Source organism: Sarcophilus harrisii, chromosome X (genome assembly GCF_902635505.1).
Source record: "Sarcophilus harrisii chromosome X, mSarHar1.11, whole genome shotgun sequence".
NCBI classification, from domain to species: Eukaryota; Metazoa; Chordata; class Mammalia; order Dasyuromorphia; family Dasyuridae; genus Sarcophilus; species Sarcophilus harrisii.
The window spans coordinates 53950176-54022264 of record NC_045432.1 but is presented as its reverse complement, the minus strand read 5'-3'; positions in this window follow the sequence as shown (position 1 = coordinate 54022264).

The following is a 72089-nucleotide window of genomic DNA, read 5'->3' as shown; positions in this document are numbered from 1 at the left end:
TGTCTTAATTTGCAGTTCTCTGATCAGTAGTGATTTAGAGCATCTCTTCATATGATTAGAAATGTTTTTAATTTCTTCATATGAAAATTATGTGTTCATATCCTTTGACCATTTATCAATTGAAGAATGGCTTGGATTCTGATAAATTTGAATCAGTTCTCTGTTTTAGAAATGAGGCCTTTATCAGAACCCTTAAATGTAAAAATGTTTTCCCTATGTATTGTTTCCCTTCTAATCTTGTCTGCATTTGTTTTGTTTGTACAAAAAATTTAATTTAATATAATCAAAATTATCTCTTTGGTGTTCAATTATGAGTTTCAATTTTTCTTGGGACACATTCCTTCCTTCTCCACAGATCTGAGATCTCTAAACTATTCCATGTTCTTCTAACTAATAACACTCTTTATATATAAATCATGAACCCATTTTGACCTTATCTTGGCATGTGGTTTTAGGTGTGTGTCCCTGGCTAGTTTCTGCCATACTGGTTTTCAATTTTCCCAGTAGTTTTTGTCATATAGTGAGTTCTTATCCCAAAGCTAGGTTTGGGGATTGCTATACTAGATTGCTATAGTTTATTGACTATTTTGTCTTGTGATCCTAACCCATTCCACTGATCGACTACTCTATTTCTGAGCCAGGACCAAATGGTTTTGATGACCACTGCTTTGTAATATAGTTTTAAATCTGGTACACCTGGGCCACCTGCATTGACAGTTTTTTCATTAATTCCCTTGAAATTCTTGACCTTTTGTTCTTTCAGGTGAACTTTGTTCTTATTTTTCTAGGTCTGCAAAATAATTTCTTGGGAGTTTGGTATGGCAGTAAATAAGTAATTAATTTAGGCAGTATTGTCCTTTTATTATATTCACTCAGCCTACCCATGAGCAATTGATATTTTTCTGACTGAATAGATCTGACTTTATTTGTGTGGAAAGTGTTTTGTAGTTGTGTTCACATAGTTCCTGACTTTCCCTTGACAGATAGATTTCCCCAAATTTTATACTATCAGCAGTTATTCTGAGTGGAATTTCCTTTTGTATCTCTTGCTGCTGGACTTTGTTGGTAATATATAAAAATGCTGATGGTTTATGTGGATTTATTTTGTATCCTGCAACGTTGCTAAATTTGTGAAGAATTGTTTCTAGTAGTTTTTTAGTTGATTCTCTAGGGTTCGCTAAAGTATACATCATATCATCTACAAAGAGTGATAATTTGGTTTCCTCATTAATTACTCTAAGTCTTTAATCTCTTTTTCTTCTCTTATTGCCAAAGCTAACATTTCTAATGCAATATTGAATAGTGATGGTGATAGTGGGCAACCTTGTATCACTCCTGATCTTACTGGGAATGGTTCTAGTTTGTTCCCATTACATATGATGCTTGCTGATGGCTTTAATAGGTGCTACTGACTATTTTAAGGAAAAGTCCATTTATTCCTATAGTCTCTAGTGTTTTTAATAGGAATGGGTATTGGATTTTATCAAATGCTTTTTCTGTATCTGTTGAGAAGATCAAATGGTTTTTGTTACTTTTGGTGATTGATATAGTCAATTCTACTAATAGTTTCCTCACATTGAACCAGCCCTGCATTCCTGGTATAAATCCTTCTTGGTCATGGTATATCTCCTGGGGATGTCTTTCTATAATCTCTTTGCTAATATTTTATTTAAAATTTTTGCATCAATATTCTTTAGGCAAATTGGTCCATAATTTTCTTTCTCTGTTTTCATCCACCCCTAGTTTAGGGGTCAGCACCATATCTGTGTCATAAAAGGAATTTGGTAGGACTCCTTCTGTCTCTATTTTTTCATATAGTTTGCATAGTATTGGAATTAATTTTTCTTTAGTTTTTTGGTGGAATTCACATATAAATCCATCTGGTCCTGGAGATTTTTTTCTCAGGGAGTTGATAACTATCTTATTCTATTTTCCCCTAAAATGGGACTATTTACATAATTTATTTCCTCTTCTGTTAATCTGGGCAACCTATATTTTTGTAGGTATTCCTCCCTTTCACTTAGATTATCAAATCTATTGACATATAGTTGGGCAAAATAACTCCTAATCATTGCTCTAATTTCCTCTTCATTGGTGGAAAATTCTTCCTTTTCATTTTTGAGACTAACATTTTCATTTGCTGTTTTGTGCTTTTTCTAATCAAATTAACTAAAAGGTTTTCTGTTTTCTTGGATTTTTCATAAAACCAACTCTTAGTTTTATTTATTAATTCAATAGATTTCTTATTTTCAATTTTATTAATCTCTCCTCTTATTTTCAGAATTTCAATTTTGGTATTTAATTGGGGATTTTTAATTTGTTTTTTTTTCTAGGGTTTTAGTTGCAAGAGTCACATTGAGCAGCCTTAGTCCTGAAGGGAATTTAGCAACAATTTTCTTCTTAAGCAGATCTTTAGTAATGGGAAGTGTAGACCAAGACAGAGAAAGAGACAGAGACAGAAACAGGCAGTCAGAGAAACAGCAGACTGGATACCTATATATGTATCAAAACACATACATACACGCACATACATGCAAACGGAGAGAGAGACATTAAGATAAAGATAAAGAGAGAGACACAGAGACTGAGAGATAGATGACAGAGAGACACACACACAGACAGAAAGACAAGAGGAAGTGACAGAGAGAGAGAGAGAGAGAGAGAGAGAGAGAGATGGAGAGAGAGAGACAGAAAGAGACAGGAGACAGAGACAGAGATAGAGAAGAGAGAAGATAAAGATACAGGGAAACAGACAGACAAACAGATAGACATAGAGAGGAAAAGAAAAGGAAGCAAGAGAGACACAGAGAGCAGAGAGACAAAGAGAGAGACAAACAAACATAGAGAGGGAGGGAAAGGGAAGAGAGAGAGAGAAAGACAGAGAGAGACAGAGAAACAGAAGCAGAGAAAGAGACAGAGTGACAGAGACAGAGGCATTCAGAGACAGAAAGAGAGACAAGGACAGAGAGGGAGGAAACAAGAGATAGAGACACATACAGAGAAAGACAGGTAGACAAAGACAGGCACACACACACACACACGCAAACAAAGAGAGACAGAGAAACACACACACACAGAGACAGAAAGAAACAGAAATAGAGACAGAGTGATAGAGACAGAGAGAGATGGAGACAGAGAGACAAAGAATGAAAGAGATAAGGAGAGACAGGCATTCAGAGAAAGAGTCTGAGAAAGAGACACACAGAGACAGAAAGACAGAGACGGAAGCATTCAGAGACACAGGAAGAGAGACAGACCCAGAGAGTCAAGGACAGAGAGGGAGGAAACAAAAGAGACAGGGCACATACAGAGAACAGGTAGAAAAGGAGGCACACATACACACACACATACACACACACACGCAAACATAGAGGGGGACAAGAGAGGGAGGGGAAGGGAGAGAGAGAGAGAGAGAGAGAGAGAGAGAGACAAAGAAAAGAGACAGGGGAGAGACACAGAGACAGAGAAAGAGAGAGATGACAGAGAGACACACACACAGAAAGAGACAGAGAGAAGACAAGAGGAAGTGAGAGACTTAGAGAAAGAGAGAGTTATAAAGAGAGACAAATGGAGAGAAGCAGACAGAAAGAGAGAGAGAAAAACAGAGAGGAAAAGAGGCAGAGAGATAGAAAAACAGGAAACATACACACACTGAAACAGATAATTAGAGATAATATGCATTTATATGTCAGATCCTTGAAAACGGGGACTGTTTCACTTTTGTCTTTGTGTTCCCAGCACTCAGGGAAGAAACCTGCAAATTAAGGTCCCAAATTAATGCTTTTTCATGGATTAATTGCCATTAAAAAAAAAATTAACGGTCTCTTGGACATCTTTGTCCAAAGTCATTAGGCGCGCCTCTTGTGGCCGGCTCCGGTATTCACATTCAGGCTGCCATCCGGTGTCCAAACCTGTTGTTACTTTGGCTCATTTTAAATCCCAGATTTTTCAGGATTTTCACTGAGAGGACCCCCACTCAGGCCACTGAGAGGCAGGGGAGGGGGAGCAGAAGGGGAGTCCCGCTTGAAAGAAGGGCAATTTGGGGAAAGGGGGTGACGGTTCTTTCCGCGTCAGTGGGGTTACGTTAAATCCATCCCATGAAGTCACCCCCATAATCGGATCCCCAGAGTGGGGGACAGCACCGAGGGGATTTCAGTCCCATCCGAAGGGCAAATCTCAGAAGAAATGAACACAAAACAAGGATCATTGTAATCTAGTTCTTAACTTTGAAAGGGACTTAGAAAATAAATGTCAGAAGTTGGCCTAAAGGGTATTTATTAATCAAAAATATTTATGAAACCAAGCGTGCAAATTTGTCTCGGTGTCCAGGGCTTATGGAAGACATTGTTGTATTACTTAATAAAATATTACCTTATTTTTAAAGTGGGGGCAACTGCTTGGTCGTGGTAAGGTCAAACTGGGATTTAATCCGGCTCCCTCTCCCTCCAATCTGTGCTAGTCATTGTAAAGAACTCCCAAAATTCATAAAAGGTCTTGCAGTTACACCACGTGCTGCGTGAAGGTCTTGGACAAGACACTACTTCTTTTGGATCATGGTTTGGGACTTTGGCCCTATTTGTGCCGACCATTATTCCCAAAGCAATGCCATACATCAATAGTAACCTGCATTTTCCCTTTCCTATGTGCCAGTCATTTTGCAAAATTTCCAATTTTAATAAGAAATTGTTTATAGACCCTAATTATGTGCAGTCCCTAATTTAAACAATATATACAATTTAAAATTCATAACTTACCACTTTCTACCCCTACATGTGTCCACTCACCATGTGAAACACTCTCTATATTAGTAATGACTAGTATTTACATCCTGGAAGTATGTTTTTCCTAATTTTAAGCAATTTCCGTAGGTAAAACAAAATTAAAACCTACTGCCTCTGGGTGAAAGTCGCAATGCTATGGGCCTTATTTGATTAATATGAATTAAGCAACACTCCAGGGTTTCCTCTTATGGACCAGTCAGTTGAATGGAATTCACAGAAAGTCATCAAACATGTTAGCATTTCTACACCTCCTGTGTGCCAGTCACTATGGAAAGCACTTTCCATTTTATTGACCATAACTGGGATTAATGGCACCTACTATGTGCCAGTAATTGTCCTACTCAATGCACTTTTATGAATAGGAACAGGTTCCAATTATACTACATATTATGGGCCATTCATTTTAGAAACTCTTTGCAGATACATTAATAGCATAATTTCACGTTCAGTTACTCTTGCAAATTATGCGAAATGACTACTCATCCCTAGCCTTTGATACCCCCTACTGTGGCCAGTAAATTGTAATCCCTCTCTCTTATTCCATAGCTAAGGTTTCCATACTGCAAATGGGTACTTTCACTCTTTAAGCACTTTCCCCAGATACATAATAGCTAACATTGGCGTCCTGATGTTTGTGGTCAAAGGGAGCCTCGGGCCTGATCTCTGGCTTTGAGGGATGATGATGCCAAGGGGAGGCTGAGGGGCAGTTGCTGTTTGTCTGGGGTCTCCCAAGGCGGCGTTTGCGGTTCATCTGCCCTCCCCACCTCACCCCAGGGCCGTTGCCGATCTCTCACCCCTTCACAAGGTGGCATTTGCCGTCTCCTGCCCCTCTCCACCTCCCAAGGGGCAGTTGCCCTCCTCCCCTCCCCCAAGAACCCCAGCTGTGTTCAATCACCCCTCCCCATTGAGGGAGGGCTTTCTAGTTCTCCTGACCTCTTCCCAAAGGTACTTTCGTTCCCTTAGCTCCCCCACCGAGAGGCCTTTTCGTTCCTCCTCTCTCCTTTCTCTCTGCCTCCCTTTTGATGTCCTTCCCAGGCCAAAAGCAACACTGGCTGCCTCAGGAAGGCTGCCCCCCCCTCAAACCACCCCCACGGCTGCTAAGGCCTCTCAGGAATTGACCTGCCCTTTCCCCCAGCCAGGCTTATAGCATTCCTAGCCTTTTTTTTTTTCCAGGCCTCTTCCAATCATTATACACAACTGACTCCGAACTTATCCTACCTACCTACTATGTACCCGGCCCCTTTGAAACACTACCCATATATTCCAAGATCTAGACTTTACCTGCTGCCACATTGGTGCCTGTCACTCTTCTCAAGAGAAATTCTTAGAAATTCTTCTTAGAGAAATAATAGCTAGCACTGACATCCTGCCTACTGCGTGGAAGTCATTGTGCTACGGGCTCGATATTTTTGAATAATAATAAGTACCACTTATGGTACCTACTCTGTATGGTTGTTCTAGGAGGGAATTCAGAGAAAGTCATAGAAAGTCCCTGGGGCCAATTATCTTTCAGAATTTTCAATGTGTTGAAGACTGGGATTTATGGCACCCACTGTGTGCCAAGAAATTCCTTGGAAATGGACATTTTTCATACAAAATGGTTTGTTGATAACCCTAAGTGCCAATCATTTTGGAAATTTTAAATTTTAAAAATATCTAGCATTTGTGGCAATGATTTCCAGCCACTGTGCCCAGCATTATACAGAAAGGAATAATCATAAGTAGAATCTGATACCACCTACTCTAGGAAAGGCACCACGTGAAACACTTTCTCTATTTTTATAATACCTCGTATTTATATCTGAAATGGTTGCCTTTCCCGCCATTTCCATTAAAAAATCCTTATTTAAAATACTGCCCTCTGTGTCACAGTCATTGTTAACGACTTTATATTGATTAATAATAACAATAACACATTTATGGTCCCTAAAATTTAATCATTATGAAGGGTTCAGGTTAAAAAAGGTTGATTTTAATGAATGAATTCCCTGTAAAGCTATTGTTGATCTTCTGGGATTAATGGCCCTACCTAATTTGGGTGAATCCTTCTCTATGCAATTCATTCACAGTAGCAGGTTGCAATGATCCCACCTAGTATGTTGATCATTTTTGTGTATTTTTTTTTACAAGATATTGCAAAGTAATTTTACGGTTGCAAATCCTTTTTGTTTCCAGGTTTTCCCCCTTTTATGTGGCAAGTTAAATACATTTAAATAATATTTAAAGGAAAGTTAAAATGCAATATTGTATACATGTCCAAACGGTTTATTTTGCTGTACAAAGGCCTTTGAAATAGTGGACAATTGGCAGAAAAATAAAAATCGGCCCAGAAAGAAAATTGGGGAATTCTTAAGTGGCTCCTAATTCCTCCCCAGAGTTCTTTTCCTGGGTGTTTGGCTGGTTCAGTTCATTCTTCTATAATTGGAACCAAGTTTTGGTTCCATCTCATTGTTGAAGGGCCCCGTCCATCAAATTGATCATCATATAAGTATTGTTGTCCAAAGTATCTCATGATCTTTGGTCCTGTTTCATTTCAACCGGCATCCAGTTCTCTAAGTCTCCCAGGCCTCTCTTGAAATCATCCTGCTGGGTCCCTTTCTTCAAAGTAATTCCCAATATTCCATATCCCTTTTTCAAGCCATTCTCCAGTTGATGGGATCCATCCCTCAGTGTCCAATTTCTGCCACTACAAACGGGCTCCACAAACATTCCTTTGGCCAGTCATTTAAAAAAAAAAAAACTTTCAGATATTAATAGTAAGGGCTCACAGTTATAATCTCTCTTCGTTTCCAGTCATTGATCCAAGCATTTATACAAATTCAGTCATCATAAGCTACCATTTTTCTGCCCTACGATGGACCCCTTGCATGTTGACAAACGTTATAATTGTCATAGCTAAGTAATGTACATGTTGCCAAATATTTTGTCACAGTTCCATAGGTCAGTAAGAGCTGACTTTGCAAACTGCCTACTTTGAGAAAGTCACCGTCCTAAGGGCTGCACATTTATTAATAATAATAATAAGTAGCGTTTATTGTACCTACTATGTGCTAGGCATTGTAGAAAAGAACTCGCCAAAATTCATAAAAAGGGTCTGCAGTAACACCACCTGCTGCGTGAAGGTCATTGTACAAGACACTATACTTTTACTGATCATGGCTGGGACTTATGGCACCTACTATGTGCCAACCATTATTCTAGGCGATCTCCATATAGCAATAGAAATACTTTTCATTTCTAACATCTACTATGTGCCAGTCATTCTGCAAAATTTTTTTTCAGATTTTAATAATAAGAGTTAGCTTTTATAGCCCCTATTATGTTCCAGTCACTGATCCAAGCAACATACACAATGTAAAATTCATAGCTACCACTTTTTACCACCTACTATGTGTCACTCACCATGTGGAACACTCTCTATATTAGTAATGACTAGTATTTACATACTGCCAAGTATGTGCCTGTCATAATAGTAAGCCATGTCCATACGTAAATAAGAGCTGACACTTACCTAATGCCTACTGTGTGAAAGTCGCAATACTCTGGGCTGTATATTGATTAATATGAATAAGCAACACTCAGGGTACCTCTTATGGACCAGTCAGTGTAGAATGGAATTCACAGGAAGTCATCAAACATGTTAGCATTTCTACACCTCCTGTATGCCAGTCACTGTGGAAAGCCCTATCCATTTATTGGTCATAACTGGGATTTATGGTTCCTACTATGTGCTAGTAAATGTCCTTCTCAATGTACATTTATTAAGGGGAAGAGTTTCCAACTATAGTACATACTATGTGCCCTTCATTTTGCAAAATCTTTCCCGATATTAAATAGCTAGCATATAGCCCCTACTATGTTCCAGTTACTCTTGCAAGTAATATACAGAAATGACTACTCATACCTAGCATTTGTTACCACCTACTGTGTGCCAGTAACCATGGGAATCGCTCTCTCTATTCTAAGAGCTGGTATTTCCATATTGCCAAATGGGTGCTTCTCACTATTTTAAACACTTTCGTGAGATAAATAAGAGCTAACATTGACATACGGCTGTTGTGGTCCGGGAACTTCCTGTCAGTGGCTGCTGGAGGTGGAACTCGGGCCTGTAGAATGGATCTCTTGCTTTGAGAGGATGATGATGATGATGTAAGGAGACTGAGAGGCAGTTGCTGTTCCCTGAGGTCTCCACAGAGTGGCAGTTGCGGTCTCTCTGCCCTCTCCGACCTCCCCACCCCAGGGGAAGTTGCCCATCTCTAACCTCTCCACAAGGCGGCAGTTGCGGTCTCTCCCACCTCCCCCCCAACCCCCGGGGTAGTTGCTCTCCCTTCCCCTCCCCACAGAGCCGCAGCTGTGTTCAATCACCTTCCCACTGAGAGGCAGCTCCAGTTCGCTGACCTCTTCCCAGAGAGTCACTTTCCTTCGCTTCGCTCCCCACCGAGAGCCCTTTTGCGTTCTCTGGCCTCTCTCCTCTTCTTGCTGCCTCCATTTGATGTCCTTCACAGGCCAAAAGCATCACTACATCAGGAAAGGCTGCCCCACAACCCCCTCAAGGCTCACACCCCACAACTGCTGAGCCTCTCAGGGAATTTGCCTGCCCTTTCCCCCAGCCAGGCTCCCAAGCAGTCATAGCCCAATTATTTTCCAGGCACTTTCCCATCACTGTACCAAAGTGACTCCTCCCCTTGGCTCTATCCTACCTAATATTATTGAGGGAACCCCGTGAATAACCACTATGCATAGATTCCAATATCAGTCTTTTTCCTCCCACATTGGTGCTTCACCACTTTAAAGTTTCCTTAAAATAATACTTAACCTGACATCCATCCCCTGTGAAGTCATTGTGCGACAGGCTCGATATTTATGAATGATAATAACTACCCTTTAACGTACCTACTCTGTACGGTCGTTCAGAAGGGAATTCAAGAGAAATCATAAAGGAGTTGGCCTTTAACCACCTGCTGTGAGCCATTTTACTCTTTCAGACGTTTTCAATGTTGATTATGACTGGGATTTATGGCCACCCACTGTGTGCCAAGAAATGTCCTTGGAAATGGACATTTTATTCATACAAAAGGTTTACATTTATAGCACCTACTATGTGCAAATCATTTTGCAACAAACATTCCAGATATTAATAAAAATATCTAGCACTTGTAGCAATTATTTCCAGTGAATGTGCCACGCATTATACAGAAAAGAATAATCATAACTGAATTTGATACCACCTACTCTAGGAAAGGCACCACGTGAAACACTCTCGCTATATTTTAATTCTCCGTATTTATATACTGCCAAATAGGTTTTCCCTTTTCCCAAACCATTTCCATATATAAATAATTTTTTGAAATACTGCTTACGTGGTCATTGGCTAACGGCCAATTTCTTTAAAATAACTAGCATTTTGGTCCCTACTAGGTACCGGTTTCAGAAGGAATTCCACAGAAATTCTAAAAGGGTTAGCATTTATACCACCCTGCTGTGAGCCATTCCTTGCGCAAGCCCCCCATTTGATTGATCCTAATGGGATTGTTGGCCCTGGGTAATTGTTTCCTTATTCCTTCATCCACAGTAACGGTTTGCAGTGATCACACCTAGGATTTAATCATTTTTGGGTTTTGGGTTTTTTATACTTTTGTATTTTGGGTATATTCTAAAATTTTCAATTGACAGTTAAATCCTTTTTTTGGCCCTTTTTCCCTCTTCCACACCCCTTCCCCCACAGGGAAGGCCGATTGGTTAAATATGTTGGTAAAAGTTAAATACAATTGTCGATACATTCCCACACAGTTATTTTGCTGTGAAAAGAGTCTGACTTTGAAACGGTGTACAATTAACCGGAAGGTAAAATGCAGGCCGGACAAAAGAAGGATTGGGAATTCTACATAATGATTCGGTCCTCTCCCAGAGTTCTTTCCCTGGGTGTATGTAGCTGGTTCAGGGGGTTTTCCTGCTCTATTGGAACTGATTTGGTTCATCTCATTGTTGAAGAGGGCCCCGTCCATCAACACTCTCTATATTAGTAATGACTAGTATTTACATCCTGCCAAGTATGTGCCTGTCCTAATTCTAAGCAATTTCCGTAGGTAAATAAGAGCTGACATTTACCTACTGCCTATTGGGTGGTCCCAAACTTGGCCAATTATTAATAGAATAAAAGATTAATAATGGACCCATAGTGTGGGAAGAAAATTCCGAAAGTCATCAAACATGTTCGGTTTATATATACCCTGCTGTAGGCCCGACACCTGTAAAGCACTTTCCATTTTATTGTAACTTTAGATTTAGGCTCCCTACTATGTGCTAGTAAATGTCCTCCTCAATGTACATTTTATTACTAGTAAATTTTCCAATTATTAAACATAGGTGCCATTCCTTTTTCAAAATCTTTCTAATATTTAACCCCTTCGAGGTTCCGTCCTTTAAGAATCCCCTCTTGGGGTTCAGGACCCCTCCCTGCCTACCGTCCGGTGTCTTCGTTCCTGGGTGCCCACGGCCCTGGTGTCCTGCGTGGGAAGCATCCACCCTGCTGTCCCTGTTTCCTCGTGACTTTTGAAAAGCTAAAACCAAAGGGCGTTTCCCCTTCAGGCAGGACAAAGGCGCCAGCCGGGGTCTTTTCCGATAGTCTCTTTCTGGGGTAAAAAACCCCTCCTCCTTTAAGGGCCTCTAGATTTTTACCAGTCTGTGTTCAGCCTGGGTGGGGTTTGATCTCGTTGTGGGGAAATCCAGGGGCAATTTACCACCTTCTCCGCCATCTTTCCAGACACCTCCCTGGTACTGTGGACAAGAACATTTCAAGGCCTTCCCCCTACCCTCCAGGAATTTGATTGCTTAAAAACCAAAGCCACTGGGAAATCTTTCAAAATTCCTGAATCCCATTCATTTCCCTATTTCCCCCCCAAAGCATCCCTAAACTGTTGGGGATCCTCTCCTTCCCAAGGGGTAAAAGCCAATCCATCAATTCATTTTAAAAGCCTATTAGAATGGGGCTCTAGCTGTACCACATCTAAATTTATATTATAAAAGCAGCGGTTACTAAAAACCATCTGGTTTAATTGGCTAAAATAGACTAGTTAATCAATGGAAGAAATTAGGTTTTAGAGGACAAAACAACCAATAACTTTAATTACCCAGTGTTCAAATAAACCCAAAGACCCCAGTTTTAGGATAAAATCATGTTTGACAAGAGTTTGGGGAAAATTGGAAATTAGTATGGCAGAAACTAGGCATTGACCCACACTTAACACCGTACACCAAGATAAGGTCAAAATGGGTTCATGACCGAGGCATAAAGGGACTTAGAAAATAAATGTCAGAAGTTGGACTAAAGAGTATTAATCAAAAATGTTTATTAAACCAAGTGTGCAAAGGACTATTTGTCTCGGTGTCCAAACTTAAGGAAAAAACTTTATGTTGTTTTACTTTATAAATAAGGTGACATTTGGTTAAATGGGGGTGACTCCTTGGTCATTGTAGTGAGGGTGTCAAACTTGGGATTTAAATCCGGCTCCCTCTCCCTCAGGGCAATGTTCTTACCAATGGGCTGTTTCTCCATCTCTGTACATTGACTCCCATGCTGACAGAGCTGTTCCTGTTCTTTCAATTCCCTGCCAAGCTTCTCAAAATTAGTCTACACCTCTTGCTCATTCCCTCATCCCTGAAGGTCTTCCATGAGTGAAAGGGCCCTAATTAAGACTTAGGCCCAGAGGAAATCCTGGAGGCCATCTATCCTCCCCTTTGACAGAGACCAAGGGAGGATGATGAGGGAAAGATGGGTGGCATTTGTCATTTGCACTAATGGGGACCTAGCTAAGACTGTCCAAAAGTTAATTGAAATTTCAATCTACACCCATAAAATTTACCTAAGGGTTCTTTATAAAACTCGAAAAATAATGACCAAATGAATTTGGGAAAACCAAGTTAATAAAATAAAGGGAAATGATGAGGAAAAGTTAGAACCGGAGGGCTTGGTGGGGTGAATGTTTTGGGGGCATCTAAAGAATTCAAATTGGGCCCTTTGATCTCAGGGCGAGATGAAGAGGGTGGGACACTCACAGGTGTGGCCGAGCTCCAACTTCCTGCCTGGCCTTGGTTGATACAATTTTGCAGCCCTGTTCAGCTATCAGACAGTAGGCAATCCCCAACGGTTCGAGACCAGCTCCTGGGCCATGCAATACACAGTATGTGCCAATGGGAGAAAAGCGGATGGGAAATCTAGCATCTCACTCACAGGTGACAAGGCATCCCCTGCTCATGAAACTACACCTTGCCCTAAGGGGCTCAACCCGTTCCCCATGACATGCTTGCCCCTTGTTCGACAAGGGCACTTCCTGGCCTTGTGAAACCTTGGTGCAAAAAGGTTTGGGGTGTCCTCTGCCTCCCCATTTGGAGGGTTCCAAACCTTTAAATGTCAAAATTTCCACATATGTATTTTGAAAATAAAAAGCTTTAATTTTTTTTTTTAAATAGGGAGATAGAACCAGACTAGATGAGGGAGGTTAGATATATGGAAGAAATTGGAAGGGAGAATCCAAAACCATGGTGCTCAATAAGCTGTGTTCAGTAAACAAGAAAAATACATTTTAAAGGAAAGAATGTTTTAATAAAAAGGCTCAGAAAAGTGAGAAACATTCTGGGACAAATTAGGACCAAGACCAATATCTTTTTTTTTTTTAATTTTTAATACCTTTTATTTACACAAGACCAATATCATACCACATTCCTTTATATTTCTAAATAGTCTCTAACCTTCATATTTAAGATCATACTATTAACAAGTTAGAAGAGAAACAGATCATGTACCTCTCCAGACATGGGTAAGGACTTATTCCCGAGCCTAACAAGGAAAGGAAGGGTTATAAAGATAAAATGCATGGCTTTGATTACATGAAATTGAAAAGTTTCTAGATGGACAAAATTATTCACCTAGGAGGAGGAGGGAAGCTTTAGTTGAAAAACAACCTTTGTATCACATGTTCTCTAAGGGTAAGAGTTTCTGGTTCTTGTAATTAAGTAACCCAGGGTGTTGTTAGTAGCCCAACCCCTGATTTGGGAAACTTCCATTAAACAGCCTTGGCTCTCCTCTGTCTCTCTTGGGCTCTCTTGTGCAGAGGAAGCAGGAGGCTTGGGCCTCCTATCCCTCACAAAGTATATATATATATATATATATATATATATATATATATTTTTTTTTTTTTTTTACAAAGTGCTCTTTTACCATGTAAAACAATCCAATGAATCAATACAGAATGGTTCATTAAGTGCCTACTAAGGTCATCTTCATATGCATTTTGTTTCATTAATTCCCCAAAATTCTTAACCTTTTTTTTCAGATAATTTTTACCATTTTTTTAGCTCTGGAAGTAATGGCTTGGGAGTTTGCTTGGTAGGCCTACATAAATGGAATAATTTAGGCAGTATTGTCATTTTATTTTTCAAACACCCCAGGCATTGATTTTTCCAACTGATTAGGTCAAGACTTTATTTGTTTGGAAAGTGTTTTGGACTTTTTGCTGATATAGTTTCCTATTTCTTTAGTAGATAGACTCCCAAATATTTTATAATATCGACACTTATTTTAAATGGAATTTCTCTTTGTGTCTCTTGCTGCTGGACTTTGTCGGTAATTAAAAAATCTTTGATGATTTGTGGGATTCATTTTGTATCCTGCAACTTTGCTAAAGTTGTGAAAATTTTTCTAATAGTTTCTTTGATTTTTAAGGTTCTCTAAATTATCATCATGTCATCCAAAGAATGATAATTTGGTTTCCTCATTACCCCTTAATTTCTTTCTTACCCCCTGAGGCAATTGGGGTTAAAGTGACTTGCCCAAGTCCACAACTGGAAATGTTAAATTTCTGAGACTAATTCAAACTCAGGTCCTTCTGACTTCCAGGGCTGGTGCTCTATCTACTCTTACCTAGCTGCCCCTCTCATTCCTTTTTCCTTTGCTTCTCCACCACCAAAAGCTAACATTTCTAATCAATATTGAATAGTAATATGAATGGGCAACCTTTTGTTTGCCCCTAGTCTAAAGTGGGAATCATTATCTGTGAAGGGTTTTCTGGAGGCAGCCTTAGTTTCAGTTACAATCAATAATTACTCCAAAATCTCCAACCAACTGGTAAAAATACAAACGTTTATTTCTCCTTCCAAAATAGCCCGATTAGTTTGAGGGCAACTCTCCTTGATTCCAAAGAGATCTTGCATCTTTGTCCTTGGCTTCTGTCTCTGCTTTCTTCAGCCTCCAGCCAACAAGTTGGAAGATACGATGAATTCTCTTGCCTCGGAAGAAGGGGCTTGTAGGCTTTCTTCCAGGTGCTCTGTTCCCAACCCCAGTCGATGTTCCCCAAAAAACTCCCCCTGGGTGGCTCACTGGAACTGTTTTATGCTACTTCTTTGAGGTGGGATTGTGGGATGTCTCCCAGCATGCTCTCCTAAATTTTTAAACATGTGAACTCCATTAGGTACTTAGATACTTATGAGCCTCCTAAAGGTGTGAACACAAGCATTGTTTCCATCAGTTGTACTTAGTACCTAGTTTCAAGTTCTGGCCCAAAATATCTTCTTCTAAGATCAAATCGACTCCAATGGCTTAACAGTTTGTAAAGATTCCAACAATTATCATTTGTCCCTATTACCTGTGATGTTTGTTGACGGTTTTGCATATATGCTACTGATCAATTTTTTTGAACTTCTTATTTTCAAGTCATGTGCATGGATGATTTTCCCAACTTTTGTTTGCCATCCTTTGTGTTTCAGATTTTCCCTCCTTTCCCCCCCCTCCCCCTAGATAACAAATAATCCAGTATAGGTTGTTAAAAATATAATTTTCTAATATGTGTAAACATATTTATACATTCTCTTCTTCACAAGAAAAATTAGTCAAAAAGGAAAGGAAATGATAAAAAACAAAATGCAAATGAACAACCATCCAAGAAGAATGAGGTATTATGCTGTGATCCATACTCCAGTTCCCACAGGCCTCTCTAGGGTGCAGATGGCTCTCTTCATCCCAAGATCATTGGAACTGGTATCAGTTATCCTTTGGAAAGAATCCATCCAGAAATTGATCGTCATAATAATAGTGTTGGCGATGATCTCTTGGCTGTCTTTCATTTTCAATTTCTCATCCAGTTCATGTAACGCTCTCCAGGCCTCTTAAAATTATCCTCCTGATTATTTCTTATGGAACAATCATATTCCATTACCTTCATTATTTAACATTCAAACCATTCTCCAAATGATGGGCACGCACATAGTTTCCAGTTCCTTGCCACTACAGAAAGAGATGCCACCAATATTTTTGCACATGTGGGTCCCTCTTTGAAGATATCTTTGTGATAAAAGCCCAGGAGAAACTCTGCTGAGCCAAAGGGTATGCAGAGTTTGACAGCCCTTTGAGCATAGCTCCAAATTGCTCTCCAGAATGGTTGGAGTCTTTCACAGTTCCACCAACACTATATCAGTGTCCCAGTTTTCCCACGTCTGCTTCCTTTTTCGTTATCCATATTTACTGTCAACCAATCTCACAGGTGTGTAGCGGTGTCTCAGAGGTGTCTTAATTTGCATTTCTCTGATCAATAGTGATTTAGAGCATCTTTTCATATGATTAGAAATGTTTTTAATTTCTCTATAAGAAAATTGTGTGTTCATATCCTATGACCATTTAACATTTGGAAAATGGATTGTATTCTGATAAATTTGTATCAGTTCTCTATATTATAGAAATGAGGCCTTTATCATAATCCTTAAATGTAAAAATGTTTTCCTTATGTATTGTTTCTCTTCTAATCTTGTCTGCATTAGTTTTGTTTGTACAAAAATTTTAATTTAATTAAAAATTATCTCTTTTTGTTCACTTATAGGTTTCCAGTTCTTCTTGGGACCACAACTTCCTTCTCCACAGATCTGATAGGAAACCATCCCATTTCTTCTAATTTGCTTATAATATCCTCTTTATCCAAATCCTTGAACCCATTTTTTAATATCTTGGTATGTGATATTAGGTGTGTCCCTGGCTAGTTTCTCCATAATTGGTTTTCCAGTTTTCCCAGAAGTCCTTTTTATGTGAGTTCTTATCCCCAAAGCCGGGATTCTTTGGGCTTGTCCAACACTAGATTTGCTATAGTTATTGACTTTTTGTCCTTGATCCTAACGCATTCCAACGATCAAGCACTTGATTTCTGACCAGGACCAAATGATTTTTGATGACCTGCTTTGTAATTAAGTTTTAGGTTTGGTACCCTAAGGGGCCTTTTTCATTAATTCCCTTGAAATTTAATCTTTTTTTTCAGGTGAACTTTGTTATTATTTTCTAGGACTTAAAAATTTCTTGGGATTATGGCACTAAATAAGTGAATTAAGTTTGGGCGGTATTTCTTTTTATTATATTCCCTCAAGCCTACCTGTGAGCATTGATATGTTTCCCACTGATTAGATCTGACTATTTTTTCTGAGAAGTGTTGTGTAGTTGTATTCATTTATAGTTCCTGTGTTTCCTTTTGACAGATAGATTCTCAATATTTTTATCTATACAAGTTATTCTGGTGCAATTTCCCTTTTTTCTTTTGCTTCTGGACTTTTTTTAATATGAAAAAATGATTTATGTGGATTTATTTTGTATCCTACAACTTTGGTTAAATTCTATATTGTTTCTTTTTAATTAAAAAAAATTTTTATTTTGAAAAAATTTTCTTTTTAATTTCCCTTGCACTCACTTCTGTCCGACTTTTTTCCTCCCTCCTCCACCCCCCCCAGATGGCAAACAGTCCTATACATTTTAAAATATGTCACAGTATATCCTAGATACAATATACCATTAAGAGAACCAAACAGTTCTCTTGTTGCAAGGGAAATTTGGATTCAGAAGGTAGGAAATAACTTGGAAAGAAAAAACAAAATCAGACGGTTTACATTCATTTCCCAGTATTTTCTTTGGGGAAAGCTGCTTCTGTCCATCCTTGATCCAATAAACTGGGTTAGATCTTCTCTTTGTGAAAAATCCACTTCCGTCAGAAACATCCTCATAGGATTGTTGTTTGAAAGGATATAATGATCTCCTGGTTTCTCATTTCATAGCATCAGTTCATATAAGTCTCTCCGTTCTCTCTGTATTCATCCCCTGCTAGTGGTTTCCTTGGAACCAGCGATTTGTGGTTGTTTTAATGGTCTTTTAGTTGATTCTCTAGGGTTCTCCTAAGTATACCTTGTATTCACCAAAGCCCTGATAATTTGGTTTCCTCATTACCATTCAATTTCCTTTAATCTCTTCCCTCTTCTCTTATTGCCAAAACTAGCATTTCTAATACAATACTGAATAGTAATGGGTGACAGTGGGCAAACTTGTTTCCTCCTGATCTAACTGGGAATGGTTTCTAGTTCATTCCATTACATATGATCTTGCTGATGGCTTTCAATAAATTCTCCTGGATTTTTTGAGGAAAATTCATCTATTGCTATACTCTCTAGTGTTTTTAAAGTAGGAATGAGTCTTGGTTTCATCAAAATTTTTTTTCTATTGAGATGATCATTATGGTTTTTTTTCTTTGGTTATCGATATATCAATTCTGCTAATACTTTTCCTCATATTAGACCAGCCCTGTATTCCTGGTATTAAAATTCTGCTTGGTGGTGGTGTATTCTCCTGAGGGATGACTTTCTGTAAACCTCTTTTTAATTTTTATTTCATTTTGTTTCAATATTCATAAGGAAATTGGTCCATAATTTTCTTTCTCTTTTTCATCACCCTAATTTCGTGTCCAACATCTGTCATAAAGGAATTTCTAGGACTCCTTCTGTCCCTTTTTTTCACATAGTTTGCATAGTATTGGAATTAATTTTCTTTACTTGTTTGGTGGAATTTATATATAAATCCATCTGGGGAGATTTTCTTCTCAGGGTTGATTACTGGTTTGTTCTATTTCTATTTCTAAAATGGGACTATTTAAGTAATTTTTTCCTTTCCCTATTATCTGGGCAACCTATATTTTTTGGAGGTATTCCCTCCTTTTCTTAGATTTATCAAATCTTTATTGACAAATAGCTGGCCTCTCTAATCATTGCTCTAATTTTCTCTTCATTGGAGAAAGTTCTCCCTTTTCATTTTGGAATAACAATTTGATTTGCTCTTTTTCCTTTTCCAATCAAATTAACTAAAAGGTTTTCTGTTTTCTTGGTTTTTCATTAAAACCAACCTTAGTTTTATTTATTAATTTAATAGTTTTCTTATTTTAAATTTTATTGATCTCACCTTTTTATTTTTCAAATTTTCAAATTTTATTTAATTGGGGATTTTTTTTGTTTTTGGGCTTTTTTTAGGTTTTTAATTTGTAAGAGTCACATTGGTGGGCTTTGGTCCCGAAGGGAATTTGAATTTTCATCATAAACAGATCTTTCATAATGGAAATGTAGACCGAGACGAAAGAACGGGCCAAAAAACAGGCAGACAGAGAAACAGCAGATAGAGACATACACCACACACACACACACACACACACACACACACACACACACAGTGACAAACAATGAAACAAGGACAGAGGTAGATGGAGACAAAGAGACAGATACAGAAACAGAAATAGCAAGACAGAGAAAATGAGACAGAGACAGAAAGCAGACAGAAAAATTGCAGAGAGACACACACATACACACCCAAACACATGCAGAGTGATAGATAAGAACAGAGATACAGAGACAGAGAGACAGACAGACAGAAACAGAGAGAGACTTTGGGAGAGAACTAGAGAGTGAGCTCAAGAGAGGGAAAGGCAGAGGCAAAAGACAAGAGATACAAAGAGAGATAAGAGACAGGAAATAACACAAAAAAAAAGAGACAAGAGAGGTAGATACAGAAACAGAAATAATGAGACAGACAAAAAGAGGCAGACAGAGACAGATAGAAGCAGAGAGAGAGACAGAGAAACAGAAAGACAGAGACGGACAGAGGCATTGACAGAGACAGAGACGGACAGAAGCAGACAGAGACACACACACACAGAGAAGAGACAGACAGAGGCAGAGACGGAGACAAAGATAGAGTGACAGAGATGGACAGAGGCAGAAAGAGACAGAGACTCACAGAGGTAGACAGGGACACAGAGAGGGAGAAACAGAGGGAAACAGCGACAAAAAGAGACAGAGAAACAGGAGAGACACACACCTTCAAGAGACACAGATAACTAGAGATAATATGCATTTACATGTGAAATCCTTGAAAACGGGGACTGTCACTTTTGTCTTTGTGTTCTGAGCACTTAATGAAGAGTCTGGCAAATCACAGGCCCCAAATTAATGCTTTGTCTGGATTGGTACCATTAAAAAATAATCTTGCTGACATCTTGTCCAAAGTCAAGAACAAATTAAAACAACAGTGGGCGCCCGTCTTGTGGCCGCTCCCGGTATTGCCATTCAGGCTGCCATCCCGGTTTAAACCCTGGGATTTCACTTTGGCTGATTTTAAATCCCAGATTTTTTCTGGTTTTCACTGGGGACCCACCTCCAGCAGCCACCGAGGCAGCAGGGAGGGGGCAGAAGGAGTTCAAGGAAGGGAAATTTGGGGAGGGAAGGGGGTGACGGTTCTTTCCGCATCAACGGGAATTCGTTAAAATCCACCCCGGAAAGTCACCGCCCCCCATAATTAGATCCCCAAAGTGGGGACGGCACCAGGGGATTTCAGTCCCATCCGCAGGGCAAATCTCGAAGAAATGAACACAAGGAAAACCTTCGATCATTTTAATCTAGTTCTTAACTTTGAAAGGGAACTTGAAAATAAATGTGAAGTTGGACTAAAAATTATTAATCAAAAATGTTTATTAAACCAAAGTGCAAAAGGACTATTTTTTCCGGTGTCCCAGGGCTTTGGAAGAAGACATTATGTTGTGTTACTTTATAAATGGGTGACATTTTGGTTAAATGGGTTGACTCCTGAGGTCATTGTAGTGAAGGTGTCAACCGGGGATTTGAATCCGGTTCCCTCTCCCTCAAATTAAAGTGTTCTTACCAATGGGCTGTGTTCCCTCTCCTGCCCCACAGTGGCTCTCCATGCTGACAGAGCCGTTCCTGTTGCCTTTCAGTGACCTCATCCCTCATCCCTGAAGGTCTTCAAATGTGATTAAAGGGGCCTCCTAGTCACAGACTTGGGCCCAGAGGAAATCCTGGGGAAATTGGTTCTCCCTTCCTTTGGAAGGACTGAGGAAGATGAAAAGTTTGCCTTAAGGATGATGAAGCTGGGGAAATGTCTGGGGCAGGATTTGGAATGAAGTCTTCCCTGACTCCAAAATTTAAGGGTGTATCTGGGGATCCCCTGTCTCATCCTCTCATCCCAAATTGGTCACTTTCAGATCAATTCATTTCCTTTTGGGTTTTAAGGAAAAACAATTTTCCCCAAATAGAAAGTTCCGTGTAGATGCCTGAGAGCCTAGACTAAACTCTTGGGTTTTGTGCCCATTACCTGGTACTGTGTCATGAAGGAGGCCTTTGCCCCGAACTTTTACTGAAAGGACAGGTTGGAAAGGCTTTACGGGACAATTTGGATGATGACGCAAATCGCAGGTTAAACACAATCGTCACTCCCTCATGAAAAGTTATTGAGACCTTCTATAAGTATGTTGTTATATAAACACTTAGAAACCGTGTCTATACCTTTGCTAAACCTATGGAGTGCAAGTCCTAGTTCCTCTTAAGAAAAGATCCTGGAATACAGCGGGAATGGGGGAGGGCTCACTCCCCTTGACAGCTAGCACTGGTAGCCAAATAAATCACATGAATATAATGGAATATTAAATAGCAAATGTTTACTGACCTTGGATCCAGTTGGCTTGTTGCAGATGGCTCCTTTCTACCTCAGGATACACTGAGTAGATTGAATAATACATAAGTGGTAAAGGGGACTCGGGTAACCTGGCAGCATATTGTCCTCCTACTCTTAGTTTCCAGTGGCAAAAATCTGGCTCCAAACATTTTCCTTCTTAGCCCTCCCAAATTCAGACAGGAAGGGAGGGCGTCATGATCCCAAGTGACATAATAAAGGGGCAAAAAAACCAATTGTCCCATAACTGGGTCCAGGGTTGGGCCACTCCTGGGGAACAAAACCCGATTTTTTCATAGTTCTTTATGCTGGGAACAAAATGACAAAAACATTGACCAGGATGCCATTTGCCATCTGTTTTCCTGTCTCTCAATCCCAGAAAACCATTACTCATCAATTTGCCATATTTAGAAAAGAGCTGCTGTGACTTTCAGCAAAAGGGTCACGCTCTGATGTTAATTTTGTGTCTGAAGATTTCTTGAGGAATGGATATTGAAAAAAAATGAAACAAAAAAGCCTTCATCCTAGATATAGGGGCTGAAGGCCCACAGATTTTCTTGTATTTGAAAATCAAATAAGAACACAAATGATAAAGATGTCTGTCTGTGTGGAAGAGCCAAACCATCAGGGAAATACATTCTTAGGCCCAAAAAATGTAAGGAAATGCAGAGTAGCTGATGAACCAATTCTGAGTTTGATGTTTTTTATATCTTGTTTTAAACTGATTCACTTCAGGGGGAAAACATCATTTGTTGGGTGCCTGTGCACTGCCTGTTCTGCCCAGGACTAGGCTAGGTTGTCACTCTGTAAAATATCGGCTAATGTTATTAGATAACCAGCCCATCAATGAGTCCTTTGTTGGAGAGAAGGAGAAGAGGTGCACATTGGGACCACAGGACTGGCCGCCTTCCCAGGTGCTGATCCGACTCAGCTCCCAGAGCTAAGGGGCTCGCTCCCTCCTCCTCTTCCCCCCCCTTCTCCTTGCCTTTGTATCAGTATGGACCACATCACCAAATGAGAAAATGCTTCTTAAAACAATATTCTGCACAAGGACAGACTGGAGGGGCTCAGAAAAGGCAAGTGGCAGGGGGTGGGTACTGTGCAACGGACGCTAGATTGGGAGTTAGAGGTCAGGGGTTTCACATGAGCCCTTCACCTCCATGTCCTCCAACCCAAGTCAGTGACCTTCCATGGACATCAGTTTCCTCCTCTTTCAAATGGGAGTTGGACTCCACGGCCCCTGATCGGCCCAGGCCCTCCTGGGTTATACCTGCCCGTTCACTTTCTGTTCCTGGCTTATTCCCTTCCTCGAGGATGCCTTCCTCCACAGGAATGGAGCTTGGGCAGAGGAGGCTGGATCTCCCCAAGATGACAGATCTGTTGGGGATTTTCAGTAAACGACCCCAAAATGCTCTGGACACATCAGCTGATCTCACTGGATAACCAGGCTGAAACAGGAAGCATTCTCAATGGCCTTCTGTATCAGTTAGGCCGGGGGAGAGATGCTGGGAAAATGAAATACTTCTGAGTATAATGTGCTTGCAAGAAGATCTTGTTTTCTTTCTTTGATTCGCATCCTCAACATCCAGCTGTAGGGATATTTGCTGGACCTGAGAGTTCCTTGTACCAATTACACCCAAATGACAAAACTCTTTCTACCAACGCAAGGTGCCCCCTCTGCAGATTATCTTTTTATACAGGAAGACCGTGCACAATTAAGTTGTTTTCTTCTTTCTTTTCTTATTTTTCTCTTCCTTTTCTGTTTTCTTTCTTTCTTTCTCTTTTTGAAGGAATTGGAGTTACATGACGTCCAGAATCACACTGCCAGTAAACGTTAGGCATCTGAGATCACATTTGGACTCAGGCCCTCCTGACTTCAGGGCGGGGGTATCCACTGTGCCATTTAGCTGGCCCTGGTTTTAAGTTTTAATATCTTCAAACTTCACCCTTTATGGTTCCTAAAGCACTGAAAGGTTGAGTGTTTTTTCCAGGGCCACAAAAAGAGTACAAGTCAGAGACAGGAGTCAGAGACAGGACTTGAACCCAGGTCCCTCTGATTCTAAGGCCAGCTCTCTCTACTATTCTATAATGATTTATTTGATTGTTTTACAAGCAAAAAGTAAAAGGGCCCTTTGTGCTCAAAGACATTTTGTAAAAATAATAATAATAATAATAATAATAATTTATGTTTCTCCAGGGATAGGAAGCCCAAGTCTGCTTCTGCACAAGAGAGCTCAAGGGAGACAAGAGGGAAGCAAAGGCTGTTTTCATGTGGCAGTCCCACATGAGGAAAAGTTGGGCTACTGACACACCCTGGGTATATCTGTGAATTTGGAAAAAGACAAACATCAGAGATGTGACACAAGGGAATTGTTTTTTTTTTTCTCAATTTAAACTTCCTTTTTTATTATTTTTTCTCAATTTTTTTTGTCTAACTTTGCGATTTCATGGAATCAAAGTTATACATTTTATCTTTATCTTCCTTCTCTCCTTGTTGGGTTAAGAATAAGTCTTTATCCATAAGCTGTGAGAGGGACCAAATCCTTTTCTTCTAAATTTTTAATGGGATGATCCAAATTTGAAGGTCAAATATCTATTTAAAAATATAATGGAAGATATTGATTAAATAATTTTTTCCCAGGCCTTGTATGTGTTCTGAGCATTTTGTATTGAAAGAAGCATTCTTTAGTAAATAATTTCTTTTTCCTGGTTTATCGAATACTAGCTTATCGAGTACCAACGTTTCTGATTCGGATTCGGCCACGGTGTGTGCTTGTCTGCGATGTTCATCAAGAGCTCTCTGATTCTTCTGTAAGGTGGATATGACATCTGAGAACAGAGATGAGAGGGTTCGGGGTAGGATATGAACATTGAAGGGTGAAGAGATCTGTATAAGGAGGCCAGAGGTCTGGGTACCCAGTCCACGGTAACTCCATCCCCTGCGTCAGGAAAAGCAGAAACATCCCCCTGCCAGTAAAGGCACAAAACATTCACTAAAGCACCAGAAAAGGGCACTCGCCCTCTTGAGGGACAGGCCATTGACAACCTTGGGCGTCCACACATCAACTGCGAGGAACCTTCACACAAAAAAGTTAGCCAGTGTGCCGAAGGAGGTTCCATCAGTTCGATGAATGGTTTCAAACGGCCTCCGTCTGCTCGGGACCAAGTGGCCAACAAGGCCTCGACAACAACCATCCAGTCATCTGAAGAAGGGGTTACGGCTCCACGTCCATTTACTGTCCTATAGCATTGTGTAAAAACAAAATAAGTGCATCCGGCCGGTGGAATAACACGGAACCTGGCTCTTTACAAAAATTGGTTGAACCATAAAAATGTTTTCAGGTTTTTCCCACTGAACAGTCATGCAAGGTATTCTAATTTGACAAATTCTGGTGCCTTCAAAGGCCATCCATACTTCCGTAATTTTCGAAATCATGGAACACTTTCAAATTCTCCTCTTAATCACTGTCAAGGGTAAAACCCACTTGAGAACTTGTTTTTAATAGCCGTGTTGGGGACAAAGGGGCCGACCCATAATGGGGAATCTCTTTCCTACACCGGTAGGATAGAGGCCAATCTTCCCCTGGTCCAAGTTCAGTTCTTCTCCATGCCAGGTCATATCCAGCTGGTTTGGCCGTCCCTCGATAAACACCAAAGGAAAGAAATCATCAAAAGCTTTAAAGTCTCAAAATGTGTTTAGATTCTTGTTGCAAATTGGAGGGCCCTTCTAGAAAGTGAGTGCCCATCACGCACAGGGGCAATTATTTAATTGCTGTAAAATAAAATAAGTTTCTTTCCACTGAACAATGCATTATTACCTAACTTTTGGTTTTTCTTTAAAAATTCATCCCCTCAGTCAAACCCAGCAGCGGGATAGGATAGTATGTAATATTATTTCTATATCATGGGCCAACAAAGGTGATCAATTTCTTTCCCTTTAAAGTGGGAACCATTTTACTGTGAATCTCCACTGGAGAACCAATGCAAAAGTAATAATATCAAGGTTTGACAGCCGTTCTTTTGGGTTTACCCTCACCATGCCAGGCCAATTTACTCCAGAACATGGGTCCCACCAATTAAGGGTATTGACTCCCTTGGCTCCTAAGGTGGGGTACTATAATTAATTTGCCAAATTTTTGAGGCAGGCTTCCTCCCCCTTCCTCTGGGATATGGGGAAAGGATTTCTCTATATAGTTACCCTGCACACTGATCAGTAATTTGTCCGATACAGGAAGAGGATAGATATTCCCCCTAACCCACCCAAGGGGTCCCAAACATCTAATAAGATGTGGACCTGGGCCAGGCCATAGTCCTTCAGATGTCCCAGTGTTGCCTGGTTTGTCTTGGCCAACCCTTTCGTGTGATGATACTGCAGTCCCAAGTGTTCTATGGCTCTACAAGAAAAAGTGTTAGCATTTGGGCCCGTCCCATGTGTCTTTGCAATCCTCCCCCAGACTCATTTCCAAGTCCCAAGGTTTTATTTTCAGGCATCCAGGGAAAAATCCCTTTGCCTCGCGGGAATCCTAAATAATGACACTGCCTCCTTTCTCTCCTTCCTCCAGCTGACACACAACAAATGCAGGGCCCCCCCCGGCGGCTTTGGGGGCCTTTTCCCCTTTTTCTCCAAGTAAAAGGTTTTTCAAAAAGGTTGGCCCTTTTTTGGGGATTAAGGGATTTATTTGAGAAGGGGGGCTTCCAGTGGGGGCGTTTCCCTTGTTTGGCCTGTTTATTGGGCAATTTTGGGTCCCCGGGGGTGGGGTGAAAAGCCAAGGAATTTGGGTTGTTCCCTATGAGGAGGTTAGCGTTTCCAAGGGCCGTAAACAGAGAAGGGTTTTCAAAGGGTGAGTTTGGCTTTGGTATTTTCCCAAATTGGAACCTTTTCCCCCTGCTTTGCCTGAGCTCCAGCCAAATCACTTGATGCAAGACTTGAACCACGGCCCTTTTGGGGGCCCTAAACAAGGTTTTGTGTTTGCCTTTTTGTTTTCAACTTTTCTTTTTTTGTTCTTTTCTTTTGGGATCTGGGTAAACTTTCACCCCAAGTGGTTTTGATTACCAATGAAAAACAACCTGTACAGTTTTGGCCCTGGTCGGGTAGGAAGGAAACCTGCTTTTTTGAGCCTTCCAAAAATCTCCCATGGTGCTGCTTCCCATTTCCCCAAAATCTAACTTTGGGGGAACCCTTATTTGAGGTTTTTTTATCCCTCATTTTCTCTGGTAACTGTTTCCCTCACAACGGTCCCTGATTCTTGTCCATTCCTTGCATCATTATTTCATTGAGTGCATTAAATGTATTTTATCAAGTTTTAGCTCATCAGATGTCCCCAACGACCCCCGTGGCAGATGTGGGCCTAGCCCAGGGGCGGGCTACAATGGCCTGTCAAACAGATTGGTCCCACCGGAGCATCTAGGGAATGGGGAAAGGCAGCGGGGTTGTTGCCGCACCCCTGGAATTTGGGACACTCCAGTTAAGGTAATGGGGTCTGGCCGCCGAAATCATAATTATAATTTTTAGTTCCGTAACCTTCATTCTCCGACCTCGCTTCCTACTGGGGTTGGAATACCCCACTGGGTTGGGCGACCAACACCTTGGGTACTCCCTCGGGAAGCTACTTCTTCCCTGTTCCGGTTATACTGCTAATGAGTCCCTGTGAGGGTATTGGGAACTGAATGGGGGCATGGGTTTGCCGCTGCTACTGAAGCGTTATCTTTTCTTGCAAACATCGTCCCTCCCAGGGGTCGGTAGTCTTAGAATATCTACACCAATTATGTTCGCATCGGTCCATTACCTGGGCCTTCTCCTTTGGGGTTGTCCAGTTTTCATTTTAAATTGTTTGAACTGCTTAACACCATGGACCCTGCCAACACCAATACTAAATAAAGTCAAAATGGGTTCTGATTTAACTTAAAGGATATTAAAAGCAAATTAGAAAAACAAAGGATAATCTACCTCTCAGATCTGTGAATAAGGAAGGAATTTGTGGTCAAGGAAGTACTGGGGTATATTATTGAATGCAAAATATTATAATTGAATGCCAAATTGATTATAAATATATATTATATATTATATAAAAAATTATTACAAAAGAAAACAATGAAACAAGATTAGAAACCATACAGTGAATAAGGAAAACTTTCATACAAGTTCCTGAAAGCCTCATTTCTAGAATTTATAGAGAATTGATTCAAATTTATCAGAATTCAAGCCATTCTCCAGTAGATAAATGGTGAAAGGATATGAATGATTTTCAGATGAAGAAAGTAAAACCATTTCTGGTCACATAAAAAATGCGCTAAATCAGTATTGTTCAGAGAAGTGCAAATTAAGACAAAACAGAGTTACCGCCGTGGACCTCTCAGATTGCCTCAGAGGACAGGAAAAGACAATGACGAATGTTGAAGTGGATGTGGGAAAACTGGGACACTAAAACATTGTTGGTGGAGTTGTGAACTGATCCAACCATTCTCGAGAGAAATTTGGAGCTTTGATATCCAAAGGGTTATCAAACTGTGCCTACCCTTTGACCCAGCAGGGTTCCTATTGGGCCTATATCCCAAAGAGATCTTAAAGGAGGGAAAGGGACCCCATGTGCAAAAAAGTTAGTGGCAGCCCTCTTGGTAGTGGCAAGGAACTGGAAACTGCGTGGATGCCCATCACCTGGGGATTGGCTGAGTAAGTTATGGTATATGAAAGTAATTGCATATGATTGTTGTATAAGACATGATAACAAGGATGATTTCAGAGAGGGCTGGAGATACTTAGATGAACTGATACTATTAAAGTGATAAGAACCCAGAGAATACTGAACACAGCAGCAGCAAGATTATGCAATGGTCACTTCTGAGGAACGTGGCTCTTTTCCATAATGAGATGATTCAGGCCGATTCCAGTGGTCTTTTGATGAAGAGAGCCATCTGCCCCTAAAGAGAGAGAGGACTGTGGGAACTGGCTGTGGATCACAATATAGTGTTGTCACTTTTTTGTTGCTGTTTGCTTACATTTTGTTTTCTTTTTCATTTGATGTGATTTTCCTTGTGCAGAATAATCGTGGAACTATGTGGAGAAGAAGGGCACATGTTCGGCGTCTATTGGATGAGTTGCCATCCAGGGGAGGTGGGGGGGGAAGGGAGGGTGAAAAAAATTTGGAACACGAGGTTCTGCAAGGGAGAATGTTGAAAACTATCAAGTGTATGTTTTGAAAATAAAAAGCTTTTACAAAAAAGAGAGGTAGAACGGTCTGGACGAAGGAGGTAGATAAATGTAACAGATTGGCAAGGGAGAATCAGAAATAGTGCTGTGCAAAGAACTAATGTTCCATAAACTAGAAAAAAATAAAGTTAGTAAAGAACGCTTTTTTTCAATAAAAACTCAGAAAACTGGAAAGCATCCTGGGAGAAATTAGACTTAGACCAATATCTTACACTACATTTTAAGTAGCTATTTCACCTTGATATTTAAGATCATACCATTAAAAAGTTAGAAGAGAAACAAATCATGTACCTCTCACAGCTATGGGTAAGACTTACACTTGAGAGAAGGAATCATAAAAAATAAAATGCATAAACAATGATTACATGAAAGTGAAAAGTTAGACAAAAATTAATTTAACTAGGATAAGAAAGGAAGCTGTTAAATTGAAAAAAAAACCCTTTGTATCGCATGTCTCTGATGGTAAGTCTTTCTGGTTCTTGAGAATCCACAGATATACCCAGGGTGTGTCAGTAGCCCAACTTTCCATCATGTGGGACTTTCACATGAAAACAGCCTTTGCTCTCCTCCCGTCTCCCTTGGGCTCTTTAGCACATGCAGAACCAGGCTTGTGTCTCCTACCCCTGGAGAAAGATAATTTTTTTTTTACAAAATCTCTCTGAGCACAAAGGGCTTTTTCACTTTTTACAGGTGAAACAATCAAATCAGTATAGAATGGTTTATTAAGGGCCTACTGTGGGCCAGGAACGAAAGGGAGAATAGTATAGAGGGCTGACCTTAGACTCAGAGGGATCTGGGTTCAAGTCCTGTCTCTGATTCCTGTCTCTGACTTGTACTCTCTTTGTGGCCCTGGACAAACAACTTAACCTTTCAATGCTTTAGGAAACTGTAAAGTTTTCCAAAAGTCTTGGGGAAGTTTGAAGACATTAAAATTTAAAACGGGGGCAGCTGAATGGCACCGTGGACAGCCCCGGCTCTGAAGTCAGGAGAGTCTGAGTTCAAATGTGATCTCAGATATTTGACTCTTACTGGCTGTGTGATCCTGGACAAGTCATGTAACCTTCCTATCTCAGCCTGTTTATCCAGTGAGAGAAGCTGATATTTCCAGAGCATTTTGGAGTCCTTTGCTGAAAATCCCTGACAGATCTGTCACCCCGGGGAGATCCAGCCTCCTTGACCCAACCTCAATTCCTGTGGAGGAAGACATTTCACAGAGGAAGGATGTGGAACCCAGGGACAGAAAGTGACTTGGGCAGGTACAGTGTTGGAATCCTTACAAAGTCAGTTGGCTAATTTAGCACGGTACTTAGCAAATTCTCTAACTCACTAATGCATTAAGTACTCATTGGAGTTCACAAGTATGGGAGATTCAGAAAGTTAACTTTGTAACTTTATGAATTCACACCTCCCTTATTCCCTCCCTCAGAGGAGGAGTCAACCTTTAGGAGATCATATATAAAGAAGCTCTTAGAGCTTCAGGTCAGTTAGTAAGATTGACAGAGAGGGGAGCACTCTGGGAGGAAGCCCACAAGCCCACTCTGGGAAGTGGAGTCAGATTCATTCCATCTTTTACCTTAGTGCTGGCTGGAGATGTTTGGAAGAAGAGAAGCCAAAGCTGGCAGAGGCAAAAGATTAGCGGCAAGAGCTCTTGGAACCAAGCAGAGAGATAGGTCTCTAAGAAAGCCACCCGGGCCTAAGGAAGGAGAAAATAAACGTTTGAACTTTTATCCCCTGGCTGGGTTTGGAGTGATTATTACTTGGAACTGAAACTAAGGCTGCCTCCAGAAAAACTCCCCGGGAAACCTGCTCACAGAGAGAACCATTATATTTTAAAGAAGAGAACATGACAGTATAGACCCAGGAGTGTGGCTCTAGAGGTCCAATCAGGGGCCGTGGAGTCCAACTACCTCACTTGAAAGAGGAAGAAACTGATGTCCATGGAAGGTGACTGACTTGCTGGCAGTGACACGGACGGTGACAGGGGCTACACGTGAAACCCCTGACCTCTAAGTCCCAATCTAGCGTCCATTCCACAGTACCCGCCCCCTGCCACTTGCCTTTCCTGAGCTCTTCCAGTCTGTCCTTGTGCTGAATATTGTTTTAAGAAGCATTTCTCATTTGGTGACGGGGTCCATACTGATACAAAGACAAGGAGAAAGGGGAGGAGGAGGAGGGAGCGAGCCCCTTGGTTCTGGGAGCTGAGTCGGATCAGCACCTGGGGGGGGCGGCCAGTGCTGCTGTCCCAGTGTCCACCTCTTCTCCTTCTCCCCAACTGAGGGCTCGTTGATGGGCTGGTTATCTAATAACATTAGTGGGTATTTTACAGAGTGACAACCTAACCTAGCCCTGGGCAGAACAGGCATTGCACAGGCACCCAACAAATGATGTTTCTCCCCTGAAATGAATCAGTTCAAAACAAGAAATAAAAAACATAAAACTCAGAGTTGGTTCATCAGCTACTCAGTATTTCCTTTCCTTTTTTGTACCTAAGAATGTATTTCCCTGATGGTTTGGCTCTTCCACACAGACAGACATCTTTATCATTTGTGTTCTTATTTGATTCTGAAATACAAGAAAATCTTTGGGCCTTCAGCCCCTGAATCTAGGGTGAAGGCTTTTTGTTTGTTTTATTTTTTTGCACAATGTCCCTTCATCAAGAAATCTTTAGACGCAAAATTAACACCAGAACATGACACTTTTGGTGAAATTCATAGCAGCTCTTTTCTAAATATGGCAGATTCACGATCGATGGTTTTGTGGGATTTAGAGACTGGAAAACAGATGGCAATTGACATCCTAATCAATATTTTTTGTCATTTTCTTCTCATAGTATAGCAGAACTATGAAAAATGGGACTTTGTTCCCCTCGGGAGTGGTCACAACTTGGACTCAGTTGTAATGGACAGTGGGTTTTTTGCTCCTTTATTATTATGTCACTTGGGATCAGAACGACTCTTTCTCTCTGAATGTGGGAATGGTTAAGAAGGAAATGCTGTACTGATCAAGATTTTGTAGACTGAATTTATTCTAAGAGTAGGAGGACAATATGCTGCCAGGTTACCTGAGCCCCCTTTAGCACTTAACGTGAGTATTATTCAACCTAGGCAGTGTATCCTGAGGTAGAAAGGAGCCATCTACAACAGCCAACTGGATCCAAGGTCAGTAAACTTTTGCTATTTAATATTCCATTATATTCATGTGATTTATTTGGCTACCAGTGCTAGCTGTCAAGGGGAGTGAGCCCTCCCCCATTCCCGCTGTATTCCAGGATCTTTTCTTAAGAGGAACTAGGACTTGCATTCCATGGGTTTGGCAAGGGTATAGACACGGTTTCTAAGTGTTTATATAACAACATACTTACAGAAGGTCTCAATAACCTGTTGTGAGGGAATGACGATTGTGTTTAACCTGTGGACATCCGTCATCGTCCAAGTTGTCCCGTAAAGCCTTTCCAACCTGTCCTTTCAGTAAAAGTTCAGAGTAAAGGCCTCCTTCATGACACAGTACCAGGTAATGGGCAGAAAACCCAAGAGTTTAGTGCAGGCTCACAGGCATCTACAAGGAACATTGTATTTGGGGGAAATTGTTTTCCCTTAAATTTTCAAAAAGGAATGAACACATCTGAAAGTGACCACTTGGGATGAGAGAGATGAGACAGCAGGATCTCCCAGATACACCCCTAACCTTGGAGTCAGGAGGACGTGGATTCAAATCCTTCCTCAGACATTTCCCAGCTTCATCATCTCAGGCAAATCTCTTCATCTTCCTCAGTCTTTGTCAAATGAAGGAGAGGACTAGATGGCTTCCAGGATTTCCTCTGGGCCCAAGTCTGTGACTAGGAACCCCCTGTCCTCACATTGAAGACCTTCAGGGATGTGAGAAATGAGGCAAGAGGTCATTGAAAGGCAACAGGAACAGCTCTTTTCATCATGAAGAGCCACAGTGGGACAGAGATGGAGAACACAGCCCATTGGTAAGAACACTGCACTGGAGGGAGAGGAGCTGGATTCACATCCCAGTTTGACTCCTTCCTGCAATGACCACAGCAGTTGCCTCACTTTATAAATAAGGTAATATTTGATTAAGTAATGCAACATGATGACTTCTTCCATAAGCCCTGGATACCTAGACAAAAAGTCCTTTGTATGCTTGATTTAATAAATGTTTTTGATTAATAAATACTCTTTAGTCCAACTTTCGATATTTATTTTCTAAGTTCCTTTCAAAGTTAAGAATTATCATTAAAATGTTCTGCCGTTTTCCTTGTGTTTATTTCTTGTGAGATTTGCCCTCTGGGCCTAAGTCTGTGACTAGGAGCCTCCTTTATTCACATGGAAGACCTTCAGGAATGAGGGAAATAAGGCAGAAGGTGACTGAAATGTTACAGGAACAGCTCTGTCAGCATGGAGAGCCACAGTGGGACAGAGATGGAGCATACAGCCCATTGGTAAGAACACTGCACTGGAGGGAGAGGAGCCGGATTCAAATCCCAGCTTGACTCCTTACTACAATGACCATGGGAGTCCCTTCACTTAATCAAATATCACCTTATTTATAAGGTAATATGACATAATGACTTCTTCCATAAGCCCTAGACACCGAGACAAATAGTTCTTTGCACGCTTGGTTTAATAAACATTTTTGATTAATAAATACACTTTAGTCCAACTTCTGACATATTTTCTTAATTCCTTTCAAAGTTAAGAACTATCATTACAATGATCGGCTGTTTTCCTTGTGTTCATTTCTTCTGAGATTTGCCCTTGCGGATGGGACTGAAATCCCCTGGGTGCCGTCCCCACTTCTGGGGGATCTAATTATGGGGGCGGTGACTCTCATGGGATGGATTTAACGTGAATTCCCGCTGATGCGGAAAGAATCCGTCACTCCCCTTCCCTCCCCAAATTGCCCCTTCCTTGGGACTCCCTTCTGCTCCCTCCCCGCTGCCTCGGTGGCTGCTGAGTGGGTCCTCTCAGTGAAAATCCAGAAAATCTGGGATTTAAAATCAGCCAAAGTGCAATCCCAGAGTTTGGACACCGGATGGCAGCCTGAATGTGCAATACCGGAGCCGGCCACAAGACGGCGCGCCCACTGTTAAGCTTACCTGTTGTTCAGACTTTGGACACCAGATGTCAGCAAGAGACCGTGTTATTTTTTAAAATGGCAATTAATCCATGAAAAAGCATTAATTTGGCGCCTGTGATTTGCCAGGCTCTTCACTGAGTGCTGGGAACACAAAGACAAAAATGAAACAGTCCCCGTTTTCAAGGATTTCATATGTAAATGCATATTATCTCTAGTTATCTGTGTGAATGTCTGTCTCTATGTGTCCATCCTATTTTCTGTTTCTCTGTTTCTCTCTGTGTCTCCTGGTGATGGGGGAAAGATTCCAATCTTTGATTCCCAACCCCCCCTAGTTAATGTAAATTACCCTTTGACTCACAAATCCTGGTCCCTTTGAATTCCAATAGAAGATCTGGACCTGTCCCAGCCCCACCCAGATCTGAGCCAACTTTGGGGCTACACCCCAAAGCCCCTCCAGCTAAGTCTCCGACTTTAAAGGGCCACGCTGGGAACCCCTCTTTGCAGAGATTCCAAACATGGTAGCCATGTGAGGACCCTCTGTCCACTGGACCCTCTGTCCAGTGCCCTCCTTATCTCTACCTTCCCTATCCCCTATTTCTAAACTCAATAATAAACCTCTTTTATCAATCTAGCTCTCCGGCCAATAAATGCTTTTATTGGGAATTTGCCCCGCCACTAGACCTCAAATACCGCCGTATCGTTGCACCGAATCCAAGGGGGTTGCAGGGGAGCTCTGCTAAACTTGCTGTACCCCAAACCTGCCACTAGACCTTAACTAAACCCTAATTTCATTTAGGTACCCCAAATCTAGACCTCAACATTCGATCAACACCTCAACACTTTCATGGGTTCACTTCTTGAACTAAGGACTGCAGAACCTTGCCGACCCACAGGGTTGTATATCTGGGGAGAGCAAGTAAGCACTCTGTTATTAGAATACTTTGAAGACAGCGGAAAAGTTTGTTGGGGGTTTCAGAATTGCTCCTAATTGTTCTGCTGTACTGATACGTTCTCGGTGCATCTTTATTAAAAGATGCTAATTGACACATAATGGACGTAATTTAGCAATGTACTGTATAGAACAGGGGTCGTCAAACTTTTTAAATAGGGGCCAGTTCACTGTCCCTCAGACTGTTGGAGGGCAGGACTATAGTAAAACAAAACCTTTGTTTTGTGGGCCTTTAAATAAAGAAACTTCCTAGCCCTGGGTGAGGGGGATTATGGTCCTCAGCTGCTGCATCTGGCCTGCAGGCTGTAGTTTGAGGACCCCTGGTATAGAACCTTCATGACGAAACCATGAGTGGAAGGTCTGGGTTTTAAAAATTGAAACACTCAGTTACTGAATCCCTTTAATTTTGAAGAATATAAACTGTGTCAGCTGATAGGAAAATCCACAAGATGTTACTATTTTATGAAGGTAAGAAGACTCACGTTCTGTGCAAATGTGTGGCTGCAGATGAGAAGATGTACATCTCTTTCACAGTTTCTATCAGTGTGAAATATGCTTTAAAGATGAAAGAACCCCAAACAGAACACTCATTTATGCTCAAAGTCATATAAAGTGTGGGCACAGAGGGTGGCTTTAGATACCATAAAACTCATCTGTCCAGGGCCGGTGGCAAGCGCCACATGCAATGGGAGTATATCATCATCTCTCCCCACACATTCACCTGCGTGTCATGGCATCACTGCCCAGATATCAGGCACTTCGTGGGATGAAGAACGGATTCCCATGTTCCCCAGAACGGTTTGACATGGTTCTGGATGAGCTAATAATGCCAGTCATAAAAAAGAAAGAAATCAAAGGCTGAAAAGACAGGTGAAGAAGAAAGGAAATTATTCCTATTTGTTAATGACATGATAATTTGGACAATGCGATGCAATGAGCCAAGACACCCAACAAGACAACAGCTTCCACAAAGTGGCAGGCAACAGAATAAGCATTCATCTGGTACATTTCTATATAATTACCATGAAATCCAAGAGCCTGTAACAGAAAGGGAAATCTCATTCCAAGTGACTACAAAATACCTCAAGTGTCTGGGAACCCCTTCACCAAAGCACACAAGAGTTTTGCATGGGTCCATTTACAAGGTAGTCTTTACATAAATAAAAAATGAGTTCAAATAGTGTGAGGAATGTTTAACGTTTCTGGCTAGCCCGTGACGATATCACAAAAGTGACAAAGTGGCAAAAATCCCAATTAGTGCAAAGAATTAGTCCATGAAGTGGTCACATTATTTGAATTTGCACTGGATGTTTCCATGGGAATGAAGCCAGTGACTACATTTTATATAATTCATATACTTGGATAGCACGAATTCAAATACATGTGACCACTGGGTGGGATTTGTCATTTGCACTAATGAGGACCTAGCTGAACTGTCAAAGTTAATTGAAATGTTAATGCTACATCAATAAAATTACCTAAGGAGTCCTTTATAAAACTCAAGAAAATAATGACCAAATGAATTTGGAAAACCAGAAGTTAATAAATATCAAGGGAAATGATGATGAGGGGAAAAATTAGAATCGGGTCTTCCTGGGGGTGAATGTCTGTTGGGTCGTCTTAAGAGCTCAAAGTATCTGAGTCCTTTGATCTCAGAGGTGAGATGAAAGAGGTGGGAGGCTCATAGAGTGTGGACAGAGCTCCAGCTTATCATGCCCTACAGCCTTGTTGATACACATTTTTGCAACCACAATCAGTTGTGGGAACAGTAGGCCATCCCCAGCACAGTTCAGAGACCAGCTCCTGGGCTTTGCATGTATACGGTATCTGCCAATGGGAGGAGAGCAGATCCAGCCATCTAGCATCTCACTCACAGGTGACAGGCCCTGTCATGGCATCCCTACTCATAAGCAACTATACTGTGCCCCTGAGGCTCAACCTGTTCCCATGACATGACATGCATCACTGCTTCTTGCTAGACAAGGGCACTTCTGCAATGTGGCAGAAACCTTAGTGTGCACCAAAGATCGAGGTGATATCTGACTGCCTTCTCGCCAGACTTCCGTACTCTTGCAAGTGTTGAAAATTATCCATGTTTGTATTTTGAAAATAAAAGCTGTAATTTTTTCAAAAAAATAGAGAGGTAGAACAGACTAGATGAGGGAGGTAGATATATGGAACAGATTGACAAGGGAGAATCAGAAACCGTGGTGCTCAATAAGCTAGTGTTCAGTAAACAAGAAAAAATAAATATTTAGGAAAGAACTCTCTTTTCAGTAAAAACTGCTCAGAAAAGTGGGAAGCATTCTGGGAGAAATTAGACACAGAACAATGTCTTATACCACATTCCTTTATATATTCTGAATAGATCTCTGACCTTCATATTTAAGATCATACTATTAAAAAGTTAGAAGAGAAACAGATCATGTACCTCTCAGACTTATGGATAAGACTTATTCTGAACCTAACAAGGGAGAAAAGGAATTATAAAAGATAAAATGTACTTGAAAAGTTTCTAGATAGATAAAATTAATTCACCTAAAATAAGAAATGAAGCTGTTAAATTAAAAAAAAAAGACCTTTGTATCAAATGTCTCTGATGGTAAGTCTTTCTGTTTGAGACTTCATAGATATACCCAGGGTGTGTCAGTAACCCAACTTTCCCTCATGTGGGACTTCCACATGAAAATAGCCTTTCCTCTCCTCCTGTCTCCCTTAGGCTCTTTACCACTTGTGGAAGCAATCTTGTACTTTCTACACCTGAAGAGGATAATTATTTTCTTTACAAAATCTCTCTGAGCACAAAAGGCCCTTTTACTTTTTGCAAGTAAAACGATCCAATCAATCAATATAGAATGGTTTAGTAAGTGCCTACTAAGGCCACCTTCATTTGCATTTTGTTTCATTAATTACTTTGAAATTCTTGACCTTTTGTTCTTCTACATGAATTCTGTTATTATTATTTTTTAGCTCTGGGAGGTAATGTCTTGGGAGTTTGTTTGTGCTATGGCACTAAATAAGTGGATTAATTTAGGCAGTATTGTCATTTTTAAAATATTCGCTCTACCTAACCATGAACACTCGATATTTTTCCAACTGATTAGATCTGACTTTATTTGTGTGGAAAGAGTTTTGGGGTTGTGTTCATATATTTCCTGACTTTCCCTTGGGAGATAGATTCCCAAATATTTTATACTATCAAGAGTTATTTTAATTGGAATTTCTCTTTGTATCTCTTTGTACTGGAATTCATCGGTGACATATGAAAATGCTGAAGATTTATATGGATTTATTTTGTATCCTGCAACTTTGTTAAAGCTGTGAAGAATTGTTCCTGGTAGTTTTTTTACTTGTTTTTTTAGGATTCTCTAAGTTACCATCATATCATCTGCAAAGAGTGATAATTTGATTTCCCCATTACCTACTCTAATTGCTTTAATTTCTTTTTCTTCTCTTATCACCAAAGCTAACATTTGTAATACAGTATTGAATAGTAATGGTGATAATGGGCAATCTTGTTTCACCCCTGATCTCAATGGGAAATGGTTCTAGTTTGTCCCCATTAGCTATGATGCTTGTTGATGGTTTTAGATAAATGCTACTGATCATTTTTTTAAACTTTTTTTTCCAGTCCTGTGCATGTATAAGTTTTCAACATCGACCCTTGCACATCCTTGTGTTTCAGATTTTCCCCTCCTTCCCCTACCTCCTCCCCTAGATGGCAAGCAATCCAATATAGGTTATTGGTGTTAAAATATATGTTAAATCCAATATGTGTAAACATATTTATACAGTTCTCTTGTTGCAAAAGAAAAATTAGATCAAAAAGGAAACTAAATGAGTAAAAAACAAAATGCAAATGAACAACAACAAAAAGAGTGAGAGTGTTATGTTGTGATCCACATCCAGTTCCCACAGTCCCCTCTCTGCGTGCAGATGGCTCTCTTCATCACAAGATGATTGAAACTGGCATCAGTCATTTCTTTGTTGGAAAGTGCCACATTCACCAGAATTGATCGTCGCATATTATTGATGTTGCTGTGACCAATGATCTCCTGATTCTGCTCATTTCACTTAGCACCAGTTCATGAAAGTCTCTCCAGGCCTCTCTAAAATTATGCTCCTGATCATGTCTTATAGAACAATCATATTCTATAACATTCATATATCATAATTTATTCAGCCATTCTCCAATTCATGGGCATGGACTATGTTTCCAGTTCCTTGCTACTACAAAAAGGGCTGACACAAACATTTTGGCACATGTGGATCCCTATTTTAAGATATCTTTCAGATATAAGCCCAGTAGAAATGTTGCTGAGTCAAAGGGTATGCAGAGTTTGACAGCCCTTTGTACACAGTTCCAAATTGCTCTCCAGAATGGGTGGATCCATTCACAGTTCCACCAACAATATAGCAGTGTCCCAGTTTTCCCACATCCCCTCCAACATTCGTCATTATCATATTTCCTGTCATCTTAGCCAATGGTGTGTAGTGGTGTCTCCGAGGTGTTTTAATTTGCATTTCTCTGATCAATAGTCATTTAGAGCATTTTTTCATATGATTAGAAATGTTTTTCATTTCTTCATATGAAAATTGTATGTTCATATGCTTTGACCATTTGTCAGCTGGAGAATGGCTTGTATTCTGATAAATGTGAATCAATTCTGTGTTTTAGAAAGGAGACCTTTATCAGAACCCTTAAAAGTAAAAATGTTTTCCTTATGTATCGTTTCTCTTCTAATCTTGTCTGCATTAGTTTTGTTTGTACAAAAATTTATAACTTGATATAATACTTGGTGTTCACTTATCAGTTTCAGTTCTTCTTGGGACACTAATTTCTTCCTTCTCCACAGATCTGAGAGGCAAACTATGCTGTGTTCTTCTAATTTGCTTACAATATCACTCTTTTGACCTTATCTTACCTATGTGGCATTAGGTGGGGGCCCCTGGCTAGTTTCTGCCATACTAGTTTGCAATTTTCCCAGCAGTTTTGTCATATAGTGAGTTCTTATCCCAAAAGCTGGGATCCTTGGGTTTGTCAAACACTAGATTGCTATAGCTATTGACTATTTTGTCCTCTGATCCTAACCTATTCCATTGAATGACTACTCTATTTCTGAGCCAGGACCAAATGGTTTTGATGACCATTGCTTTTAGGTCTGGTAAAAAGACCTAAACTTTTAGGTCTGGGCCACCTTCATTGGCATTTTTTTCATTAATTCCCTTGAAATTCTTGACATTTTGTTCTTTGGGGTGAACTTTGTTATTGTTTTTCTAGATCTGTAAAATAATTTATTGGGAACATGATTGGTATGGCACTAAATAAATGGATTAACTTAGGCAGAATTCTCATTTTTATTATATTCGCTCTGCCTACCCATGAGCACTTGACATTTTTCCAACTGATTAGATCTGACTTTATTTGTGTGGAATGTGTTTTATAGTTGTGTTCACATAGTCCCTGACTTTCCCTTGACAGAAAGATTCCCCAAAATTTTATACTATCAACAGTTACTCTGAGTGGAATTTCCTTTTGTATATCTTGCTTCTGGACTTTGTAATACATAAAAACGCTGATGATTTATGTGGATTTATTTTGTATCCTACAATTTTGCTAAAGTTGTGGATAATTTCTAATAGTTTTTTAGTTGATTCTCTAGGCTTCTCTAAGTATACCATTGTATCATCTGCAAAGAGTGATAATTTGGTTTCCTCATTACCTACTCTAATTGCTTTAATTTCTTTTTCTTCTCTTATTGCCAAAGCTAACGTTTCTAATACAATATTGAATAGTTATGGTGATAGTGGGCAACCTTGTATCACTCCTGATCTTATTGGGAATGGTTCTGGTTTGCCCCCATTACATATGATGCTTGCTGATGGCTTTAAATAGATGCTCCTGACTATTGTAAGGAAAAGTTCATTTATTGCTATACTCTGTAGTGTTTTTAGTAGGAATGAGTGTTGGATTTTATCAAATGCTTTTTCTGCATCTATTGAGATGGTCATATGGTTTTTGTTACTTTGGTTATTGATATAGTCAATTATGCTAATAGTTTTCCTCATATTGAATCAGCCCTGCATTCCTGGTATAAATTCTACTTGGTCATAGTGTATTCTCCTGAGGATGTCTTTCAGTAACCTCTTTGTTAATATTTTATTAAGGAATTTTGCATCAATATTCATTAGGGAAATTGGTCCATAATTTTCTTTCTCAGTTTTCCTCCACCCCTAGTTTAGGGGTCAGCAACATATCTGTCTCATAAAAGGAATTTGGTAGAACTCCTTCTGTCCTTATTTTTTCAAATAGTTTGCATAGTACTGGAATTAATTTTTCTTTAGTTTTTTGGTGGAATTCACATATAAATCCATCTGGCCCAGGAGATTTTTTTCTCAGGACGTTGATTACTAGCTTGTTCTATTTCTTTTCCTAAAATGGGACTATTTAAGTAATTTATTTCCTCTTCTGTTAATCTGGGCAACCTATATTTTTGTAGGTATTCCCCCCTTTCACTTAGATTATCAAATCTATTGATATATAGTTGGGCAAAATAACTCCTAATCATTGCTCTAATTTCCTCTTCATTGGTGGAAAGTTCTCCCTTTTCATTTTTGAGACTAACAATTTGATTTGCTCTTTTTCCTTTTTCCAATCAAATTAAGTAAAAGGTTTTCTGTTTTCTTGGATTTTTCACAAAACCAGCTCTTAGTTTTATTTATTAATTCTTAGTTTCCTTATTTCAATTTTATTGATCTCACCTTTTATTTTCAGAATTTCAAATTTGGTATTTAATTGGGGATTTTTAATTTGTTTTTTGGGGTTTTTTTTAGGTTTTTAGTTGCAAGAGTCACATTGAGTGGGCTTAGTCCTGAAGGGAATTTAGCAACAATTTTCATCATAAGCAGATCTTTCATAATGGGAAATGTAGACTGAGACAGAGAAAGAGACAGACATAGAAACAGGCAGACAGAGAAACAGCAGATAGAGAGACACATACACACACACACACACACACACAATGACAAACAGTGAAACAAGGACAGAGATAGAGACAGAGAGAGACAAATACAGAAACAGAGAAATAGCGAGACAGAGAAAATGAGACAGAGACAGAAAGAGGCAGGCAGAGAAATTGCGGAGAGACACACACATACACACCCAAACACATGCACAGTGATAAACAAGAACAGAGATAGAGAGACAGAGACAGAGAGACAGAGAAAGACAGACAGAAACAGAGAGAGTGTGTGGGAGAGAGCTAGAGAGTGAGCTCGAGAGAGAAGGACAGGCAGAGGCAAAGACAGAGAGATACAGAGAGAGACAGGAAACAGACACATAGAAAAAAAAGAGATAGATACAGAAACAGAAATAATGAGACAGAGACAAAAAGAAGCAGACAGAAACGGAGATAGAGAGACAAAGACAGAGGCAGAGAGAGAGAGAAAGATATAGAGAGAGATAGAGATGGACAGAGGCAGACAGACAGAGATAGAGAGACAGAGATGGACAGAGGCAGAGAGAGACAGACAGACAGACAGACAGACATGGAGATAAAGAGACAGAGAAAGAGATAGAGACGGACAGAGATAGAGAGACAGAGATGGACAGAGGCATTGACAGAGACAGAGGCAGACAGAGGCATTGACAGAGACAGAGACGGACAGAGATGGACAGAGGCAGAGATAGACAGAGATGGACAGAGACAGAGACGGACAGAGATGGACAGAGAGAGAGACAGACAGAGGCCAACAGAGACAGAGATAGAGAGACAGAGATGGACAGAGGCAGAGACAGAGATAGAGAGACAGAAACAGAGATGGCCAGAGGCAGAGACAGACAGAGGCAGACAGAGAAACACACACACAGAGAAGAGACAGACAGAGGCAGAGACAGAGACAGAGAGATAGAGACAGAGAGAAAGAGATAGAGATGGACACAGAGAGAACAGAAACAGAGAGACAGAGATAGATAGAGGCAGACAGAGACAGAGATAGAGAGACAGAGACAGACAGAGGCAGAGACAGAGATGGAAAGAGACAGAGACAGACAGAGACGGGGACAGAGACAGAGATAGAGAGAGATGGACAGAGACAGACAGGGACACAGAGAAACAGCAACAAAGAGACAGAGAAACAGGAGAGACACACACATTCAAGAGACACAAATAACTAGAGATAATATGCATTTACATGTGAAATCCTTGAAAACGGGGACTGTGTCATTTTTGTCTTTGTGTTCTGAGCACTTAATGAAGAGTCTGGCAAATCACAGGCGCCAAATTAATGCTTTATCATGGATTAATTGCCATTCAAAAAAAAAATAACAGTCTTGCTGACATCTGGTGTCCAAAGTCGGAACAACAGGTAAGCTTAACAGTGGGCGTTGCCAGTCTTGTGTCAGCTCCGTATTCAATTCAGGCTGCCAACCGTGATTCCAAACCCTGGGATTGCACTTTGGCTCATTTTAAATCCAGATTCTGTTGATTTTCACTGAGAGGACCCACTCAGCAGCCTACTGAGGCAAGCGGAGGAGCAGAATGAGTCCCAATGGAAGGGCAATTGGGAGTGGAAGTCGGAGTGAGGATTCTTTCCGCATCAGCGGAATTCAGTTAAATCCATCCCATGAGATCACCGCACTCCATAATTAGATCCCCAGAAGTGGGCGCACTCAGGACTTTCAGTCCCTGAGGCCCTCCCATCTGCAAGGGCAAATCCCAGAAGAAATGAACACAAAACAGCCGATCATTGTAATGCTAGTTCTTAACATTGAAAGGAACTTGGAAAATAAATGTCAGAATTTGGACTAAAGTGTATTTATTAATCAAAAGTATTTATTAAATCAAGCATGCAAAGGACTATTTGTCTCGGTGTTCAGGGCTTATGGAAGACATTGTTGTATTACTTAATCAAATATTACCTATGCATTAAAGTTGAGTGCAACTACTGTAGTCTTCAGTGAGTGTCAAATTGGGATGAACGCTCTCTCCTCCAGTGCAGTTTCTTACCAATGAGCTGTATTCTCCATTCTCCACTTGAGCTTACCATGCCGAAAGACGTTCCTGTATGCCTTCAGTGACCTCATCCCTCATCCTGAAGTGTCTTCAATGGATCTAAAGGGCGCTCCTGGTCACAGACTTGGGCTCTTCAGAGGAAAATCCTGAGGCCATCAATCTCTCCCTTCCTTTGAGAGACTCGAGGATAGATGAAAGAATTTTACCTGAGATGATGAAGCTGGGAAATGTCTGAGGCAGGATTTGAATCCACGTCTTCCTGAGTCCAAAGTTAGGGGTCTGTCTAAAAGAAATGTCTCTGTCTCTCTATCTCTGCCTCTGTTGGACTCTGTCCATCTTTGTCTCTCTATCTCTGTCTCTGCCTCTGTCTGTCTTTCTCTCTGTCTGCCTCTTTCCATCTGTCTCTCTCTCTTTGTGTTTCTATCTGCCTCTGTCCGTCTCTGCCTCTTTATCTCTGTCTCTCATCCCAAGTGGTCACTTTCAGATCAATTCATTCCTTTTTGAAATTTTAAGGGAAAAACAATTTCCCCCAAATAGAAAGTTCCATGTAGATGCCTGTGAGCCTAGACTAAACTCTTGGGTGTTGTGCCCATTACCTGGTACTGTGTCATGAAGGAGGCCTTTCCCTGGAACTTTTACTGAAAGGACAGGTTGGAAAGGCTTTGGGGGACAACTTGGATGATGACAAATATCCGCAGGTTAAACACAATCGTCACTCCCTCACGACAGCTTATTGAGACCTTCTGTAAGTGTTGTCACATAAACACTTAGAAACCATCTCTATACCCTTGTCAAACCTATGGATTACAAGTCCTAGTTTCTCTTAAGAGAAGATCCTGGAATACAGCGGGAATGGGGGAGGGCTCACTCCCCTTGACAGCTAGCACTGGTAGCCAAATAAATAACATGAATATAATGGAATATTAAACAGCAAAAGTTTACTGACCTTGGATCCAGTTGGCTTGTTGCAGATGGCTCCTTTCTACCTCAGGATACACTGAGTAGTTTGAATGATACTCACATAAGTGCTAAAGGGGGCTCAGGTAACCTGGCAGCATATTGTCCTCCTACTCTTAGAATACATTCAGTCTGCAAAATCTGACTCAATATAGCATTTCCTTCTTAGACACTCCCAAATTCAGAGAGAAAGAGTTGTCATTCTCCCAAGTGACATAACAAAGGAGAAAAAAACCAACTGTCCATGACAACTGAGTCCAAGTTGTGACCACTTCTGAGGGGAACAAACCGCCATTTTTCATAGTTCTGCTATACTATGAGAAGAAAATGACAAAAACATTGACCAGAATGCCATTTGCCATCTATTTTCCAGTCTCTAAATCCCACAAAACCATCGATCGTGAATCTGCCATATTTAGAAAAGAGCTGCTGTGAATTTCACCAAAAGTGTCATGTTCCGATGTTAATTTTGTGTCTGAAGATTTCTTGATGAAGGAGCATTGTACAAAAAAATAAAACAAACAAAAAGCCTTTACCCTAGATTCAGGGGTTGAAGACCCAAAGATTTTCTTGTATTTGAGCACACATAAGAACACAAATGATAAAGATGTCTGTCTCTGTGGAAAAGCCAAACCATCAGGGAAATATGTTCTTAGGCCCAAAAATGATAAGGAAATGCTGAGTAGCTGATAAACCAACTCTGGGTTTGAAGTTTTTTATTTCTTGTTTTGAACTGATTCACTTCAGGGGGGAAACATCATTTGTTGGGTGCTTGTTCTGCCCAGGGCTAGGCTAGGTTGTCACTCTGTAAAATATCAGCTAATGTTATTAGATAACCAGCCCATCAATGAGCCCTTTGTTGGGGAGGAGGAGAAGAGGTGGACACTGGGATAGCAGGACTGGTTGCCTCCCCAGGTACTGATCTGATTCAGCTCCCAGAGCCAATGGGCTCGCTCGCTCCTCCTCCTCTGCCTTCTCCTTGCCTTTGTATCAGCATGGACCAGATTGCCAAATGAGAAAATGCTTCTTAAAACAATATTCGGCACAAGGACAGACTGGAGGGGCTCAGGAAAAGCAAGTGGCAGGGGGTGGATACTGTGCAACGGACACTAGATTGTGAGTTAGAGGTCAGGGTTTTCACATGTAGCCTCTGTCATCATCTGTGTCACTGCCAGTAAGTCAGTGACCTTCCATGGACATCAGTTTTCCCCTTTTTCAAGTGAGGTAGTTGGACTCCACGGACCCTGATCGGACCTCTAGAGCCGTACTCCCGGGTCTATACCTGCCCAAGTCACTTTCTGTCCCTGGCTTCCACATCCTCTGTGAAATGCTTTCCTCCACAGGAATGGAGGTTGGGCAGAGGAAGCCGGATCTCCCTGAGGGATTTTCAGCAAAGGACCCCAAAATGCTCTTGAAACATCAGCTGATCTCACTGGATAACCAGGCTGAGACAGGAAGCATTCTCAATGGCCTTCTGTGTCAGTTAGGCCGTGGGAGAGATGCTGGGAAAATGAAATACTTCTGAGTATAATGTGCTTGCAAGAAGATCTTGTTTTCCATTTTTACAGTCAAAGGTTCTGATAAAGGACTCATTTCCAAAAAATATAGAGAACTGACTCTAATTTATAAGAAATCAAGCCATTCTCCAATTGATAAATGGTCAAAGGATATGAACAGACAATTTTCAGATGATGAAATTAAAACTATTACTACTCATATGAAAGAGTGTTCCAAATCACTATTGATCAGAGAAATGCAAATTAAGACAACTCTGAGATACCACTATACACCTGTCATATTGGCCAGAATGAAGGGAAAGATAATGCAGAATGTTGGAGGGGATGTGGGAAAACAGGGACACTGATACATTGTTGGTGGAATTGTGAATACATCCAGCTATTCTGGAGAGCAATTTGGAACTATGCCCAAAAAGTTATCAAAAACTGTATACCTTTTATCCAGCAGTTCTTACTGGGTTTATACCCCAAAGAGAACTAAAAAGGGAAAGGGACCTGTTGCAAAATGTTTGTAGCCCTGTTTGAAAGGAAAGTGGAAAATGAATGGATGCCATCAATTGGAGAATGGTTGAGTAAATTGTTAAGAATTTTTGAATATTATTGTTCTGTAAGAAATGACCAAAGGACGAATAAAGAGGTTAGACTTACGAACTGATGCTAGCGAAATGAGCAGAACAGGAAATTATTATATACCTCAACAGCGAATGTATGAGGATGTATTCTGATGGAAGTGGATTTTTCAACAAAGACAAGATCTAACTGAGTTTCAATTGATAAAGGATGGACAGAAGAGCAACCAAAGAAAGAACACTAGGAAATGAATGTAAACTGCTTGATTTTTTGTTCTTCTTCCCAGGTTATTTATACCTTCTAAATCCAACTCCTTGAGCAAAAAGAAAAACTGTTCGGTTCTGCACATACATTATATCCAAGATCCACTGCAATCTATTTAAATGTATGGACTGCTTGCCATCTTTTGGGGGAGGGCGGAGGGAGGGGGGGGAAAAATTGGAACAGAAGTGAGTGCAAGGGATAATGTTGTAAAAAACTACCCTGGCATAGGTTCTGTCAGTAAAAAGTTATTTAAAAATAAAATAAAATTCTTGTTTGTAAAAAACAAAAAAACAAAACAAAAAAAGATCTTGTTTTCTTTCTTTGATTCGTATCCTCACCATCCAGCTGTAGGGATATTTGCTGGACCTGAGAGTTCTTTGCACCAATTACACCCAAATGACAGAATTCTTCCTACCAACACAAGCTGCCCCCTCTGCAGTTTATCTTTTTATACAGGAAGACTGCACACAGTTATTTTCTTTTTTCTTTTCTTATTTTTCTCTTTTTTCTCTGTTTCTTTTCTTTTCTTTTTTTTTTTTGAAGCAATTGGAGTTACATGACTTGTCCAGGACCACACAGCCAGTAAACGTTAAGCATCTAAGGTCACATTTGAACTCAGGCCCTCCTGACTTCAGGGCGGGGGTATCCACTGTGCCATTTAGTTGGCCCTGGTTTTAAGTTTTAATATCTTCAAACTTCACCCTTTATGGTTCCTAAAGCGTTGAAAGGTTGAGTGCTTTTTCCAGGGTACAAAAGAATAGTAAAGTGGAAGGGCAGCAACAGGACTTGAACCCAGGTCCCTCTGACTCTCTAAGGTCTACTCTCTGTACTATTCTCCCTTTCTTACTTCTCACATAGTAAACAGTTAAAAAAAAAACCTTTCCATAATGATTTGATTGTTTTACATGCAAAAAGTGAAAGGGCCCTTTGTGCTCAGAGATATTTTGTAAAAAAAAAATAATAATAATTTATGTTTCTCTAGGGGTAGGAAGCCCAAGCCTGCTTCTGTACAAGAGAGCCCAAGGGAGATGGGAGGGGAGCAAAGGCTGTTTTCATGTGGCAGTCCCACATGAGGGAAAGTTGGGCTACTGACACACCCTGGGTATATCTGTGAATTCTCAAGAACCAGAAAGACTTACCATCAGAGATGTGACACAAAGGTTGTTTTTTTTCTTCTCAATTTAACAGCTTCCTTTTTGTTATTTTTCTCAATTATTTTTGTCTAACTTTGCGATTTCATGGAATCAAAGTTATACATTTTATCTTTTATACTTCCTTCTCTCCCTTGTTAGGTTAAGAATAAGTCTTATCCATAGCTGTGAGAGGGACACGATCTCTTTCTCTTCTAAATTTTTAATGGTATGATCTTAAATTTGAAGGTCAAATATCTATTTAAAATATAGTGGAAGATATTGATGTAAGTCGAATTTTTCCCAGAATGCTTTTATGTGTTCTGAGCATTTTGTATTGAAACAAGCATTCTTTAGTAAATAATTTCTTTTTCCTGGTTTATCGAACACTACCTTATCGAGTAGCACGGTTTCTGATTCTCCCTTGCCAATCTGTTCCATTTATCTACCTTCCTCGTCTAGGCCGTTCTACCTCTCTATTTTTTTAAAAAAGCTTTTTATTTTCAAAACATATGCACAGATAGTTTTCACCATTCACCCTAACTGAACCTTGTGTTCCAAATTTTTTTCACCCTCCCTTCCCCCCACCTCCCCTGGATGGCAACTTCCAATAGATGTTGAACATGTGCCATTCTCTACATAGTTCCACGACTATGCTACACAAGGAAAATCACATCAAATGGAAAAGAAAATGGAAAAAACAAAATGTAAACAAGCAGCAACAAAAAAGTGACAACATTATATTGTGATCCACACCGAGTTCCCACAGTCTTCTCTTTGGGTATAGATGGCTCTTGTCATCACAAGAGCATTGAAACTGGGCCTGAATCATCTCACTGTTGAAAAGAGCCACGTCCATCAGAATTGATGATCGTATAATCTTGCTGCTGCTGTGTACAATGATCCCCTGGTTCTACACATTTCACTTGGCTTCAGTTCATGTAAGTTCTTTAACAAATTCTCCCTCCACAAATGGTCTGCCAATGCATGCTATTAGCTTGGCAACTTGAAAACTTGCTCCCAGTGATGAAATATTTAGCTGCTTCTGCTTCACTAAAGTATTTTGCCGAGTTGTCAATGTATTTTTCAGTTTTAATATTGTTTCTTTTCTCACTTCTCCAACCAAACAATCATATTTATTTTTCTGTTGAGTTTCATAGTGTCCACGCAAATAATATTCTTTGAACACAGACACTATATTCTGGCATATCAGACATACAGCTCTTTCCTTGTACTGCATGAAAAAGTAATCATAAGTCCACTGTTCTTTGAATATCCTACACTCCGAGTCAATTTTTCTTTTTCTTGACATCATTATTTAATGGAGATTCCAAATTGCTATTAGTAAAATACCTATATATATATATGCAGTGCTACAAAACCAATATACCAGCAATAACTTTGTCCACACAGAGACATACAGACTGCAATGCCCAACTTCCTCCAAGCTGCCTCTGCGCTGTAATGCCTCCGTTTCCCACACTCTCCCACTCTTCGTGCTCCCACTTCCGACCTTCACAGCTGCAGGGAATTCCTCCTACAGCGGCTGTGACATGCACAGCATGCACTATACATCCCCCGCGCCAGTCTGTTGTGGTGGCTGTCATTACTGTACAAGGCCACGGGCCGTCAATTCTCCGTCTTCTGCATCTCTCTCCCTTCCCCACACCACACACCCAGGCCTGGGAACTCACCTCACCTCGGTGTCGCCTCACACACCGTCTCTGCCACCTCAGGCCTGTGCCAGAAGTGTGCTTTGCTAACACGAATTTAGGTCCAACGTCACTTCCGGTCTGATTTTGCCATAACCCCGTGGGCTGCATAAACGTCCTCAGTGGGCCGCAGTTTGAGGACCCCTCCTTTGGTATATAAGCCCAGTAGAAACTCTGCTGAGTGAAAGGGTATGCACAGTTTGATACCCCTTTGGGCATAGTTCCAAATGGCTCTCCAGAATGATTGGAGTCTTTCACAGTTCCACCAACAATGTATCAGTGTCCCAGGTTCCCCACATGCCCTCCAACATTCTTCATTATCTTATATCCTGTCATCTTAGCCAATCTCAGAGGCATGTGGTGGTGTCTCAGAGGTGTCTTAATTTGCAGTTCTCTAACCAGTAGTGATTTAGAACATCTTTTCATATGACTAGAAATGGTTTTATTTCTTCATCTGAAAATTGTCTGTTCATATCCTTTGACTGGTTATCAATTGGAGAATGGCTTGGATTCTGATAAATTTGTGTCAGTTCTAAATATATTTTAGAATTGAGGCCTTTATCAGAACCCTTAAAGGTAAAAATGTTTTCCCAATGTATTGCTTCCCTGCTAATTTTCTCTGCATTACTTTTTTTTGTACAAAACTTTTTAACTTAATATTATCAAAATTATCTATTTTGGGTTCAATGATGAACTCCAGTTTTTCTTTGGTCACAAATTCCTTCCTTTTCCTTAGAGCTGAGAAGTAACCCTTCCTATATTTTTCAACTTTGCTTATAAAATCACGATGTCTAAATCATGAACATATTTTGAACTTAACTTGTTATGTGGTGTTTGAAGTGGGTCCATGGCTAGTTTCTGCCATACTAGTTTCCAATTTTCCCAGCAGTTTTTGTCATATAGTGCCTTCTTACACCAAAAGCTGGGGTCCTTGGGTTTGTCAAACACCAGATTGCTGGAGTTATTGACTATTTTGTCCTGTGATCCTAACCTACTCCCCTGATTGACTATTCTACTTCTTAGCCAGTACCGAAAGGTTTTGATGTCAACTGCTTTATAACATAGTTTTAAGTCTGGCACAGTTAGGTCACCTTCACTGGCATTTTTTTTCATTAATTCCCTTGAAATTCTTGACCTTTTGTTTTTCAGGTTTATAGTGTTATTATTTTTTCTACGTCTGTAAAAAATTGTCTTGGGAGTTTGCTTTGTATGCCACTAAATAAGTAGATTAATATAAGCGGTATTGTCATGTTTATTATATTCTCTTGGCCTTCCTGTTAGCACTTGATATGTTTCCAACTGATTAGATCTGACTTTATTTGTGTGGGAAGTGTTTTGGAGTTGTGTTCATATAGTTCCTGACTTTCCCTTGGCAGATAGATTTCCTAAAATCGTATACTACTGTTAGGTTAAGATTTTATGATTCATGCCTCAGAATGGCTCGCTCCCACAAGACCTGAGATATCAGGTTGTATGAAAATGTTTAAGAACAATGAATTATAAAAAAAAGAAAACAGTAAATGACCGTGCACTTCTCAAAGCAAAAGCACTTAACGCATCCTATGATTTATATAGCTAGTACAGTATAAAGATTTACATAGCCTAGAGGGGGAGAGAAGAAAGAATACATTGGTGATTCGGGGAAGTACCAACTTAGCCGATCTCAAGTTGGGGTATCCCGGGTCACAGCTCGGCAAGTCCCAAGCAGGAGGTTAGAGTCAGAGGGTCCTCTCTATGGGGGAGACTGCAATCTGGGTATTGAGCTATCATGACTTAAATAGCCCAGGGAACTTAGGTAGCCAAATGCCAGCAGTACTGACTTCACTTTCTTGAGTGTACCCAGAAGGGGACCAGTCCTGCCAGAGTCTGTCAGGAGTGAAGCTTTATTCCTGGAGTGGCAATTCAAGTATATAGATAACACGTCCTTGGTGGATTTGGCCAGAATCCCCCCATCCACATTTCTAATTTTTTGTTCCCCAAGGGTTGTTTGGGCAGCTACCAAAACAGGGTGAATAATAGTTCATTACCATTTTGCCCCATGGACGTAGGGAAATGGGGCAAATTTCGAATCTTATCCTTATCCCCAATCTTCCCATTTTGGCCTTAAGTTTATATATAGGCCATTTCTGGTTTAGTGGGGCTGTCCCTGCAGGTGCTGTAAGGTATAGAATTTTTGGTTCTGTATATATTGCATATTGATAATAGCACTAACATACAGCAACGAGCAGCAGGGGATGGGCTGTAATAGAGAAATCTTGCTGAGCAGGAGCAGATTTTCAAAGGAAATCATGCAGTGATGAATATTGGAAGTGAGGAAATGGGACGCTCCGGTTCATTTGCCGGCCACGGTGTGCGTTTGTCTGCGATGTTCATCGAGAGCTCTCTGATTCTTCGGTAAGGTGGATATAACATCTGAGAACAGAAATGAGAGGGTTCAGGGTAGGATATGGACATGGAGGTGGAAAGATCTGTATAAGGAAAGGCAGAGGTCTGGGTACCCAGTCCATGGTCCTCCATCCACTGGGTCGGGGAAAAGCGAAATCCATCCCCTGCCGGTAAAGGCACAAAAACATTCACTAAAGCACCAGAAAAGGGCACTCCCCTCCTTGGGCGGCCAGTGACATCACTAGGGGTCCACCACATCGGCTTGGAAGAACCTTCCACACCAGAAAAAGTTAGCCAGTTTGCACTGAAGGAAAGGTGCACAGTTCAATAATGGTTTAACAGGCGGGGCTCTGTCTGCCCGGGAATTGCCCAGCAAAACCTCGACAAAATGCATCAATCATCTGAAGAAGGGCATCCACGTCCATATACTGTCCTAAACATGTGCTAAAAACAAATAAATTTATTCCAAGGGAATAACGGAACCTGGCTCATTACAAGGAAAATGGTGAACCATAAAATGGTTTTTCAGGTTTTTCCACTGAACAGTCATCAAGGTATTCTAATTAACTGACAATTTGGTGCCTTCAAAGGCCTCCATACTTCCCGTGGTGCTGGAAATCCTTGGAAACCCAATTCTTCCTCTTAATCACTGTCAGTAAGTGCACCCACTTAAGGAACTTGTTTAATAGCCGTGTTGGGACGGCTGAGGAGCCATAGTATCCCGAAAATCTCTATTCCTACCACCCAGGATAGAGGCCAGTCTTCCCTGGTCCAAGGTTCATGTCTTCTCCAGTAAGGTCTATCCAGCTGGTCCTGGCGTCCCTCGATAAACGAAAGGAAAAGAAATCATCCATATGACCCAACTAAAGTCCAGGATATTTAGATTCTTATTTCAAATTAGGGCCCCTTCTAGAAAGTAATTCCATCACCCACGGGGCGATTATTTAATTGCTGTAAAACTCCAAATAAATTATCTTTCCACTAGACAATGCATTATTACCTAACTTTTTTTTCTTTAATAAGCCATTCATCCTCTCCAATTAAACCAGCAGCTTGTGGATAGGATGGTATGTGATATTCCATTCTATTCATGGGCCTGACAAGAGTGAACAATTTCTTTCCCTTTATAGTGGGAACCATTTTAACTGTGAATCTGCACTGGAGAACCATAATGCAAAGTAATAATATCCAAGGTTTGACATGCGTTCTTTTGGGTTGCCCTCTTATATGCGCAGGCATCCATGGGCTTAATCCCTTTGCCTCTGCCCAGGAATCTGTAAATAAGTGACACTGTCCTCCTTTCTCTCCTTCACTCAGCTGACACACAGCAACCAGTGCAGCCCCCCGGCTGCTTCCCCTTTCTGGTAGTTTCAAGAGTAGCTTTGGTGATAGGTTATGAGAACACCTTCCAGTGGCGTTCCTGTGCTATGCATTTAGCAGGTCCGTCAGTGAAGCAGGCATGTTTGTTCTGATGAGGGGAAAGTGTGTGAAACTTGCCGGTGTTGCAGGAAGCCAGCCAGGGTACTTCAGGAGGAGGGTTGTATCATCCAGCAGGTCAGAGGTTAGGGGCGCTTCTGCCATCTTTTCATGCAAGACCAATGCCCAACTTCCAGCTTGGCCCGCTTCTGAGGACACCATTTCCATTTGATATCTATTTTGACATGACTCTAGGAAGAAGGGGTGCCATAAATCCGGCTCATCCACAGGTTTAGGGTCTCGTATCACCTCATGATGGATGGTTCATTTTCTTGTTTTCCAAGGGCCGATAAACAGCCAATAACTTTATTAAAAGGGCCTGCAGTTTTAAGCTCATTAGGTCATTTTCTAGCCCCAAACCCTCCTGGAACCTTTTCACCTCAGGCTTTTGCCAAACTCCCTTCCTATAATCACTTGATCAGGGCTTTAAATTCCACTGGCCCTTTTTAAGGGCCCTGAATCTAAACTCTTTGTGTTCTTTTTCTTCCTCCAAGGCTTTCTGCTCTTTTGCCCCATTTGATTTCCTATTTCTTTTGGTGACCCTAGATAAAGGCTGGAATTTCCTGCCCCAGAGGAATATTTGAATTACTCAATAAGAAAACAAACCTGTAAGTTTTGGCTTCCTGGTCGGGTGAGAGGAAGGGAAACCTGCTCTTTTTTTAGCCTTAGGCAAAAATCCCATGGTGCTGCATTCCTCATTATCCCCAAAATCCCAATAACGATTGGGGGGAACCCTTATTTTGGCAGGTTATTTCCCATCCTCCATTTTCTCATTGAATTAACTTTTCCTGCCCTTGGTCCACTGATTCTTGATCCATTCCTTGCATCATTATTTCATCTATTAATTGCATTAAATGTATTTTATTAAATTTTAAGCTCATCTAGATGTCCCGCCCATTGTAGATGTGAAACTACGTTGACCCGGGGCGGGAGTACAAGTGGCCTTCCATGTCCAAAGCAATTGGTCCCCCCGAGCAGCATCTATGGGAATGGGGAAGAAGGCATTACCGGATCAATTGCTGCACAGCAGCACCCAAACCTGTTTAAGGACAACCTCAATTAAAGGTAATGGGGTCTACCTCTGCCTATAATCATAATTATAATTATTTGGTTGCCTTAACCTACTGTCATTCTCAAGACCCTCTGACTTCCGTACTGGCCGGATTGGAATATCCCACTGGCTGGTAGCGAAACACCTACTTGCCGGGACTCCTCAATTAGGCTTCTTCTTCCCCTTCCGCTGGGATTCGATACCGTGAATGCAATTCCCTAATGAAACATATTAGGAACTGAATGGGGCATAGGGAGTTTACTTTAACTAAACAGAATACTTTTCTTTCAACAAACTGATACTGTCCCTCCTGGGGAATTAATCTCAATATCTATACCAATTATATTATTCTGGCATCGTCCCATTAATGGGCCATTCTCCCCAGGGAAATTGTCAATTTTCATGTGGAGATTAGTTTGAACTGCTTTAACTAGCCATGGGCCCACTTCCAACACCACATACTAAGATAAAGTCAAAATGGGTTCATGATTCAGTCATTAAGAGGGATATTAGAAGCAAATTAGAAAAACAAAGGATAATCTACCTCTCAGATCTGTGAAGAAGGAAGGAATTTGTGGTCAAAGAAGTACTGGGATATATTATTGAAAGCAAAATATTATAATTGAATGCCAAATTGATTATAATAAGCTAAAAAGGTTGTGTACAAAGAAAACAAATGAAGACAAGATTAGAAAGCATGCAGTAAATAGGGAAAAAGTATAACATCCACAGGTTCTGATAAAAAGCCTCATTTCTAGAATATATTCGAAATTGATTCAAATTTATCAGAATTCAAACCATTCTCAGTAGATAAATGGTGAAAAGGTTTTTCAGATGAAGAAAATAAAAACCATTTCTGGTCATATGAAAAAATGCTCTAAATCAGTATTGTTCAGAGAAGTGCAAATTAATACAAAACCGAGTTACCACCATGGACCTCTCAGATTGGCTAAGAGAACAGGAAAAGACAATGATGAATGTTGAAGTGGATGAGGGAAAACTGGGAGACTAAGACACGGTTGGTGGAGTTGTGAACTGAGCCAACCATTCTCGAGAGAAATTTGGAGCTTTGATATCCAAAGGATTATCAAACTGTGCCTACCCTTGACCAGCAGAAGCCCTTTGAGCCTATTCCCAAAGACATCTTAAAAGGAGGAAAAGGGACCCCATGTGCAAAAATGTTTGTAGTAGCCCTTTTTGTAGTGGCAAGGAACTGGAAACTGAGGAGATGCCCATCAGTTGGGGAATGGCTGGATAAGTTACGGTATATGAACACCATGGAATATGATTGTTGTATAAGACATGATGAGTAAGATGATTTCAGAGAGGCCTGGGGAGACTTACATAAATTGATCTGATTGAAGTGCCTAGAACCAGAGAATATTGTATACAGCAGCTGCAAAATTGCAGTGATCAATTGTGATGCACATGGCTCTTTTCCATAATGAGATGACTTAGGGCAGTTCTAATCGTCTTGTGAAGAAGAGCCATCTGCCCCCAAAGAGAGAGAGGACTGTGGGAACTGAGTGTGGATCACAATATAGTGTTGTCACTTTTTTTGTGGCTGTTTGTTTGTATTTTGTTTTCTTTTTCAGTTTCTTTTCCATTTGATGTGATTTTCCTTGTGCACCATAATAGTGGAACTATGTAGACAAGAATGGCGCATGTTCAATCTATTTGATTAGTTACCATCTAGGGGAGGTGGGGGTAAGGGAGGGTGAAAAACATTTGGAAAACAAGGTTCTGCAAGGGAGAATGTTGAAAACTATCAAGCGTATGTTTTGAAAATAAAAAGCTTTTACAAAATAGAGAGGTAGAACTGTCTAGTTGAGGGAGGTAGATAAATGGAACAGATTTGCAGGGGAGAATCAGAAACTGTAGTGCTCAGTAAGCCAGTGTTCGATAAACCAGAAAAAAATAAATTATTTACTAAAGAATTCTTGTTTCAATACAAACTACTCAAAAATCTAAAAAGCATTCTGGGAAAAATTAGACTTAGCCCAATATCTTACACTACATTTTAAATAGATATTTGACCTCATATTTAAGATCATACCATCAAAAAGTTAGAAGAGAAACAGATCCTATCCTTCTCACAGCTATGGATAAGACTTATTCTTAACCTAACTAGGGAGAGAAGAAAGTATAAAATATAAAATGGCTTTGATGAGGACAATACAGCCTCACCCAGAAGAGCATCTGCATTATGCACCTTTTGGATGCAAAATGTTCCTTTCAGATGCGCACCTTTTGGATGCAAAACCTATCTCAAGTATGTTCCTTTCAGACAACCCAAATTGTTTTGTTTCTGTATATAAGTAAGCCCTGAGAAAATGTTATTTTGCTCAACTTTATGCCAATAAATTTGATAACCTAAGTGAAATGGATGACTACCTCCAAAAATATAGACTTCCCAGACTAACAGAGGAGGAAGTAAATTGCTTGAATAGTCCCCTTTCAGAAAAAGAAATAGAACAGGCAATTAAACAACTCCTAAGAAAAAAATCCCCAGGACCAGATGGTTTGTGAATTTTCCAAACATTTAAAGAACAATTGGCCCCAATGCTATAAAATTATTTGATAAAATAGGGAATGAGAGTCCCTACCAAATTCCTTCTATGACACAGAATGGTACTGATACCCTAAAACCAAGGTAGGGCTAGAAACAGAGAAAGAAAAATTTAAGACCAATCTCCCTAATGAATAATTGATGCTAAAAATCCCAAAATAAGATATTTAAAAGAACCCTGAAAATCATCTCAGGATTAATACACTATGATCAAGTAAGTTTATACCAAGGATAGGGCTGGTTCAATATTAGGAAAACTATCAATATAATTGGCCATAATTAATAAAAATTTAACAAAAACCATATGATCATCTCAATGGAGGAAAAAGCATTTGACAAAATCCAACATCCATTCCTATTAAAAAGCACTTGAAGTATAAGGAATAAATGGACTTTTCCTTAAAATAACAACATCTATTTAAAACCAATATTAACATCAATTAATGGAACAAACTGCAAACCATTCCCAATAAATCTGGAGTAGAAAAAGGTTCCTACTATCCCACCTTACTAAATATTATATTAGAAACCTAACTTTAACAATAAGAAACTGAAAAAATTAAAGAATAAGAAATAAGGCAAGAAAACCAAATTATCCTCTTTACCGACGACAAAATATATTTAAAACCCCAGAATTCTACTAAAAATTAAAAGAAATAATCCACAACTTTAAAAGGGTTCACAATTTATAAAAATAAACCCACATAAATCCATCCTTCTTATATATCACTAACAAAAATCCAACAATCAGAAGTTACAAAAGAAAATTCCATTTAAAGTAACTACTGATAATATAAAAATATTTAGGAATCTATCTGCCAAAAAATAAAACTTTATAAGGCAAAATTACAACCACTTTTCACACAAATTAAGTCCAAATCAACCAATTGGAAAAAAAATATTAAATGCTCTTGGAATAGAAAAATATAATAAAAATTAACAATATTACCTAAACTTAATCTTATTTAAATACTATACCAATCAGACTCCCAAAAAACTATTTTAAAACCTAGAAAAAATAACAACAAAATTCATTGGAAAAACAAAAGGTAAAATTTCCAAAAATTAATGAAAAAAAAAAATCAAATAAAAGGTAACTTGCTTACCAGAATCTAAAATTATATTATAAACAGCAATTCCAAAAACCATTTAGTATTAGCTTAAAGAAAAATTAATTGATCAATTAAAAAAATTTAAATTCAAAGGGAAAAACAATCCAACAAAAATAACCCCCTAATCTTTAAACCCAAAACCCCAACTTTTAGGAAAGAAACCTTTTTTAATAAAAATTCTAGGAAAAATTAAACTTAATATAGGAAAACTAGGCATTGAAATCCACAAACCTACACCAAAATAAGGTCAAAAAAGGGTTCAACCAAGGCAAAAAAAAAATTAATTAATAAATTAGAAACACAAAATTTTTACCTCTCAGACCTTGGAAGGGAAAGGAACTTTATGACCAAAAACAGAAACCAAAAATATTACCAAATCACAAAAAAAAATTTCATTATACCAAATTGAAAAGTTTTCTGTACAAAACAAAAACTAAGCCAGAACAAAATTAGAAAACCATAAACTTTAAAATATTTTTTACAATCCAAAAGGTTTCCAAATAAAAACCCCTCATTTCCAAAATAAAAGTTAACTCTAATTTATAAAAAAAATAACCATTCTCAATTGAAAAATGGTCCAAAGATAGAAACAAACAATTCTCCAAAAAAATTAAATTCTTCTAGTCATAGAAAAATTTAAAATTATTAATCCAAAATCAAATTAAAACAACTCTAAAACCACTACACAACTGTCCAGGATTAAAATAACAAAAATAATATTATTGGGAATGGGGAAAACGGGAACAATTACATTTTTAGTTGTGGCAAATCCCCAAATTTAAGAAATTTGGAAACATATAAAAAATTTCAAACTTTACATACCCCAATCCAACAATGCTTTACTACCAAACATATCCCAAAAATTATAAAAAGGAAAAACCTTATTGCAAATTTTGGCCCTTTTTATGGCTTTAAAACAAACAATATTCCCATCAAATGGAAAATGGCAAAAAAGTATATATAAAATTTATGGAAAAAACCTTTCTGTAAAAGCCAACAAGGTATTTCAAAACGGAAAACCAACAAACAATCCGGTAAAAAACAGGAACCAGGAAAATTATATACTTCAACAAATACTATATAATCAATTCTAATGAAACCTCCCTCTTAACAAAATCAACCAAATCCTTTCCAGTAAACAGTAAAACAAACCAACTATCCCAAAAAAAACTCTGGGAAATAACTAAAAAACCAACTAATTCCCAATCCCAACCAATTTATCCCCACCTCATTTTTTCTTCAAAATTAAGTAAATATTTAATCCAAATTCTTTTTAACACAAATAATTTTTAAATTATACCTTTTATATTTTATATTTTAATATATTTAAATTTGTCCCTCCATCTAAACCGGGGTGAGGTGAACAATTACAAGAGGTTTGGCAATTGTTAATGCTGTAAAGTTACCCATGCATATAACCTGTAAATAAAAGGCTATCAAAAATAAATAAATAAAGTTTCCAAAAGGAATGAATTGATCTGAAAGTGACCACTTGGGATGAGAGGGAAGAAACAGCAGGGTCTGTTAGATGCACCCCTAACCTTGGAGTCAGGAAGCCTTGGGTTCAAATCCTTCCTCAGACATTTTCCAGCTTCATCATCCCAGGTAAATCTCTTCATCTTCCTCGGTCTCTGTCAAAGGAAGGAGGGATAAGATGGCCTCCAGGATTTCCTCTGGCCCAAGTCTGTGACTAGGGGCCTTTTCACATTGAAGACCTTCAGGGATGAGGATGAGGTACTGAAAGGCAACAGGGAACGGCTCTGTGCATGGAACCACCGTGGGACAGAATGGAGAACACAGCCCATTGGTAAGAACACTGCACTGGAGGGGAAGGGCTGGTTTCAAATCCCAGGTTGACACCCCTCCTACAATGACCCGGGAGTCACCCCCATTTAACCAAATGTCACCTTATTTTTGAACAACCTAATGTCTTCCTTCCATAAGTCCTGGACACCAGGACAAATAGTCCTTTGCACCTTGGTTTAATAAACATTTTGATTAATACCCTTTATTCCAACTGACATCTATTTTTCTAAATTCCCTTTTAAAAAGGAAAAACTAGCATTACAATGATCGGCTGTTTTGTGTTCATTTCTTCTGGGATTTTCCTTTTAGATGGGGGGCCCTGCGGGGAAATCCCCTAGGTTTCCCCCACTTCGGGGATCTAATTATGGGGCATTGACTCTCATGGGATGGTTTAATGAATTCCCCTTTGACATTGGAAAGGAATCCAAATCCTCCCCCTTCCCTCCCCCAAATTCCTTTGGGGACTCCCTTCTGCTCCCCTCCCCCTGCCTCGGTGGCTGCTGAGTGAGTCCTCTCAGTGAAATCCAGAAAATCTGGGATTTAAAATAGTAAATTTAATCCAAGGGTTTGGACACCGGATGGCAGCCAAATTTAAATACCAGGGCCAACCACAAGACGGCCCCCCTTTAAAAAAGCTTACCTGTTGTTTCAGACTTTGGACACCAGGTGTCAGCAAGAAAATGTTATTTTTAAAATGGCAAATAATCCAGGAAAAAAAGCATTACGGCCGCCTGTTTTTGTCGGCTCTTCCATTTAATTCCGGGAACATAAAAGACAAAGTGGAAACAGTCCCTTTTCAAAGGATTTCCTTATTAAATCATATTATCTCCAATTATCTTGTAAAGTTTCTATTTCCTCCTTTTTCCTTTCTATTTCTTTTTCTCCATCTTTTGTTCTTCTCTTTCTCTTGTTTTCTCATCTCTCTCTCTGTGTCTGTCTATCCTCTCTGTCCTTGTCTGTGTTTGTGTTTGTGTGTCTTCCACTTTGATGAGGTGTGGATGTGGCAGGAATATGGGTAGGTCTCCTAGTTCTCCAAAACACCAAGTTAGGGAGGGTTCACAGTAAGAAACTCTACACAAAAGGCTGTGATAAGAAAAGGCACTTTATTAAAGAGAGAGACACCAAAATATTCTCTTAAAATATCAAAAATTGCAGAGACATTTTTCAAGGGCTTAATTATATGCAGAAACAAAACAATTTGGGTTTCCTCTGAAAGGAACACAAAATGGTGTGGGAAAAGAGTCTTTCCCAGGGAATGTAGTTTTTGCATCCAAAAGGTGCATAATGTATGGGAAGAGAGTCTTCCCAGGGAATGCAGATGCTCTTCTGGACCAAGCTGCATTGTCCTCATCAACTTGTCTCTCTCTCTCTTTCTATATCTGTCTCTCTGTGCCTTGGTCTATTTTTGTCGTTCTCTGTCTTTCAGTCTCTCTCTGTGTGTCTCTGTCTCTCTCTCTTTGGCTCTTTATGCGTTTGTCTCTGTCTAGCTGTCTGTGTCTCTCTCTGTATTTGTCCCTCTGTTTTTCTGTGTGGCTCTGTCTCTCTTTCTATCTTTATGTGTGTGTGTCTCTTGTCTCTGTCTTGTCTCTCTGACTCTCTCTGTATCTGTGACTGAATTCCTCTTTTTCTGCCTCCCCCTCTCTGTGTCTGTATGTCTCTCTTTCTGTCTCTGTCTGTCTGTCTCTCTCTTTGTGTCTTAATGTGGGTGTGTCTCTGTTTCCTGTCTCTTTACCTCTGTCTTTGAATGCCTCTGTCTCTATCTCTGCCTCCCTCTATCTCTCTCTCTCTCTGTGTCTCTCTTTTTCTCTTTCTGTCTCTGTCTATCTCTCTGTATGGTAATGCCAAAGGTCACTTTTAATGAGGTGACCAGTTCCTCCATTTGTCCTATTTCTTAATTCTGCCTTAAGGTTATGACCCTCCCCTCTTAATGGTTGAGATAAAGGTGTTATAGACATTCCTTAATGTCATTAGAATATCAGTAACCTCCATCTATGAAGGCTATCCCCACCCCTAAGGGTTCTCATTATGCCATTGTTCTTGTTATTCCATAAAAGGCTTTGCTGTCCTTCCTTGGGCTAGGCTCTTTGAGATGATAGTCTCCCTCTAGCCTAGGATCCATTAATTTATATTTCTCTCCATTTAATCAACTATTTTGGTCTCTAATCTCTTGTCTTGCTCAGTTTCTTTTGGCATTACATTTGGGCCCCAGCAAGATAATTAGAAAATAGGCAGGATTAGAACCAGACTTTAGGTCTCTCCTTGGGAAGGGGTGGCTGCAAAATCTGAACTCTTGGCCTGGAAAGGGTCCGGCCCTCTGGTTTCTTTCCAGAGCTTCCAGGAAAGAGAGCAGTTTCCCAGCCACAATAGCCTGATGGTAGACAGCCCCATTTTGGCCACAGGAGAGTAAGTTTGTCTGGGTACCTTTTGGGCTACCATGTGGTTTTGTTTGTTTGGTTTGGTTGATGAATGACCGGATTCACCGGGTTGCACGGTTGTACGTTGTCAGGTTGATTAGTGAATAACCGGACGCGGGGTCACTTGGGGTGCCCTTTTTGGGGGTGCCATTTGCTTGGTTGATGAGTGGCCTATTGGACCCAGGGGGTCACTACTGGAGCGTGATGGAATTTTACACAAGGTAAAAGACTTTCTTTCCTTATCTTGTGGCGGACACTTCAGTCATCAAGACTGTAGTTGTTTGGAGCTCTTGGGAGCTTTGGCACAATTCTTTAGGAATTGCTGTGGCTCTGTCTCTAAAAAAAGGCTGCAAATGTTGGGAAAACTAAGTTTTTACTTGTCTGCAATCTAGACACTTTGCAGCCTCAAAACTCTTTTCCTAGAGTAGATGCTTTGTTTGAGGAAACTCTTTCTGTCCAACTCTTTTCCAGAGACAAAGGCCCGTCCTTTGCATTTCTAAAAATTCCTCCCATTCTTCCATCGAGTGGGAAGTATATACATTTGAAAATGGGACTCGGTTTCCCTGTTTGGGTTATCCTGTGTTAGTTAGAGTAATGTCGGCCCCTCCGGCTTTTGCATGCTCAGGGGGCTATCTACAGATACTACAGATACTACAGACTGGGGGTTTTAAAAACGCCATTTGATTTGGCTTTAATGTTAGTGTCCTACTGAATGTTGTAATTGTGCAGTCTAAGTGTGATCAGCGTTCTGTATGTCTTGTATGTTATTGGACAGTCTAGTTGTGCTCTGTGTTCTGTGTGATTTTTGTAAATTTTTATAATTTTTTTTCTAATTAAAAAGCTCTATTAAATTTAAGAACAAAATGATCAAATTTAGGAATTAGTTATTTAATACTGAACTCCAGCTAGTGAAAACATTTGATTAGGAATTTAAAGATGATTCTAAATTTGGGAAATGAATTAGTTTTCCTTAAGTATCGAATCTTGGAACAATAGCTTTTAAAAAGTTCTGCTAATTTGCCTAGAAAGGGTCATTGCCTCTAATTTTACCTAAAGTATGTAAAAGGACTTTTCTGAAACCTTCATCCCTAGGCCAAGGCTGGGCTTGGAGAAATCAATTAGAATAATTAAACATGGGGCCAGAAGCAGAAGAAAAGAAACTATTTTGTTTTATTATTTTAAAGGGGAGGATAAGGGAAATGGATTTAACTTTAAAATCCAGCCCTTATAGGACAATGAGGTTTTATGGGATTCCCCCACCCACCCACTGATTTCTGCTACTTGAAATGTTGGATGAGGTAGGGATCTTTTGTAAAGATTTAAACCCACTCAGCAGCCACTGAGGCAGCGGGGAGGGAGCAGAAGGTGATGCGGGAAAGATTCCAATCTTTGATCCCAACCCCTCCTAGCTAATGTAAATTACCCTTTGACTCACAAATCCTGGTCCCTTTGAATTCCAATAGAACACGGATCTGAGCCAACTTTGGGCTAACCCCAAAGGCCCCTCAAACTAAGTCTCCGACTTAAAAAGGGCCAACTGGGAACCCCTCTTGGGAGAGATTCCAAACATGGTAACCATGGAGGAATTCTGTCCCTGGACCCCTTCCAATGCCCTCCATATCTCTACCTTCACCTATTCCTACTCCTAAATAATAATAAATTCTTTTATTAATCTAGCTCTGTGGGCCCAATAAATGCCTTTTTGGGAATCCCACATGCTAACTAGACCTAAAATGGCCATCCTTGCACTGAATCCAAAGGGGTTACAGGAACTCTTTTGACTCCTATACCCCAAACCTGCCACTAGACCTTAAACCCTAATTTCATTTAGGTACCCCAAATGTAAACCTCAACATGTGCTCTACACCTCAACATTTGGTTCCTGACCTCAACAAAGGGAGTCCCAAGGAAGGGGCAATTTGGGAAAGGGAAAGAAAAGTGAATTCTTTCCAATTAAATCCCTCGCTCCCAATTTCCTTTATATTCTTTACCCCAAAAAACCCCCCTTAATCAAATCCCCCAAAGTAGGGCACCGAAAGGTTTCAATCCCCACCCAGTTGGTAGCCCCCATAAAGGGCAAATCCAGAAAGAAATGAACACAAGGAAAACAAGGAAATCATTGTAATGCTAGTTCTTCTCTGAAAAGGACTTAGAAAATAGATGTCAGAAGTTGGATAAAAGTATTAATCAAAAATGTTTATTAAACCAAGGTCAAAAGGAACTATTTGTCTCGGTGTCCAGGGCTTATGGAAAAGAACATTAAAGGTTGTGTTACTTTATAAATAAGGTGACATTTGGTTAAATGGGGGTGACTCCTGAGGTCATTGTAGTGAGGTGTCAACCTGGGATTTGAATCCTCATTTCCCTCATCCCTAAAGGTCTTCAATGTGAATAAAAGGGCCTCCTAGTCACAGACTTGGGCCAGAGGAAATCCTGGAGGCCATCTAGTCCTCTCCTTCCTTTGACAGAGACCAAGGAAAGATGAAGAGATTTACCTGGGATGATGAAGCTGGGAAATGTCTGAGGAAGGATTTGAATCCAAGTCTTCCTGACTCCAAGGTTAGGGGTGTATCTAGGAGATCCTGTTGCGTGTAGATGCCTGTGAGCCCAGACTGAACTCTTGGGTTTCCTGCCTATTACCTGGTACTGTGTCATGAAGGAGGCCTTTGCCCCAAACTTTTACTGAAAGGACAGGTTAAGGCTTTGGGGGACAACTTGGGCCATGGCGAATATCCCACTTAAACACAATCCGTCCTCCCCAACAGGTTCCGGACCTTCTGTAAATGTTTCCATAAAACTTAGAAACTGTTTCACACCCTTCCCAAAACCCTATGGGTTAAAGTCCTAGTTCTTTAAAGAAGATCCTGGGCCTTGGAAAATGGGGAGGCTTTCCCCCTTGACAGCTACACTAATGAAAATAAATAACATGAATGTAATCCGAATATTAAATAGCAAAAGTTTGCTGACCTTGGATCCATTACTTTACAGATGGCTCCTTTCTTCCCTTTGGATACACTGCCTAGGTTGAATAATACTCACGTAAGTCCCAAAGGGGTTCAAGGTAACCTGGCAGCATATTGTCCCTCCTCGCTTGGAATAAATTCAGTCGGCCAAAATCGGCTCAATACATCATTTCCTTTTAGCCACTCCCAAATTCAGACAGAGGAGAGGCATCTTGAGAAATGACATAACAAAAGAGCAAAAAACCAATTAAATAAAACTGAGTCAAAAGGAGGCCCTCCTGGGGAACAAAGCCGATTTTATAGTTCTGCTTGCTTTTTCGGAACAAAAATGCACAAACATTGAAGGGATGTCATTTGCCGTCTTTTTCCTTCTCAATCCCACAAAATCTTGATCCTGGTTTCCTATTTAGAAAATAGCCTTAAATTTCACCCAAAGTCGTGTTCTGATGTCAATTTTGTCTGGAAGATTTCTTGTTGAAAGGACAAAAAAAATAAAAGGAACAAAAAAGCCTTCACCCTAGGAATTCCGGGCTGAAAGGCAAAATTCCTCTCGTATTTCATAATCAAATAAGAACACAAATATTCAATATGTCTGTCTGTGTGGAAGAGCCCAAAAAAGGAAAATATGTTCTTAGGCACAAAAAAGAAGGAAATGCTGATGGACCAATTCCAAGGTTTGATGTTTTTATTTCTTAGGTTTTAAACTGATTCACTTCAGGGGAAACATCATTTGTTGGGTGCCCTCTGCCCGTGTTCTGGGGGCTAAGCTAGGTTGTCCCTTAAAATTACGTTGTTATTAGATAAAGGCCCATCAATGGGCCCTCTGTTGGGGAGGAGGAAGAAAGGTGAAACACTGGGACAACAGGCCCAGTTGCTGATCAGACTCAGCTCCCAGAGCAAGGGGCTCACTCCCTCCTCCTCCTCCCCTTTCTCCTTGCTTTTGTATCAGTATGGACCATGTCACCAAATGGGAAAATGCTTCAAAACAATATGCCTTGCAAGGACACATGGAGGGGGCTCAGGAAAGGCAAAAGTGTCCAGGGGTAGGTACTGTGCAATGGACGCTAAATTGGGAGTTAGAGGTCGGGTTTCACATGTAACCTCTTCACTCTTGTCACTGCCAACAAATCGGTGACCTTCCATGGACATCGTTTCCCTCCTCTAAGGTATTGGTTGGACTGCACAGCCCCTGTTCGGACTCTAGGCCGCACTCCCGGGGCTATACCTGCCAATCCTTTCTGTCCCTGGGTTCCCATCCCTTCCCTCTGAAAATGCTCTCCCTCCACAGGAATGGAGCTTGGGCGGAGGCCAGATCTCCGGATGACGAATCTGTCAGGGATTTTCAGCAAGGACTAAAAATCTCTGGAATATCAATGATCTATCTGAATAACCAGTCTGGGGAACAGGACTATTCAGCTCATCCAGGATCACACCCAAGTAAGTTTAAAACATCTGAGGCCAGTTTGAACGGGGCCCTCCTGACCTCAGGAACAGATCTGTCCAAGTGCCATTCAGCTGCCCAGTTTGAATTTTAATATCTTAAAACTTCCCAAGACTTTTAAAAACACCCTTATGGTTTTCCAAAGCACTGAAAGTTTAAGGACTTTTGCAGTGCCACAAAGGAAATACGAGTGAGAGACAAGTCCAAGATAGGACTTGGTCAAATTCCCTCTGGAGTCTAAGGCCAGCTCTCTGTTATTCTCCCTTTCTTACCTTTCACCATGGTGGCAGTTCATAAACCATTCAAATACCAATTTAATGTATTGTTTTAACTGCAAAAAGGGAAAGTCCTTTGTGCTCTCAGACATTAGATTTAAAAAAAATTATCCTTCTCTGCAATTAGGAGGCACAAGCCTGCTTCCATACAAGAGAACCTAAGGGAGACTGGAGGAGAGCCAAGGCTGGTTTTTTTGTTTGTTTTTTTGTTTACAAGAAGCACATTTATCTATCTATCTATCTATCTATTTGTTTGTTTATTTATTTATTTTAATGATTTTTTATTGACGGAACCCATGCCTGGGTAATTTTTTACATTATCCCTTGCACTCACTTATGTTCCGATTTTTCCCCTCCCTCCCTCCACTCCCTACCCCAGATGGCAAGCAGTCCTTTACATGTTAAATATGTACAGTATATCCTAGAATAATATATGTGCCCAAACCAAACAATTTCTCTTGTTGCACAGGAATAATTGGATTCAGAAAGGTAAAAATAACCCAGGAAGAAAAACAAAAAACCAAAAGCTTACGTCCATTTCCCAGTTTTCTTTCTTTGGGTGTAGCTCTTCTCTCCAATTATTGATCAACTGGAACTGAGTTAGATCTTCCTCTTTGTCAAAATCTACCATCAGAATACATCTTCATACAGTATCGTTGTTGAAGTATATAATGATCCCCTGGTTTCTGCTCATTTCCTCCAACTGGTTCATATAAATCCCAATCCCTCTGTATTATCCCTGCTGGTCATTTCTTACCAAAAATAATATTCTATAAATTCACATATCACAATTTTAAACCATTCTCAACTGATGGGCATCCATTCATTTGCCAGTTTCTAACCACTACTAACAGGGCTCCACAAACATTTTAAGCACATACAAGTCTCTTTCCCTTCTTTAGTATCTCTTTTGGGGTATAAGCCCAAGGGCAACTTTCTGGATCCAAAGGTATAACTTGAAGATTGTATTTTTAAATCCCAAGTCAGGAATTCAGGTTGGGGAAAATCGTCAGTCTTTATTCTCAGTGAAGAAGGATCAGAGGTGGAAGGGAATCGGCGTGGCAATGTATCAGCAGTCAAAGAAAGGTAGCTCGACCAGCAACCACACAACCAACAGCTCAGTCTCGAACCCCCAATCTCCCAACCCTCTTCCTGTCTCTCTCTCTCTCTCTACCTCCACCCACCAAAATCGGTCATTTCCTATTCAACCACATCAGGACTTGCCACGGAAGTGGCAGGGACCATTCTTTATCCAATCATGTTATTAATAAGTATTAAATTACTATTTAACCTCACGTACTTGGGACCTCAGTGCATCAACTCAAACCTCAGCCCATTACATTCCCCTTTCTTTATTTTAGAACACAGATGGTCATCCATCCCTGACTCCCCTGGGGAGGTCAGAGCCCCCAAAGCGGAGGGTCCCCAGCCCTAACTTTCTCAGAAGGAAGGTGAAAAGCACCAAAAGGAGGTGATCACAACCTCCCTGACTTCTCAGAAAAAGGGGTGAAAGCACTAAAAGGAGTATCCACCACCTGACATCTCAGGAAGGGAGATGAAAAGCACCAAAGGGAAATGGGGGTTGCTAAGGTTTCTGGGCTGAAAGGTCTTGTATGCACAAAACCCATCCATAGGTATTACACAAGCACATAAATAACATGAAGGCTATTAAGGGTTGACCCTCCCCTCAGTCATTGAAGGCTCGATGTGGGTGTAACAAACATGAATTTTACACGAAATGGCGGAATAGAAAACAATATAAATCAACATGGTGTTAAAAGGTTCCCAAGAAAGTCCTACTAGGTGGGTATTAAACAAAGTCACACATACACCTTCTTGATGAAGATAGTCCAAAACCAATCTGTTGTCCATTTTTACATGTCCAGGGAATCCAAAGTCCCCTAAGGTTTTGAAGTCCTGCAAAGTCTTTTTATTGTTAGGAAATCCAATGATTCCAACAGATTTTGAAGTTTTAACAGTCTTATCATTTCTCAGAGAATCCAATGATTCCTGAGAGTTTTCGGGAATCCCTATGGCTCAGAGAATCCAATAATTCTTGAGGGGTTTGAAAGTCCAACAATCTTTGATGTCCATGGTCAAACATTATAACTGCCAGCTCTTTCAATGGTGAGCACAATCAACAGAACCCCCGATTTTCTTGGGTCTTCTCCCTTTGTTTCAAGGTCTGCTCTCTTCTCGATGGACAAAAGGCGAATATGGCTCTTGGCACCCATCTGATTCCTTCTCCACCTGTAGAGATACAAGCAAACCCCTCTCCCCAAAGCAGTTAGCCTATCTGGTCCTTTTCCATTCCCACTTTCTGGGTTTCTCCACATCATGGCCGTTATCTAAAGATAATTGGAGCTGCTACTTTGGACACCTGACCTTCCTTGGGTTATAAAACCTGTCTGCCAGCCAGTGCATCTTTTTAAAAAAATCAAAGTTAATAGTATAAAAGAGCTAGATTTAGAAGTTCTCTAGGGTTACCTGTGGCTCCCCCCTTTCTTTTGTTATTGGAGGGAAGCGTCTTAATATCTCTTTTCTCCTCTCCACTATTCCTGTCCTTGAAGGTTAAAAATTATGCCGTGGTGTTAAAATCTTATCCAGTCACAAAAAGTGTCAAAATGTTTTTGAAATATAAGCAGGACCATTGTCTGTTTTTTGTTGGCACACCATAATGGCAAATGGCATTGAAATTCAAGTGACCCTCAGGGCTGTCTCTTTTGCTGTTGGAATTGCAAAAGTGAATCCAAAGTGTCTACCACAACGTGGATGAAAGACAGGCGACCAAAAGATTTATAATTGGGTCACATCCATTTGCCAGATTTCATTGGGTCTCAAACCACGAGGGTTCTTCCCTGGAAGGCAGTGTAAGAACGTGGAAAGGAAGGCAAGCCTTAAGGCTTTTACTTGTCCTAACTTCCCTCTCTTTTATTCCAAATTTAAACGTAAAGCTCAAAGCAGCCTGATGATATTTAGAATGAATTACCTGAGCTTTCTTGGAAAAAAGGGGTATTGAAACATAGTTAGAAGGCTATCTGCCTTTGGTTGCCATCAAATATGGGACCTGGAAGTCCACTAAAGGAATGGACATTAAATATAGATCTTCCTGGATTTTCTCACTTGCTCTTGAAGTTTCTTAAGAGCTGATATATAATTAGAGGCTCAAATTTTATTTGGGCTGTGGCAATTCTTTTTACCCACCTACTAATAAGGCGAATCAGATATTATATTTATGTTCCTTGGATAATAAGGAAACTAAGAATGATTATTCAATTCCATTCTCTGAGTGGGCTGAAAAAGGAGTTCTGACTACCTCTTTATAGTTGAATCATGAAATTACACAGCACAAATATTATGTTTGGATGCATCCGTGAAGATAGTTGGCCTTGAAGAGGAACTTTAGAAACTTTTTCTTCAAAGTCCATCATAATTTAATAATCTAGTTATCTTTAATGGAGACCCATGTAAAAAAATTTGGAGCCATGGCTAATAAATTTGCCACTCTAGGATGGTCCTCACAACACACATTAATTTGTATTGGTATAAAAATTTATGTCTTTCCAAGGTCTTTCCCTTTGGTCACTCGCTTAATTGGCCTTTAATAAAATTCTAGCCACAAGCACTGGGTAGGGAAGTAAGGTTTTTTCTGGTTGTGCCGGGAGGGTTCACCCTCTATCCACTGTGTCCTTGATGGGAAAGGACTGCTGGGGTGCCTCTTGTGTGGCAAAAGTATCTCAAAGGGTTTTTGGTGCTCTTTCAACCACATTGGATAAAAGTTCCAACTTCTCTCAAAGAAGCCTCTTGAAGGCTTCTTTGTTAAGCTATTGGTGAATTTAAAAGCACTGTCTCCCCTTAAAATGTCATATAACGGTTTTGTAACTGATAGGTAGTCAAACCCTTCACTGGTGGCATCCATTGGATATCTCCTATCAATTTCTGAAAAATCATTAATGTTTAGCTTTTCTGTTCTTAAGGAGGTTTTTGAACTGTAAGCACCAATTATACTTCCTTATCCTAAATTTGAAAAGGACATGTCTTTGAATTTTTTTTGGTTCTTATTATAATTTTAATTCCTTAGTGTTTCTACGGTCTTTTTGAACGCACCTCTAACATTTGTTCCTCAGGTGCACATCCCAAAATGTCATCCATGTAATTAATGATAACTTTTTTAGGAATGCTTTTCTATGGAACAAAACCCAACAACATACATTTGACACATAGTAGGGCTGTTTTCATTCCTTTGGAAAACTGTCCATTCATATCTTTTATAAGACTCAGCTAAGTTAACGCTGGGGCCGAAAAGGGGCAAAATCTTTTTCATATCCTCCCTTATCAGAGGGATAGAATAGAAACAATCCTTAATATCTATGACCCGAGGCCATTCTCTAGGCAACTAAGTGGAGATGAAGTCCAGGCTGAAGAGTTCCCATGGTTTCCATCTGTTCATTCCACTTTTCTTAAATCCGTTAACATCTTCCATTTTCAGATTTCTTTTCACAACAAACACTGGGAATTCCAAGGCTTAGAGAAGGTTTTAAGTGTCCTTTCAAGCTGCTCCTTACTATATCTAATAAGGCCTAGTTTTATCGTTACTTAAGGAC